A 67,758-nucleotide genomic window follows, 5' to 3' on the forward strand; every position below is an offset into this window, starting at 1 on the left:
CATGCTGTGCTGGGCTTAACCTAATTAGGTGCCATCCCAATGTCAACACTGCTGCGTTCAGCGCCTGATAGAAGACCAGCCTCTTCCTCCTCTCGCCACACCACTGGGAGAGGGCTACAAAGAGCTGCGATGGAGAGACCCTACCATCTGCAAGCTTTCTGTGTGTATTGGTATGTGTGTGTATGTGTGTGTGTGTGTGTGTGTGTGTGTGTGTGTGTGTGTGTGTGTGTGTGTGTGTGTGTGTGTGTGTGTGTGTGTGTGTGTGTGTGTGTGTGTGTGTGTGTGATGCACGCATGCTGTCATTTTATTTTCAACTTTCAAACATTTGCTGCGAAATGTAGACATCTGCCGGTTCCGTGACCGACTTCTTCACCGTAGCAGGAAACCGGCGCCGATGATTGAATCCGATGTATGGACGCTTCTGTGAAAAGACGCCGTCACGCCGCCTGACACAATCACCTGCATCTTACACTCAGTCGCTAATGTACTTCACACGGTACGTACATCCACGTACAGCTGCGTCCCTTTCAGTGTGGATTTCATGCCCGTGTGTTCTGTGAATCCACTCCCACTTCAAGTCTGTGCGCGCTCTAATTTCATACCAATGGGATTCATTATTTTTTATTTCACCTCGCATCCTCGGCGTCGTTAAAGCAAACAAATATTTTGCACAGAGATCCCAATTAGGACCGATCAAATATGGCTCCTCGAGCACGGGGGCCCCGCATGCACACACACTCACTGTTGCCTTTTTAATATGTCGTCAAAAACCATCCACTAATTCCATTTATACGGATAAAACACTCTCACAAATAGATTACCTGCTACATACGATCCCCTCTTTCACTGTGAAATTGTGGCACGGCGCCACATCCTCCCACTGCTTCATAGTCCATTAAAATACAGATGAGAGTGTTTTACAGCGCGGGCCAACAGCAACGCCTCCCAGCTAATCCACCAACAAACACAAACATCAGATGAATTATCTGTAATGGAGAGGACTCTGTTCTGGCACCGCTGACGGAGAAATGAAACAAAACAAGAGTTTATTTCGGTAAATATTTGGAATTCGTTTTGATTCTGCTATTCATGTACGTAATTAGCTGGCAAATATAGATCTGTATAGAAATGCTTGATTTCTCATCAAGAGGGTGTTGGTGTCTTTAGGTGCACTTCCAGCAGTTCTTTTCACAACTGCTTCATGGCTAAACTAGATATGAGAGGAAAGTTTCTTTGCTTTCAGCCTTTGAGGGGTTTGTCAACTTCAGCTTCTGAAAATGCACTTTAAGAAGAGAAATCCTCCATCCACCCATCCATCCATCCATCCCTCCATCCATCCATCCATCCCTCTATCCGTGCTACTTGACAGTCTCACTGGCTCCGGAGCCAAGCAGACAATGCTGCTCTGACAAGCGAATCTCTCCCGTGTCGGAATCTCATCTACTTAAAGCACTATTTATTCAGCACACATCCTTTTAATGCTGAATCTTGGCAACGGCGCATGAAATCCAGCACCTTAATTCCATTAGCGTGTTACTCCAATAAATCCAAATAATCTAAAGCTAACTGCAACACACACACAGACGCTGGAAATACACGAGCCACGGCTGCTCCCTCTGGGGCGTTTTTAATAACACTAATAGCCTTTAAAGGTTGATTCATTCAACTGGTATCAAAGTAAATGGCCACATTAACCTGTGTTGGCTGGGACTAACTGTAGTGGAGCTTGTCATAGCGGGGAAGTAGAATCCGGTGGCAATATGAAGCACAGCAGGTTTTGAGGATTTAATATAATTACATCACAAAGATTTAAAGAAGCCACAGCTGAAGAAAGTTGTTATTCAAATGTTTTTCTCCCCCGCTGCTGCTTAGTTTCCCACCATCCTGAATGAACCGCCTTTATGCTTGATCAGAGTCCACACAGAGGACTGAAGCTATTGTTGATAACAGACTGAAGCTTCTCTTAAAATGGGGCTTAGCAAGTGGCGTTCAAAGACTCTGCTCTTCATTTCAAAAGTGACCCAGCTTTTGTTCGTCAGAGTGTGGAGAGGGTCCTTTAAGACCCAGATGCCCTTGGTGGGAAAGAGCAGATAAAAAAAACTGGTGAAAGTGAGAGCGGCAGAAAAGAAATAGAGACAAAGAAAAGACAGAGAATCTGAGCGGAAAAAAGAAGGGGATATTAAAGGCATACCAAAAGAGAAAGGCGGGAGAAAGGCGGGAGAAAGTCTGCGCTGGTAGGTCTGATCCTACTGAGCCGATGAGATGCGTGGAGGGGGAGGAGGGGTGAGAGATAAGAGCCAAAGAGGATTAGGGCCGTGAGAACCTTTGTTGGCGTGATCAGTTAAAAGCACTGGCCCTCAATGATCCACCTGACCACTTCAACATGCTTACCGCCGCAAATCTGCACGTGATGGCCGACGAGACATCTTCAGCAGCTCTTTGGACCACGGCGGCCCCGTGCGCGGCCACGTCTGCAGCAACCAGGGGACATGAATTGAAAAGTCTCTCCAAAGTCTGGAAATGTAAGCGTGTGAATGGAGAAAAAAAATCCCGAAATAATGTGCTCATCGTGTTCTACAATGACCCGTATGTCTATGAAGAATTATTAAGTCCAACTTGATAAAAGGTACAACAGCTAACTGCCTCATGCGTTGCTCAGGCAGAGCAGCATATAGTTAGGACAATTGTCAATGATGAAAGTTTGCCACACGAGCAGACGTAGCGCTCTGTGGTTTTTTTCTGTGAATTTAAGGAGGGTCTTCCTGCTGTGAACAAAACGGACGTGACGAGAACGAACCAAAACAATAAAGTTGAGGGCCGTAAAACCAGAACAGTGAGTTAAAACTTAAGACGCTCTGTAAAGCCGAGTGACACCGTGGGGTTAGAAGACAGGGAACTGGGGCCGCGTCACAACGAGGGGCCCCTTTCGTTTACACAAAGTCATTTGTTCCATTGTTTACATGAAGAGATATCGCGGTTTTAAATGTTACATTCATTTACAATTATGAATAAAGGATTCAGTAATTCAATAATTCAGTAATTGTACTCCTGGCAACGTGGAGAAGGCATTGAAACTGGGTTATGACCTTTGTACTGGAAAATATAATAGTGATATATTTTTGTATTGTTCCATAGGGTTCATGGAAAGATTCATGTGATATGGCAATAATTAAAGGGGAAATAGAAAAAACATTATTTGACCGTTTGAATTCAAGTTTAGTTGTGTTGACTTTATGATTTTCAACTTAGAGGCCTCCTCACTTTATTTCCAACGTTTCAGGACTCTCGGCCTTCTTCCCGCTGGAGGCAAGCCGTTATTTGCTCGTTAATATCTTCTGTTGTTTTTTTCCATGAGCACTTTAACACAGAACACTATTACATGTCTCATCTGTGAATACTTTGCACTTTTGGGTTATTTATTCCACACACCACCAATGTGTCAAGGCCATAGACATTGAAAATAAATGCATTCTGGTGCATAAGAACTTTGAAGACTGTTTCATTTAAATACAATTTGCATGATATGAATAGATACTATTGTGAAAGAAAATACGTTAAACTATATTTTTCGGTGTTTGCCGGTGCCGTAGGATGTCTTTGACTTCACTCTTCCTAAAAGCCTGTTCTAAGAGTTGCTGTCATGGTGAATTATCGTGAACGAGAGATCGCCTGAATGATTTTGGACACAGCCACAGTTTAAAGTCTGGATTTGCTGAGCACTACATTTTTCACACTTGTTCTGTAAACAATAAATAATGCTTCAACGACAGTGGAAAGCCTCTTGGCAGTTATGGTGTTAAACGGTTGGCTTAGAATAGAATAGATTGAAGTGTGTTTCGAGCATGTTGGCGTGTTCATGTGGATGGAAGACTTCTGCCAAATGATCAGAACATGCGTGTGGGATCTTGACTGTATTAGTAAGTGGAGACATTTCTTTAGTATGAACATGTAATGATAACATCAAATTTATATCAATATTTGTCCACTGATCTTTATGTATTACTAATTTCGAACATTTTTACAGTCAAAATCGCTGAGTTTGCCTATTTCCTGTTCAAATACAGGGATGAAACGAGAGGTGCGGCAGCAACGAGTCAAGCCTCACCTGTTGAGACATGCAATTGGCGCGTGCCGGTTGCCGTATCTCTGCATGTCGCCAATATAATGTTTGCACTTACGTTTATTTGCCCTGATTTTACACAGTCTGGCTAATGTCTTTGACCATTACAGTTTAATATTTGTAAGTGACATATTTAGTTTTGCTGATGGGAAATAAAACCGCAGTGAAAAGGCGCAGGGTGAGGCAGATAGTACTCTGCCGCACTGAAGGGGGCGCACGTTTTAGCATATTGTATTGTATATGTATCTTGGATATTTAGTAAGGTCATTATATGTTATTACATGTAAATTATGTTCAGAGTACTTGTACAGAGTGTATGTCATGTTATGTTATATTATGTTTGCTATGTTATGCTATGGTAGTTGTTGTGTGGTGCCTTGTCCTAAGAATGTCAGTGCCCAGTCTGACCCTGTGTCATTCTGTGCATCTGACAATAAAAGACTTGTAACTTGAGCCAACGGGTACTTGAGATATGAAATAACCAGTTGCCAATTGAATAAGCTCCCCTTTTGGGTTTATATATTTGTAAATCTGACACTAAAGGAGTCAATGCCTCACCAACCATGAACCTCACTGCATCAGACACATGATTTACCTCGGGGGAAACAACACAAAGCACGGCTGGTCGCTGACACAAGACAGAGCAATGAATCAGACACGACGGAGCTGTCCTCTGTTTTCTCAGAAAGGACCGCGTTTCCTCCATTGACTCTCTTCCCTCTGCGCTGTATAAATAGATAAAGATTGAGTAAGAGCGAGATGACTGTGGTCAGAGGGCTTTGAGTTATAAGGAAGTGGCCTCTGCTGCAGTAAAGAGATACAGCAGAAGGAAGCAGAGTCGTGCGGAGGTGGAGGGCTCGGTCCTAAATGTCCCGCTTGTCTTTATTTTTCAAAGAAAAGCACTGTTTTTTCAATAAAGATAACATGAATCAAAAATACACTCTATACATTGTTAATGTAGTAAATGACTATTCTAGGTGGAAACGTCTGGTTTCTAATGAAATATCTCCATAGGTGTATAGAGGCCCATTTCCATCAACTATCACTCCAGTGTTCTAATGGTACATTGTGTTTGCTAATCGCCTTAGAAGACTAATGTCTGATTAGAAAACCCTTGCAATTATGTTAGCACAGCTGAAAACAGTTATGCTGGTGATATAAGCTACACAACTGGCCTTCCTTTGAGCTTGAAGTTTGAAGAACAAAATTAATACTTCAAATATTAATCATTATTTCAAACCTTGTCAATGTCTTGACTATATTTTCTATTCAATTTTCAATTCATTTGATAAATAAAAGTGAGTTTTCATGGAAGACACGAAATTGTCTGGATGACCCCAAACTTTTGAACGGTAGTGTACATGTCACCCGTTGCGAGAGGTCAGATGGGATATGGCTGACACATCTGACCTGATATTGATGGGAACTTTTCACATTTCACAAACATACTCGGAAAAACAAAATGGCTGTTCCCTTGAACGTTGGCCTAAGTAAGCTAGGCTAAAAACACATCTCAATGTATATAAGTGAAGTAAAGTTACTGCATACCTCCAGGATTATCTGCTATAACTATATAATTTGGATCCTAAAACTGTCCTTTTTGCACGTCGTGATGCAGCTTATGATGCTACAGAGGCCTGTTTGTCATATGCTCGACAAATCACCTGCCACTACAGTAAATATGCTCCAGTAGCACATGTCATATTTATGATGGCTGGCAAAGCAATCTCAGCTCAAGGTCCACATGATTTTATAAACGTTCTAGAACAGCTCCGAGCAAGATTGTTTCCGTCCACTTTCGGTTCAAAGGTCAAGGACGAACTTTTAATTGCAACATATTTACAACCATTTTAAGGACTTTTCTTTTGTCTTTATTGCAAAACTAATAAAAGCCGACATTTACGCGGTGGAAGTTGCCTGAAATGAAACCTCAGGGATTGTTTGACACTCAACGTTTTCAAGACGCAAAACCATGTCGCCACAGAATCCAAGAAGTCCCAGGCCGAGGTGGTATCAGAAGCAAGTTTCAGGTCTCAGAGACATTCTCAATTCCCCTTGGAATAGAGGAAGCTGAGCGTCTGCACCCTGGGATTGGAATGACACCAACATCATCAATGTGCCCACTGACACATCTGTAAGAGGCCCGGTGAAATAACGTCATGTCGCTACTGCACCGGTCACGTCCCGGTAACTCCGTGGCCATTAATACAAAATGACAATGTTGATCATTTTCCGCAGCATAACTCTGTGACGGAAAACACACCTTTGTTCGTTTTCCCTGCTGCATCAAAAAGATAAAAGAAAAATCAGATTCCAACAATCACCTTCTGACAGCGTGTTCGACGAGGAGCCGCGCTGTCGTCCTCCCCGTGTGACAGTGGAGATATGCAGATATCTGATTGCTGGGGTACAGGCCGCTCGCTGCAGTGACAGCTGTGCCGCCGTGATAGGTGGGCGACACGGCAACGTTAGCGTGTGATTGTATGCCAACGGGCAATATTGCCCAAAAGTTAAACTGCAGCCAACTTTTCCACACTGCCAACTGGTTGGTGGTTTTTTCGCGCTGGCCAAAAGATCTGAGTGGCTCTACTTCGGATGACAAGTGACTCGCTGGAGTTGACGCCACTTCCGTTGCGAGGAACGGCATTATATATATTCCCGTGGCTCAGCTGTGCACCTCCATACTCTACCTCCCGTCTCATCTCCGACGGCCAGCTGTGTGTTGTGGAGGAGTGGTGTGCGCGCGGGGCAGAGGAGGGCCGGCCTCCAGGGAGGCGTGGAGTGGCCACTCCACGACCAGCCTGGAAGGCACTCTGGCGGCCATGGTGCCTTTGTCTCCCAGTCCAATCTGGCCACCTCATCTCTCCCATCCATCCATCTCTGCCGGCGCTTCCAGCCCACCCGTGTGCCTGCTGCAGCTTCTCACGTTACAATAGAGCCGGGCCTCGATGGCTGTTGCTTAGAGAGCAGAGAGAGAGAGAGAGAGTCCCATCTGGACCACAGGAGAGACGGCAGAGAGGCGGGAGGTGGACAGGGACACACCAGATGTATTTTAGTGAAGGCCAGAGACTGGTTGAATCACAGCTTCTTTCTTCCTTGATGCAGTAGTTTTCATTTTCACAAAGAAAAAGGCACTTTCCAAACATGCTGAATCTGGGACTGCAGGTGTTTTAAGCGAGCATTTAATCATCATAAATGCGTCCGGTAACTTCACTTTTTAACGAAGATGTAGTTATGAATGTTGACTGACTGGTGAACTCTGTTTACGCAAAAAAATTTAAACTTATATTCTTTGTGACTGTGTTCGAGCTGAAATGTGTAGTCAAATAAGAAGTGGATCAACATAATAAGCATCTATTTGGATAACCGGTTTATTTGTGAGAAACATTCTCTCCTTACAGCTTCTCAAATATGAGGATTTGCTACAGTACTTGTTTGTAATGTGTGAAATGTGAGAACTAAATATCATGGATTTGGGAGTATTTGTTGGATAAAACCATGACTGTGAGGATGATGAGAAACAATGGCTTTTTATACTCTCCTATAACGTTTTAGACACATTATAGATATAAATGACCTGATTAATAAATAAAAAAGTGATTGGCAGGTAAGATCACAAATATAATCGTATGGCACTGCATTGCAAGACTTTTGCTGGCGCTATTTCAGCTGCATGTTCATCGGGTGCAGAGAGAAGTCCGCCGCAGTTTGGGGGTGTGGAGCAGCAGGCCACGCCCCCACGCTGCTCCACCAGTCCCCGCGCGGCTCTTTGACGTGTACACTCCTCCACGCGCCCGGCGCGTGGCAGCCCGGCGGAGGAGAGGAGGCAGCCAGAGGGCTCCTCGGTGGGACGGCGGGGAGGGAGCCGCTAAATGGCGGAACGCGGCTGTTGTAACTTGGAAGGACGCGGACTGTGAAACGAGCCGAGTTTTAAAATGTAGCTGGTAGAGTATAACAGGTTTACATTAAGGCAGGAAGTTTAACTTGGATGAGAAACAACTCGACTGTTCACACAAGGACTTACAGTGCAGGTTTTGCAACTCTTCAATTCGACTTCATCTCACGATTAAGGTGTTTTATTGTGTGTTTGTTTCCCGTTCTGCTAGTCGTCGTGTCTAAGCTTTATACTCGCATAATTATTCGTTTGGCGCCTTGATAATTTACAACAAAAATGACGTTTAACCAGCAGGTTCAGGCGCATGGGTAATACGTTTTATTTAAACATCCGCCACTGAGGCAGACACAAGAAAATAGTTCGTTTCTTTGTGTGTGTGCCAGAAGAATAATTATGGCATTAAAGAGAAACTGGCAAATCAGTTGGAGTCAGACAATATTTACAGGACGAAGTGAGAGCCCCTGCAGCGCGAGGGATCAACACGTGGACCGGGGCGCAGACGGTCCGCCGCCGGGCTGCGGCGCGCTGCGGCCCGGCTGCGCCTGCGCGCTGTGGTCCACCCCTCATCTCCTGAACCTAAACGAATAGGCCGGTGACCTCGGGGAAGAGCAGGGGGACGTGGAGGCTCGTGTTGGTTTGCTACGGCTGAGGACTCGGAGGGGCGAAAGAAACTTTCAGGAGACTTCACAAATGACGTGGGGCTCTTCACGTGGCTGCATGGGATACGTGTGGCTGTTTTTTGGTTATTTTTTCTTTACGGTGAATACGTGATTAATTCACTTGGCCATTCATGAAAGTTCGCAGCTGGGGTCACGTTTATCTGAGGTAGCTCATAATAATGAAACATCTGGAAACAGCTGCAGTTTAATCTTGAGTATAGAGACCGAGTCCTCCCTGAATCAATATATTGAGGGGAAAAATGACAGTCAACTTCACAGTGTTCACCGATCTTGGAGACACATTTGTGCTATATAAGCCAATTTAACTTTATGTTTTGTTAACTTATTTTCCCGAGTTCGACCGAGGCAATTAATGAAATATGTCTCAGTCCATTTCTTCCACATTCCACAACAAAAACTTTCTCAAACCCAAAGTGACCGACTGGGTCAAAGACAAGTGGATTTGAATGGTTTCCTTACAGAAAACAAACCGAAGATGTTACTAATTTGGCACATTAAAAGAAGGAAATAAAGAAGTGTCTAGAATCCTTATTAAAAGTAAGGAATTGATGGCTTTCAGATGTGGGAGAAGTATCCAGATCACTTCAATAAATAAAGACTCAATTACAAGTAAAAGTCTTACATTAAATGAATAGATTGTAATTACTGATGCATGAAGGCATAGCATAGTACAAAATGTGAGGTGAAGCTCATTTTAACAAGTGATAGCTATATTATTGGATATTTAAACAAACTAATATATTTTATGAGATCATCATCATACTTTATGAGGAACCAAGGACTTTACCCATCAGCCAGCAATGAGGTATAAAGGCCTATTGTTGTCCTATTAACAAGGCTTGAATAGTATACTCTGAATTACAAGCATCAAACATATAGGCTATAGTAAACCACCAAAAAAGCCCCCCCCCCCCCCTCGGGTCGATCAGCTGACAACCTGCACTTCTGATTGACAACCCCGAAACCCCGTCTCCATGGAAACCGCCTCGGTGGCGCCGGGAGGGCTGGCTCGAGGGCTGCTGTGAATGGGGTGACGTCACGGCGCCGGCGCCAGAGAGTCTGCTCCGAAGACAAGAGCGAGAGGGGAGGAGAGAAGGAGAGAAGGAGGAAAAGAGAGCCGGGAAAGAGGAGGAGAGGCGGCGGCTGGAGGTCCGCGAGCTCATCACCTACCCGTCGGGCGTCAGTCAGAGGCGGCGCGCGGTGCGCGACGCGTCCGCTGCTGCGGGGACGAAAAGGGGAGCCGGGGAGAGAATGGAAACATCCCATTGCGCCAGATGTGGACACAGACTGCGGGAGTTCCCGGTTCTATTAGAAATTCATAAGAAACGGGATCGCCAGACAGCTGAAGGAGAAGCTGTCCGCGTCGCGTAAAAAGCGACACAGATGGTGTTTTGCTGGATTTTGAAAAATATTGCACAACATGCGACGAGGACGCACAATTATCATATAGATTATTGTGGAGACTTCACCTCCTCTGTTCGCAAGAGTGGGAAGAACAGCTCGCGTGAGCTTTCTATACCGATGTATGTGTGCACAACTGCGGCTCCGGTTGACCATGAGCATTACTTTGGCTTCAATGAGTCCTTGTTTGTGTTTTTTTGAAGAATTGTTCTGCAAAAATAAATAAATAAAAATAAACCCAAGCCATTTAAATTCATCTTTTCCTCTGAATTCTCTCTCCATCCCTATATAGTTTTAACAGTGACCCCCACCCCCTATTTTCTTCAGAAATATATATTTATTTATTTATGTACTACAAGATTCAACCACATCACAACAGTCCACAACTGCCCACGGGGGCAATTAGTTAGTGCGGCATCAAACAGCTCCCCCCCCCCCCCCCCACACACACACACACACCAACCTCCATATGAAAAGTGAAGCGTGTAATTCCTACAAACAAATGGCTCATTCAGAAAACATTAAAGTGTCAATAGTAGTTAATCCCCTCCTCACGTGCTCGGATATGAAAGCCACATTGTAGGCCGTGACTAAATGAACTTTGACACACAACATACTCAGGTGACAATCAACACTGAAGTGCACGGGACCATAACTGATGCATTTAGATATGCTCAGCCACTTAAAAACCACGTGGGTATACATGGCAGGGCTGGGTAAAACTGACGGAGATTTGGAGTACAGACAAATCCTTAAATTATCCATGTATATATATATATATATATATATATATATATATATATAATGCATAGTTGTCTGATAATTGAATTATTTGTGATCAGTTGTGTGCGCACCATCCACATTTGGACTGATCACACCTTCATCGATCCCCCACTGTTGTACATCTGAGACATGCTGCTCCCGGAGAATGAAATATATATAGGCCTACATATTGTGGTTCGTCAAATTACAAAATGATGTATATTTGGTTGAAGTTTTACCAGAACGCTCGTGCATAAATACACACAAACAAATATCCCTCTTATCGCTGGTCCGACTGGTTCCCCGATGGAAAGTGTTTCATTTCACCCTCAGTTTGGGATCAGGCTCAGAGACCTACCTTCACACCGGCCCGGGCTGGAGGGAATTAAGAATCACCAGACGCGCCTGGTCCTGTCATCACTGGTCCACACCTCCAACCCTGCATGTCACCTACATGTCGGAATGAGTGGTCGTTCTGTCTGGGAAACCAGTTATTAGACATGCACTCATGCTTTGTCCTTCATGTATCAAAACAATTTGTATTCTGAATATTATTTTCCAAATTCCGCCTCATCTTCATCACAAAACAACCACACTTTCAAAGGTGTATAGGCGCAGGTTTTAGTGCGTGCTCACACCTTGTCCATAGCCAATTGACAGCCATGCGAATCATTAATTTTCTTGATCAGAAACAGGTAAGAGCTTAATTTTCCAAATTGCCCACCGGAGCTGCTGAAGCGCCCTCTGGGTTCCGCCTCCAACATTCGTTGCCACCGGTAACGCGACGGAGAAGGGGCGGGATCTCAGCACGAAGAGCCAATGGTAGAGCTAAACGGCGTTGAGTGGCACAGTCTCCTTGACCAATCAGAGCGTTTGACCCGCCCTCGTCGCATGCCCTGCCCGCTGCCTATATAAACCACACTGACAGCTTGGACTGCTAGTCTGATCGCCGATCGTCTGGCAAAAACAGGACCTTAAGGAAGCAAGAATATCGACACACACAACCCCTCTCGCCTAACTTAACACTGACAAAATGAAAGCAATAAGCCCCGTGCGGTCCTTCCGGAAAAACAACGCGAATATATCAGAGCACTCCTTGGGAATCTCTCGGAGCAAGACCCCGGTGGATGACCCGCTCAGCCTGCTGTACAACATGAACGACTGCTACTCCAAGCTGAAGGAGCTGGTGCCCAGCATCCCCCAGAACAAGAACGTCAGCAAGATGGAAATCCTGCAGCATGTAATCGACTACATCCTGGACCTGCAGATTGCGCTGGACTCCAGTGTCGCACTCACCAGCCTGCATCACCCTGCGCGGCCGGGGCAGACTCCATCCAGGACCCCTCTGACCACCCTCAACACAGATATCAGCATCTTGTCATTACAGGTAAATTACACTGTAGCTATAAGCGAGGAGTCGTAATGTGGGGGAAACGATAGCCGGGTGTGTTGTGGAAAAAATATATATAGCCTGGTGTATTTTTTTATTTTTTTTATGTGTGCGCATAACCAGTGCGCCTTTGTAGCCTATGCGTAACTCGTACAAAATGGCTTGTTGAAAAAGAAAATGGCATGTTTTTTTCCCCTTCTTCTTCTTTTGTACAACAATGAGAGGAGGAAGAGCGTCGACCTTTTACACAGTGCTGTGCGCAACGCCAGCGACTTCGATCGGATGCCTCAGAGAGAAATTAACATTGGGTCTGTTTGTTTGTTTGTTTTCAGTCCCCGGAGTTGCCATCAGAGCTGATGACAGATGACAGCCGGACTCTGCATCGCTAAAGCGGTAAGTAGGCTGTCCCCGCGCCTGCTGCTGCATTCTGTCCAGGGCTCTTAGGCTCCCGCTACAGCCGGTCTCCCAGTCTGCCGGAGCAGAATGGGAGAGAATTCCCATTCACCGATCCATTTGTTTCCCAATGTGGTCGACGGCTCGGGTCGCTCCAACGCGCCCACTGTGTTTTGCATGAGAATGCGCTGCATCTGTTATGACAGTCGGCTTGACTTGAATCCAAATGTGATCGTATATTAAGATATAGTAGCACAGCCGTATACATATCACACAAAGATCCCACCGCGGGGTTCCTTTTTTCTTTCTATATAGGACCGTAAACTCAAAGTGAGCTGAGCCCGATGAACCGAATCATTGTGTGACTCATCCACTGGGTCTGGAGACATTTGGCGTTGGGAGTTTGGAGGACTGAAGAAGAAAACAAGGGAGACATTGGCTCCAGGCTGCTCGTGTTACTGTATATAAGTATCAGTCGTCAGGGTTGTATTATACCCTCTTGTGTCTATAATGAAGAGCATCTGCAACAGGAAAATAATGGCTGTTTGGATTACTGCTACTACGATGTCTGCACATAATTGGTACAAGAAGTGGGTAGGCGCCAGCTGAGCGGCAATTACGCTGATTCTTCCCCAGATTGTAGGCTGAAGTTGTACGAAAAAGTGCGTGCGCGCGCCCCCCCCCCCCCCCCGCGTGTACATCTGGAGCGCAGGGTTTGCTTAGTATTGGGAGTGTTTGGTTAAATGTTCAAAACTGCGGCTTCCTCCCTGGCGCCAGTCTGTCCGGATCTCTGCCCTGTTTGCATTTTCTAAACACGCCTTTCTTTCTCAATCTTTTGCAGGTGTTTGGTCAAGACGCAAAAGAAACACACACACACACACACACACACACACACACAGGACCTGGGGAGCAGAACTTTCCCCCCTACCCACCACACCACCCCCACCCGTCCAACCTCTGTCCTCCAGGCCTGGGATTTTTTTTTCTTCCTTTAAAAAAAAAAATGCTGAAATCAAGAGACTTTTGCTTATTATGGGACAATCTAATGTGATGTGTTTTCTGTATGGACACTTCATTATTATTTAACTTAAGACTTTTTTAATTTGTATTCGTGGTTCCTTTCTGGAAATGGAAGGCGCGCTATATCCCCGACAGAGGGAGGAAAAACGAGATTATTGTCACAAGGATTATTTCCCCCTCGCAGCTCTGTCTCTCTCCTTGTTGAAGTCTTCGCTTTTTTTGCGGAGGTGCGAACGTGAAATAGAAAAGACAACTTGGTTAGTTACTGTACAAAGTTTTGTCTCGTCTTGTCAGAATTGTTGGCACATGAAGGACTGGACATTGTTCAAAAGTAAAAATGAAAGAATGAAAACCTTGTGAACTCCCATCGAGAGTTTATCTTGTATAGTTGCAGGAATTTGAAACTTCTGCAAAAGTGTAATGTTGTACTTAATTATGCTGAAACTTTTTATAAAAGTAATGTAAATTGTACCTTTTTTATACAAAATAAATCAAAAACGCAACTTGAACATCTTTCATTGGGGGAGGGGCGAATTCCATGTTGGTATCAGTGGTTCAGAAGACGTCAAACCGGTTTCCCAGCTGTCCGCGCAGCTGACTTGGAGTAGCATGCGGCCGGGCTGGATGCGCAGTTAACATCTGACGTACTTCAAAAACGCCGAGCCCACAACAAAGTGTCCTTATCCCGCAGAATGTGACCTGTAATAATGTGAAAAACAGCGTCAACACAGCCCGAGGCGGACTCGACCTGGAGGCACACTATTGCGTAACATCGGCTTTGAGGCGCACTCTCACCTTCTCGCATGCCATGTAGAGTAAATGCGATTAAATGATTGGGCGTGACGGGCTGAGCCACTACAGCAGCCGGCTGTAGGCTGTTTGTAAAACAAAACTGGAAAATTATGGAAATTTAACTCTGGGTGAAACTGGGCCGATGATGCGTTACGGATTCAAAAAGTAATATTTCAAGTTATTAGAGATACATCCTTGTTTTTAATCCGTGACCCGTGTTGCATTCCGTTATTTAAATTGACCTAAAACACCTCAGACTCGTGTCCAAAGTATGACTTCAGCCAGATCATGAAATAAAGTGGTCCTGATGCCAAATGACCAGCTCGGCTCTCGTGAACCAGGCGATGGAGGGATGCTGCTTATAACTCAGCTCTAACACTTCCAATGGGGGGACCGATGAGAAGCTCCTAAATGTCCCCAGGCACCGGCCTGTGAAGGTTTAGATGGCAAGAAAGAGTACAACCGTGCAGTGAAACCCCAACTGTCAATCACCACCTTCCTGAAATGCAGCATGGCTTCTCACATATTTTCACACCAGAGCCGCCAAGCTATTTGACGATGGCACCCCAGGGAGGGCTTGGTCACGTGTCAGCTTCAGGACAACTCTTTACTCCATCACACACACCGCTTTGAATCCAATTACCATTCAAAGTTAGACTGCTTCTTTTTTTTTTACACAGTTGAATGATAAAGTAACTCACGAAAAGCTCCCGAGGGGACTCGTGCAGGTCCACGCAGCCCACGTTGCGTCACGGGGCTGCGCGAGCTCCCCTCCAGCGTCCGTAGAGTCCGGCCCCGCAGCGTTTGTATGGCCAGTGCGCCATCTATCGGAGAGCAACAGCATGACACTGTTCTTCTCAACTGCATTAGGGCCAATGTGAAATGTGCTGGAGAGAAAACTTAGTTTAAATATTCTGGTGTACTCACGAGATTATGATCCGAGTCCACTGAGGAGTCTCTCTACATCTCCCAGCACAAAGAACAGAACATAGAAAACACGAGACTAATTCCAAGGGTCCACATAGCAACATGTTTATTGAAGTGAAAGCCTTTCAAATGGAACTATAGAAAAGACATCGTCACTATGGAGACGAGTGCATGCACTTCTATCACATTTACTACCAACACGGCTCTGCACCGCTGTCCCTCTACATTGAGATACAACCACCAAACACTTCAGAGACCAACGTCCCCAGGAACACGGATCTCTTTCTAGTCCGGAAAAAACAGCATTGTTTTGTAACATGTCGACAACATTTAACATTTTATCACTAGACTACTAGACTCGATTACAGCACCACATTCACACAAGAAATAAATCACAGTTAAATAATTCAAACGCATGGGACTATTAAAGCGATCCCAATTCCACCTGACAGAAGTATTTTTGGTATCATTAAGTTCCAATTGTGGTTATTAATGCGTCTTTGTCATAGTTTTTTTCTCCCTCTACAAAACCAACGCAGTAAAGCTTTACATTGCAGTACTTTTGATTCACAGCAACACATTTCCTTCGTAACAGAAGAACACAGACCTAGTCTAATTCTATGGAACACGTCACAACACTAACAGAATAATGACTTCAAGAACAGCGGTCCACGCGGCCCGTCTCAGAGGACGCTCTCCGTCTCGTCTCCCAGGCTGATGGTGCGCAGGTTCTGGTTGTGGATGGCTGCGGTGCTGCTGCTGCTGCCGGGGGTGATGATGACAGCTGGCGACACGCTGACGCTGCAGGGGGAGGTGGTGGTGGTGGTGGACTCCGTGCCGGTGCTGTTCACCGGCTGCCGGCGGCTGTTATTGGCGTTGGCGGTGTCGTCGGGGCTGTTTGCGTTGTCGTTGAGGGTGCTGATGCTGGTGGTGCAGTTGAGGTTGCTGACCTCGCTAGAAGGCCAGCCCTCGTCGGGACTGCTGGCCATGAGGCTGGCCTCGGACGGCGCCTCGGAGCAGATGGACATGCGGGTCGCCGCTGCGTCCTGCAGGCCGCTCAGGCTGCTGGGGAGGGGGCCTCTCTTCCTCACCAGAGCCTCCAGCTCCAGCTCGATGGGACCGGGCTTCAGGGCTTCCCTCTCTCGGTCGGCGTCTCTTCCAGCCTCCTCCAGAGGGCGGTCCGAGGAGCGGTCCGAGGAGCGCATTCCTGAGTCCGACGAGTCCTTCTTATCCAGGAGGATTTCGGTGAGGGAGCCGAGCTTGGTCAGGAGCCCGGTGGGCTGGGAGCCGCTGTGGGAGGACAGTTCACCAGCTCTCCTCTCTTGGTGGAGGAGCGGCGTGGTGTTGTCGGCCTCTTCAGGGCCGGAGTCTTCATCGTTTGGCAGCTTGTTGTACAATGACCCGCCGACCTTCTTCCTGGAGCCTGGAATCTTGGACAATGTGCTGTGGTCCAGCTTCTCATCCTCTTCACTGATGGAGTCGAGGGGCTGGGCATCGGCCCCTAAGGGGAAGTCCGTGGCGTCGCTCGCCTTGGAGCCTCTCTTGGTGAAGGACTTGCGGCTGTCTTGGTCAGCTGCTTCTTTGGCCTGAGGAGAGGGAAGAAGATTCAACGACGAGAACATGAATCTGTATCGTATCTTGTGCTGTTGGCCAAGAGGCCTCTGAAGAGGGGATTCCATGATGAGCCAAGAGAAACAAAGACGATAAGCAAATAATTAAGAAATGCCAGAAGCAGAGATCTCTCCTTTCCCAGCTCTGAATAAGACATTTGCTGTTGCACAGGCCAGAGGAATACAACATTTAAAAACAAAGGTTTAAGAACGACACAACATACAGGCTCAGAAGCTACGTCTCCACTAGTTAGTGACACTCGTCACTCACCACACTGTAATCAGCCCGTGGGAGCTTCGACTCAATTTATGCCGTCAGTGATGCAATGGCGAGAACTCAACAGTGTGCTCGTGACTGTCCACCCACCCCTTTGTCCTCTGCGCTGGCAGCCTGAAGGAATTGTCCAGGGTGGGGCTGCACGGGCTTCTCTCTCCCACCGCCGGACCTCTCCACCTGCACCATCTGAGAGATGTACTCCCTGTAGGCATCGTGATACTCCGCCTGCTGCTTGTCCGTCAGCTTGCAGATGTCGGTGGAGGATTCCTGAGAGTTGAGGCTGGACATGCTCGAGGTGTGGAGATTTACCACCTGACACGACGAGAACAAAATGGGAACGGGGGGAGGGCAAACGTCCACTTGAGTTTGGTGTGGAAATATATTCACATTAAAAGCGACTGAAGAGTGAGATTGACACCTGGCTATCATAAATAGAGAAACGCCGCACATAAAAAAAAACTCTAATTACATTAGGAACCAATTCAATATTCAGAACATGAGATACAGAGAAAAAGTTATTGGCAAAGGTTGCAGACGGAGTGGCAATGAGAGCGCTGGTGTGTTTTCAGCGTTGGATGATGTGAATAGGACAAAGATCACAAAGTGAGATCATACAATAATAACAGAGCCAGCCGTCTACGTGTGAGTGGTCGCTCATGTCTCAGAGATTTAGCAAATTGGGAATAGAGAAGGTGAACAAAACTAAACAGGTGGCCTCTTGACACCTTTTTGTGCGCGTGTGCATTTCTTAATCCTGCCATGTTCAAAAGCACCATACGCTTCTCTTCTCACTCACAACCACATTAATGGGAAACCAGTGAGGTCACCAAAACACTGGCTGGATGCAGCAGACTTGTGGCCATGTGACAGTTTGGGGTGTGTGGTCGTGTGATTTGTGTTACACACTCACGCGTATGTTCAGGCCCGTTATGTTCACATGGGTTTGTATGTTGTGCACACACACACAGTTTGCGTCCGTCGGGTTACGTTTACACTTAGCCCCGCGACGGGAAGACTGACCGGCCAGTGTGAGTTGTTGCCGTGTCTCGGGGGTTCCTCCAGCCCCGCTCCGCTGAGCTCCTCAAAGCTGAGATTGAGGCTGAAGGCTGCCGCTTCATGCTGGGCCCCCCCCGAGCGTCTGCTGGACTCCCCGTGGTGCAAGCTGCCGTCCTGCTCGCTCGCAGCTCGGGACTCGTCTTGAAGCAGAGCCTGGGCTTCAGCGTGACGGAGCTCCATCACCTAGGAGAGACGCTGCCATTGACTTTTTGTGTTTTCGACAAACGTCACGGGACTTTTCTCAACATGTGACAAATAAACGATTAAGAAGACAAAACACTTGTGAGAGTGAGCTGTTGCCCAAGTAGAGATATTCAGATGTCCCCTCCTCGCCCGTCATCCAGATATCAGTCAGTCATCTTGAACCAGATGTCTGTGCTGGCTGCGACCTGGCAACACCACACTGGCGCTGTCGGGCCGCTGCACTTTCCTGCTGCTCCTACATGAGCTCTGCATTGGATCTCCGGTGAATCACAACCAATCCAGAGCTCTGGTTTGGTGTTAGGAGCACAGACAGACATCGGATGAAGTGAACCCGGCGACATGTGTAAATGATTTCAGCCCCGGCTCAGCCGACTGGACTCCTGGCGGACTGAATAGCGCCCTTCTTGAAATGCGGATTATGAAATCTCCATCACAGTATCTTAGCGCGGCACAAGATGTCGTATTATGAGAGGCTGTCTTGCTTCTTTTTGGAAGAAACAAGAGCTGACATTTATCAACAGTGTCTGCAAAGTATCACACAGTGAGGAGCATGAAAATCTATTTTAGGCCTTTACTCTAGAATAATGAAACAGTAGTTACGTTAGTGTTGTTGGTGGGCTGATGCTTTCTAAATCACTTATGTCTGACTGAAACACCATATACATATATATATATATATAAATATATACATACTGTATATATATACACACTACCGTTCAAAAGTTTGGGGTCACCCAGACAATTTCATGTCTTCCATGAAAACTCACACTTTTATTTATCAAATGAATTGAACATTTCATAGAACACATAGTCAAGACATTGACAAGGTTATAAATAATGATTAATATTTGAAGTATTAATTTTGTTCTTCAAACTTCAAGCTCAAAGGAAGGCCAGTTGTATAGCTTATATCACCAGCATAACTGTTTTCAGCTGTGCTAACATAATTGCACAAGGGTTTTCTAATCAGACATTAGTCTTCTAAGGCGATTAGCAAACACAATGTACCATTAGAACACTGGAGTGATAGTTGATGGAAATGGGCCTCTATACACCTATGGAGATATTTCATTAGAAACCAGACGTTTCCACCTAGAATAGTCATTTACCACATTAACAATGTATAGTGTGTATTTTTGATTAATTTAATGTTATCTTTATTGAAAGAACAGTGCTTTTCTTTGAAAAATAAAGACATTTCTAAGTGACCCCAAACTTTTGAACGGTAGTGTATATATATATATACACACACACAGCCAAGTAAAGACACCACATCAGGGAAACTTCGTCTCACCGTTCCCCTGAAGAGCTGCCAGTCGCCGAAGTGCATCTCCATCTCTTTCTTCAGCTCATCCAGGTTGCACTGAGACAGCACTCGACCATTTATATTAGCCTGCAGAGGACAGGGAAGTTACTGCCTGGTGTGTCCACAGATTTACTTTATCAACATGTGCAAAACTACCTCAGGCTAAAAAAAACATCACAATCCCACAAGGAGGCATTGCAGACAGAATTGCATGAGGCAAAACAAACTAAAATACAACCAGGAAACATCCCGTAATTATCAGAGACGGCGTCAGAAAACGGATCCGATTTTGAATGTTATGGACGGGGGCACCTTCATGATGGTGGAGGTGTACGGAGGCAGCATACTGGGGTCGATTCCGTCCAGCTGTCTGAGACGCTCACACACGGCATCTGTGTTCATGGAGCTAAGCCGGAGCGCAGGAGAGACCTACACACACACACACACAAAGTCAGAATATGTACAACCTATTCAGAGGGTTTTTGTGAGTTGAGATTACCAGGGCAAACACTCTGTTAGACCAACCCATCACTCCTCACACTTCGATAAGGGCAAAACGAGCAACCGTCCCTGGCAGAGAGGCGTGCGGGCCCGTTACTGTGAGGCACACAGAGCTGCAGAACCACGAGCCCAGACAGTAATTCTCTCGATCAGTCACACAGTGTAAGTGTAAAAGTAAACAAAGCTGCCAACCTATCCAAATACACTGTTACCTGCTCTTATTCTTTTTCTCGGAGTATATACAAGCACATAAAGTGTGTGTACAACACTTAAGGGATAGAGTCTGTAAGTCTGTGGGTTGCTGCTGAGCCTTTATTGAGACTGATGCCGCCGGCCGGTTGGTGTCGTCGAAGGCCTCAGAGAGCCAACATGCCACCCGCTGCCACCGAAACCAAACAAACCTCACCTCCTCCCCTCCCCGTATCCCTCTCCCTCTGGTTCTGCTCATCTTGAACCCTCACTCTTGTTCCTTCCTTCCCTCCCTTCCTTCCCTCCCTTCCTTCCTTCCTCTCGCATTCCTTCCCTCATAGCCTCCTGCGTCGACCTCTCTTTCCCACCACTCAGTTTCTCTCTCCCCATCTCTTCCTCCCACTCGCTCCCTCGTCATCTCTGCTCTCTCTCTCTCTCTCGGCTATTAACACCATTAAGACGTGGCTTCAGACTAAGCCCCCTTGCTTTGTTTCTGGTTTCGAGGGAGAGCGGAGCGGAGCTTAGTCGGACTGCGAGTAGTTGCTGGACAAAAACAAACAAGCCGCTCACACAATGCACTACTCGATAGGAGGTGCCAACTTTCTTTAGTGGTGGGCAAGAGGATGAAGAGGGGCACTCGGGGAGTTTGGCTACTGTTCATGTCCACGCAGAATGAAACTGTGTTAGTGAATCTACTAATCTACCACTAGTGCATCTACTTCTAAGTGATGAGTCTCTCTTTCTACAGCATGCTTGGTAGTACTGAACCAGTGAGTGAGGAATAAGCTAGAGAGGCACAGACGACGGCGAAAAGGAGCCAAGAAACCGGAGGTGTACCTGCTTTAATTTGTAAGGCAGCGACTTTAAAGGCTTGATCAGGAGACAAAAAGAAGCAGACGGACAAACAGTCAGCCACAAATATTCACAGGCATTCATAACATTGAGAAGCCGGGACTGTACCTGTGGAAAGGGAGAGGGGGGTGGGGTGCAGCGGCAGAAATGAAGACAGAATAGACGGACAGACGAGCGCACGTGTTGAACTCATCGTCGGGGGGACGGAGAGACAGAAACGACAGAGGAGACAGACGGCGGGAGAGGAGACGGCTGCTTTGCAGTCGCTGCGTGACAGACTGGAAAAGACGAGGCTCTTGGAAGTAGAATTATTACACAAGGAGATTTGGGGTTTTTTCGCCGGAGTCAGCAGGCTTCGCAGTCAAAATCTTTTCAGAGAGAAAGGATTGCGGACGAGACGGAGAGAAGGACCCGGAAAGAAAAACGAGACATTTCTCTCACTGCGCAAAAAAAAAAAAAAAAGCAGAAGTTTCAAATTCAGGGAAGGCCTTAAATAAGACTCCTCGATTCAGACTGCAAGCGCGTGTTCTAAGAACGCGAGTGAAAGCGTATACGTCTGCGGGTGTGTCTGCGTGTCTTGGTTTGAACCCTCCCAGTGTGTGTGTGTGATAAGACTGTAATTACAGCTGGGCTGAGCTCAGGGCTGGGCAGAAGGATGGGGAAGAGGAAACAGAGCTCTGTGAGGGAGGAAGCATCTTGGTAAGGAGATAAGCTCGACCAGCACTGGGCTCATTGTCAGTGCGTGCGTGTGTGCGTGTGTGTGTGTGTGTGTGTGTGTGTGTGTGTGTGCGTGTCTTGCCAGCCCCAACAGTTGCTCTGATGATAATCCCGGCAGCCCGAGGAATCCATACTCACACTTATATCAGCAATTACACTGGGCTGAATCCAAAGACACACATACATGTGTGAGTGTGCACGCACATCGACATTCACAGATTTGCAGGAATAGAGGCACATGTGAACGCTACACAAAGAGATCAAGTGTGAACCAGAAAAGGGATAAGATGGGCTAATATACATGGGATGGAAATGAGGACATTTACACTAAGGAGGAAAGGGGGGGGGAAAGCAGGAGAGATATGAGGAACAAACATTTCTGTAAAATCAAAGGCGGGGATGAAGGTTTAAAAAGAAAGAGGAAGATTGAAGCAAAAAATATAAAGACACAAAAACACAGACGGAGAATGGAAGGAACTTTACATAGTAATCTATATTAAATCTTTCAAACAGCTCTTTTAAATGCTTCCTGGCAGCGCCCTGATAAGTGGCTTTGTGGAGCAGAAATCTCCAGAGTGGCGTTATCATCAAATTGTTCTAATAGTGGCTGCACACGCTTTAGAACGTCTGAATATCGGAGATCCACTTCATGCAGCTCGGGAACATTTCAAAAGTCCATTTGAGAGAGAATGTGAACGGCTACAGTGTCAACATCAGAGCGGACTTCATTGAGCATGTTATATTTACATATAACACATGAAGCTTGTGACAAACATCGCCCTCTCTTATCATCGTTACACCGGATGCAGTATTTAATGTCAGCACGCTGCAGCACGTGTATTTTAGTTCTCTCGGCTTTTGTAAACCACAGCAACAAAATTAGTAATGCTGAAAAAATATAGGCGTGCGTGTTATGCAGTCAACACAATAAATGATAAACGAGGCTTGACAACATGCAGATAATGGAGGACTGGTTGCATATATGCATATCCACAGGGCTTCACAACCGTAACGCCATGTTACCACGGTAGGTTCAGAGGGACAGGGGGGGAGGGGGGGCTTCTCTGGCATCCTCTGCAATAACATCCTGACATGGGCACAGAATGGAGACGGGGGATTGTGGAGAGAGAACGGCTCGTGAAGATTGAGTTCATTGACACTCAATTATTGGAATAAGCGTTTACTGCTTTACTCCACGTCCACAAACTGAACGAGACGTACGACGCGCACACAAGTTGTGATCTGTGAAGACAGACTTGACAGATTTATTTTTGCTGGGTGTACATTAGAATTTTTTTCTATGTACCCAAACAATTACTTTGGATCCTTTGAGCCGTTTTATGAACGAGACCCTTGGACAGTGGCAAATAAAACAGGGTCATGTTGAAATCAACAGAAGGCCAAACAAATGACATCACACGGAGGAAAGGGAGACAATGGGAAGGAGGAAAGAGGTACTTGAAAGGAGAGGTGGTGTAAAAAATAAAAAAAAAAGGTCAGAAAGTCATGCTGTAGTTAAGAAGAAAGGACCTGATCGCATATTAAACTAGAACGGGCACTCGGTAGAGCGCATACCTTCGCATATCACAAGATTGGGCATTGAATTATGAACATTTTGGCTTTAGTTGCATGCCAATTGGATAAAAATGGACCGCGCTATGGTAAAAAGAAGATTTTGACCTTTTCATGACCTTGACCTTTGACCCGATTGATCCCAAAATCTAATCAAATGGTCCCCGGATAATAACCAATCATCCCACCAAATTGCATGCGATTCGGTTTAATACTTTTTGTGTTATGCGAATAACACGCATACAAATAAATAAATAAATACACGGCGATCAAAACATAACCTTCCGCATTTTCAATGCGAAGGTAACAAAGCTTATGATAAAATAGCATAGCAATCATACCGGGTGGCAAAACCACTATAACCTTTATTTCTTTGTGAGTGAAATAAATACAAATGGAACAGATGTCCCTTCACCGGTACCGTTGGAAAACATTGCGTAATAAACAAGTAACAGAGAGCCACGGAGCAGGAAGAGACCTTTCACTGGCTTCAATCTCAGAAACGGTTATGTTGCATTATAATAATACTCCTGCTACGAGTGTATCTGCTGTATTCATCTAGTGTGAGACAGAGGCACGCGTCAGATAGCTCCAACACTTCTTTACTTACAAGTCCATTGGTGTTGTCCCTTGGTTGACCGGGTGGTTTAATGGAGGGGCACGAGGATGAGGGGACATGGTGGGAGAAATGCCGTGGCAGGTGATACACAGAATGAGGGAAATAAGGCTACGAGGGAAACGGAAGGAATGAGGTCAAAATAAAATGAAAATCATATGACAGAGGTCAGGCACACACAAACACAATTGGAGCAGGCAAAAGACACGACTGCTAACTTACTCACCTATTCTCAGTAAATGAGGGGCAGGTTATTTAAAAAGTCATATGGTACATTTAAAGACCTGTTCACTTTACAGTTTATTCAGGTGTAACTACCAAGTTGGTAAATGCAATGACTGAGCATTTTAAATTCAGTAAGGGCCTTTTTAATAACAGTGTGGTTGTGGGGATCCGTGGGTGTCACTCCCTTTCACCGTCGAATCGTGGGCCAGCGATTCAAATTTGATTCCCTTTGTTGTTGTTTTTAGATCATCAAGGAGATCATATGCTCACTTGGGCTTTTCTACAATGACACAGACACACAACATAATAGGCTCTAAGTAGAAGGTGGAGGACTGATGATCTACACAACAGTCCCTTTCCTGTCTCACCCGGTTGTAAAAGGGGTGCTGAGGACCGGTCATCCCACTGAAGTAGGCGCTGTGAGGCTGAGGAGGCAGGGATCCGGTGAAGGAGCCCGCCGGGGAGCAGGCGGCAGACGGCTGGCCGTAGCCCGAATGGAGACGGGGCGCTGCCTCTTGCAGTGTGGGATAGGTCACTCCTCCCAGGTGCATCTGCTCCCTGGCCGCTCGCACATCTAAGAGAGGACAGAGCCGGAGGAAAGAGGGAGAAAGGGAAGTGTTCGTCTGTGATGCTGACGATCGTGCCTTGGCTACGACTATAAAGACCCTTCAGATCCACCCACGCATCAATAATGTCGTGTCATCATCTCAAGAGAGTTTAGCCAGTTGTGAATCCATGGGAAGGAGAAAAAAAAAATCAAACAAAAAATTCCTTGATTCTTGAAGCACTGTAGGGAGTGCAACAAGACGGTTGTTCCTCAATATGTTCTTCTTAGAAGACAATCAAATAAACAAAAACGAGCGCAAATGATATGATTAGAACAATTCTCAATGTGAATTCGGTTCTCACTTTGTTCTGTATTCATCCGTTTAGAAACCAGCACACGCGCAGATATTCTGTCTTTTCCAAATGACATGCTGGCATCGTGATGACTTTGCCGTCCCTGACGAATAAACAATCAACAAAGCCGACCATTTGAACTCACGGCGCACTATCGCAGAAGCACTTTCCACAATTGTTTTCACATGCATCGAGTGAGTCGAGTCGGCGCTGTGCGGAGGGAGCTTTGGTAAAAAACCTCCCAAATTAAAGTGAAATAAGCCTGGAGACAGAACAGAGTGTCTCTGTGTGGCTGGCATGAAAGTAAGAACCAGAACCAGAAGCAGGCACCAGAATGTCTCCTGGTTATACAAGTGGCTGCTGAATGACACGCTGAGCGAGACCCAATCCAGCCTGCCAACACAATGGGGGCCTTATGATGCGAGTCAGGCGCATGGGGCGGGTCCCGCTGACGGCCCGCTGGCTGGCCACAGGACACCGAGCAGCGACTGGCCACGGAGCGGAGGGAGCGGGCCGACCGGGAAGGAGCACTGGTCACCTTCCGCTCCTTGGGGACACGAGGTGAAAACACACACACACACACACACTAAACACATGCACTAAACACATGTTCTGTGGATACTTTATAAACACCTACGCACTTTTAGGACCGGTCCTGGACTTACAGACCGGGCGTCTGGTCGGAGAGCTCGGTCAGCTCTCCGTGACTCAACCGCAGCTCGGTGGAACAGACTTTGTGTGTGTGAGTGTCGTCTCATCACGCGATGATGCAGCGGCTTCACGCTCGGCGTCATTGACACTCCTGTCCAGGCTGAATGGACGCTGACGCACAGAGACAAAAGTGCAGTGCCGCTCCGGCTGACAGTTAAATACTGGTGCACTGTTCCTGCAAAGTGGGACACTTGGTGCAGCAGTGGAGGCACATTGGTGACCGCGGTTGAACACGTTGTCCAGAGCCCACAGCGGCAGGTCAATTCATTTGATTGATTTTGCCCGGGGCCTTTACAATCCAATCCGCGCCGCATATGACACCCTCCGTCATTTTTGACCCTCCGCAAACAAAAAACACCTTAAACAAGGGGAACAAATGGAGGGAACTGCAGAAAGAGCAACTGGAGAAGGATCCCTCTCTCAGGGCCGACAGACTTGCGGTGCTGTAGTGGAAATCTGCTCGACATTTGATTGTTTGGAAATGAGAAGCGAGCGGAGGGTTTCTGAGAGCCCCTGTAGAGGGTGATTGTAGAGCAGACCCTGCTGCAATGTTATGAGTAATGTGACTGCCAAATGAGCTGGCACTGAATGCAACACATCACGGAGAAGACACTTCTGCTTCTCTAAGCTATTGTATGCTCAAGCCTTTTATGTACTTAAGACAAAACAGAACGATAAACCTCTCACACGCACACACACACACACTAAAAGTGTTTGCAGGCTAACTTCTTTCATTCAATGTATTTTCTAAATACATTTAAATTATGTTGAAATACCAGTTCATCTCTATTTAAGTTTTCACCTCATGTCTATATGTTTAATATGTGGGACCTTAAAAGGTTTCTGAGCACCCCCGACAGAATGTTTGCATCGTTGTTGATTTACATGCAAAAAGGGTTTCATAGCGATTTAAGGCTTAAAAATTCTCCACTTATTAGACTTATTGAAGCTTTCTTTTTACCACGTAGCTTTATATATCTAACTATTCTTCGTACGATTGTGAAATTTACCTTGTTTACTTTGCCTCATCTGATCGACCTTTACCGCTCAATATAGTGAGAATGGATATCGGCTGATAACGATCTGTGGCCCAACAATCGGAGCAACCGTAATGCTTCAAAGCTTCAGGAAAAAAAAGCTTCAAAATGGCTCATTTCAAGGTCAAGAATAAAACATGCTGATTATTGCTGTGTTCCTCGCAGTCACCATACGGTTTAATTTCAACTGTGGGACCTTTGATGCATGTCACAGCCCTTTCTCTCTCCATTTAAAACAAAAACAAATGCATTTTTGACGTGTTAGACGGCACTCTCAGCTCCATCATCAAAGCCCTAAAATGAAGGAATATCATTTGGTCTCCTGCAGCAGAGCCCGGGGACGTGTGGCATCTATGCCAAGGTGCACTGCAGATACTCCGGCTGCTCAACTTTAAGACATTCGATGCTGGTTTCCCCCTCGTATCTTTCACCCATCTGTGGGAATACCGAGTGCGTATAAACCTGCTATGATCTCCCTGAGTTTGGGGTCCAGGTTGACGGTGCAGGGCAGGAACATCTCAACATCTTTAGCGGCGAGAACGGGCGTCCTGGAGGACAGGAAGACCTCAAAGCTGCGGATGTCTCCATCGATCTCCAGCAGAGGCTCCACGTCCTTTGTGGTGGGGATGTTCTTGGAGATTCTTCAGAGAAAAAGAGAAGGATATGAAGTCAGCAGGACTCTGCGGTGATGTGTTGCTCTCTCCAGCAAACATAATAAAACGACTTAGAAATATGAATCTTAAGGATTTGAAGAATGACTCGTTGGTTGTTGGAACAAGTGACTGATGACATATGACTAGTATATTAATGTGGAAAACCAAACGCTTATAAAAGACACCACAATAACGTGTGAAGTATTATTGGCACGTGACAAAAATGTGTCAGTTTACACTAAATTGTGACTGGTAGCTCAAAGGCTCACATTCTGACGAAAAAAAAGAAAAGAGGAAATAGCAAGCTGTAGTGTTAAGATGGAAGAGATATGCAACGGTCATCATCATCATCATGAGAGCAGAGAGATAACTGGATTTAGAGAAGGCACGATAGTGAAAGGGGGGATGTTTGAGGACAGATAGAGTGAGGGATGTTATCTTTTCTCTGCAGAGGAGGAAACCTGAGAAGATGACAATCAGGGTAATTTAGCAAGCAGCAGACGGAAGCGGCTCGTGATGCCGCTACGGTTACCGCGATGTTTGTTATCACAGAAGCAGAGTAAACACCGTGTTTGGAGATTGTTCCATTACTTTGTGATAGTGTTTCCTGTCCATACTGCCGAAAACAACAACACTGTATTAAAATCAAGAACATCAGACGTCAAAACAATTTATCGACACTGCACACTCTGGCACCGTGGAATATAATCTAAAGTTTAAACCAGGAGTTCAGAAGGGACAACAGCGTCTCTGAAATGATGAAAATACTGAACATGAACACTGAAGTGCTGAAGTGGGAAATTCAATTTCCGCCGCACGAGGTCGAAAAAACGATCTCGGTGTAATCAAGGACGATGTAACCGATGTGGCCGACGCGACAACAAACCCAAACACCGACAACCCGGAGCGGTCGTGACATCTCGTTAATCACGTCATTCAGACGTGAGAATATGAAACTCGGAGTGACCTGTGACACGACCATTCATCACCAGAACGGAGCGCGCTTATCAGACGAACAGGGAGACTCCAGCAGGGAGCAGACATTTTTCTCATCTCTGCCTACATTTCTCATCTGAACCCTGCATCCTACTTACAGGGTTCTTACACATTTTGACCAATGGATTTCCAGGACTTTTCCAGGACTTTAAACCAAATTTCCATGACCAAACTGAAATCTCGGTATTAACATGAACATTTTTGAAAATTGTGCGTATTGATAGCGTACGCCGGCTTATATTTTGAGCGTCTTTCTTTAAAAAACGTATTAATTATTTCAAACTCGACGTAAATGAACATGTGATTATAACAAATTTCCATGACTTTTCCCAAACTTTTATGATTTAAGTTTTTTCCATGACTTTTCCAGGCCTGGAAATAACCATTTCAAAATTGCATGACTTTTCCAGGTTTTCCATGACCGTACGAACCCTGTACTTAACCTTCCCTCCATCCAGTTGAACCTCGACTCACGCTCCTCCCCGTACATCGCCCAGTGTGTGTACTTGTATGCTCCGCTGAGAACGCAGCCTGGCGACTTGGGTTTTTCCCTGGGCCTGATCTGTTTTTCGAGCGTGAGCACAGGCTGGCCTTTCTGTGACTCGATTGGATGATTAATACCGTCGCTGCTGCACGCTAGCTAAGTCAGCGGGAGGTCAGCATCTGGCGAGGGTTCAAAACAGCACACTGTTAGCTAATAATCCAAACAATCAGATAAACTAATCCAGTTAACAAACAGAAATGTTTACCGTCTCAGGATCGTAACCTCGGTGAGGGTGGACGACACAAGACTGCAGGACCGCACTGCGCTCAGTTACGATCTACATCATTTACATGTGAGGCTTTTAGCCGACGCTCGTATCCATCCAGTTTACAGTGAGTGAAGAGGCCGAGGTCCAGTCCTCTCACAAGGATGGAAGACCTAAAGTTTTCCAGTGCACAATGTAAATGCCCCTCAGAGTCAGATGTGTACTATAAGCCAGTGGTTCTCAACCTGTTTCCAGTGGTGTGCCTGCTGTGGACATTTTCTTTTCAGCCAAGTACCCCCTAACCAGCGCAATGCATTTGTGATTGAAATAAAGATGTCTTACACAGCGCTGTGCCATCACTCTCTGATTTAATACAGAATATATAAACTGAGCTCCAGTGGACTAAACCCTCTCAATCCATCTTCCATCAGAACCTTTAACAAGACCCTGAAGGTCAAGGAAGCTCCATGTTGGCACACAGATGAACCCCTGACTCCTGTGACCTCTGCTGAGGACGGATGGGATTCTGAAGGCAGATCACACACACACACACACACAGTGAAGATGAGGAAATGCAAAGACACAGATGAAAGGTAGCGTGTGTGCGTGTGTGTGTGTGCGTTCGTGTGTGTGTATGTTTGAGCTCATGTGCATACACATGTTCAGTATTTGTGGGTGTTTGGTTCCTTTTCCCATGAACTGTATTCACCCGTGTACAGAGCGAGGAGCTCTTGCTTTCCCCCGTTTCCAGCTGGCTTGCTGCTGTTTATTTGTGGGTCTGCAGACACAGACCAACAGGAGCCAGTGACTCACTCTCTCTCCCTTTCTCTCACACACTCTCTCTCTCTCTCACACTCACTCACACGGCACTTCCTTTTGCTATATAGAGAACACCCTCCAAATATATTCCAAGGAATCTTTTTATAGGACCATGTAACATTACTGAATGATGTGTGCACCGTTTAGTTGGAGCGGGCCTAAACGTAGAACGGACGATAATAAAGAAACTTAAACTCAGAGTTCTCTAGTTGTAGTGATATCAGACACTACTTCGGATTCTTTATTTCATACATTCATTATAGTCTAAAAACTCATCCATCTTGCTCTATCATCACACGCGGTTACCTTTGGAGAACAATGACGAGTCCGACATAGAAATCCTTCTTGTGCATTGCCCAACACCAATGGCAGGGTTCTTACACATTTTGACCAATGGATTTCCATGACTTTTCCATGACTTTTCCATGACTTTAAATCAAATTTCCATGACCAAACTGAAATCTCGGTATAAACATGAACAATTTAGAACATTTTGCGAATTGAGAGCGGACGCCAGCTTATATTTTGAGCATCTTTCTTTAACCCTTGTGTTGCCTTCGGGTCATTTTGACCCGAATCAATATTACACCCTCCCCCCGCCTTTGGGTCATTTTGACCCGATTCAATGTTTCACCCTCCTGTTACCTTTATATTTACTAACATATTTTACCCTTTGGGTTCAATTTGACGCCAGCAATTAAAACCGCCAGAAAATTATTAGAATTAATATTGTTTTCCAAGTTTAAGTGTGAGGCACTTTATGTTTGTTTGTTGACTACCGAAAGAACACCGACATTAAACATTGAATGGGGTCAAATTAATCCTAAAGCGGGGGGAGGGTGTAATATTGATTCGGGTCAAAATGACCCTAAGGCAACACAAGGGTTAAAAAACATATTAATTATTTTTAAACTCCGCATAAATGAACATGTGATAACAAATTTCCATGACTTTTCCAAAACTTTTATGATTTACGTTTTTTCCATGACTTTTCCAGGCCTGGAAATGACCATTTTAAAATTCCATGACTTTTCCAGGTTTTCCATGACCATACGAACCCTGAATGGCATCCAAGGAGCTAGCTACGATTGCACATATTTTGCCGACTTGCATTTCTCTGGCTTGCCGTTGCACAACATGCAGTAGCACACACAGCTGCATCTTCCAAAGACAACCGGGAGCTGGTGAGAAAAACAAATCAAGGACATCCATCACTGAGTTACATCCACACAGATGTAAAGCAACACGGGGACAGCCGGACTGCAACAGGTCCGGTCATGTAGTTTTTTACACTGGACGTCATGCTGGTTGTAGTCCCTGCTGCAACCACCGGGAAGGAATGTACCTCCCATGATTCATCACCATTCCTCTTATGACATCACAATGGTTTGATGAAGAGAAAGTATAGAAAAGAAAAACAAATCAGATTTACTGGAACAGAGGATGAACTACATGATCGTGAGCAATTTGAGCGATTCATGCAAACGTGCCGAAGTGCGTGGCGTCACAGCGCGGACACGCCCACTTCACGACAACAGCAGTTTATCAACGACGCTTCGCCACTTCAAATGACATCCTTTGCAGTTCACTAATGGGATGGTGGCCTCGGCGTGAGGCAATTGACATACATTACTCCACACTTAGTCGTCCCCTGAACAGACGAGAGAGGCAAAATGAACAAAGCCATTCTTATCGGCAATCGGTTGCCAAATGACAAGATGGATGCTCGGGTTGGAGCCGGAACCGGCGTGCTGCTTTCAAGCAGGCCGAGGGCGAGCGAGATAAAGGCCGCGGGGCAGCCCGGCAGCCATTCCTGCACAATGGGCCCATTGACGGGACTCGGCTTCTAGCTGCAGCGGTCCGGGCTGTTTGGCCCGACCGCTCTCCGTGTGGTGTGGCCACTGGGAGCTTTCGGAGCTTATCCAAATGCTAATAGGTCCCAAAGCTGACTGGGGCACAGCCGTTCTCCTCCTCTGAACCTCCCACACGCTGCAGCTGACGGGAATGAGCAGAATTCATCTCTCTATCCCTTCTATCCGCTATTTGGGCGCCGAAAGAATGAATGTGCCACTTGACTTTGCTTTACAGCCGCCCACTGTGCTGACGGACGACATGCGCACTCGCGCCACAAAGAGGTGGACGTCGCTGCCAAACATTTCCATAAAGGGGCCCAAAGACAGAGGGGGAGATGCCTGCGGAACAGACAGACGCCTGTGCACATTGTGTACGCGGAGCTCAAGAGTTTCAGTGTCAGACGCCGTGACCAGTGGGTGAAGAAGTTAACCAGATCCGGGTCCGGCACATTCCTCTCTCGGTCAGAGTCGCTGGCACGGCGTCGGCCGAGCGCGTGGATGAACTCGACGAGGCCCTCTCCGGGAAAACCGGCGGACAGGCGGAGCGACCGGCAAGCTGGCACGTGGACTCGCGGCGTCATTGCTGCGAGAGGTTATTGTTTCTCGGAAGCTGCCAAAGCCTCCGCCGCCCCAAAGGCAGAGGGGGAGAGCAAAATATGTTTTCACTCGAGATGACGGCATGTTCTTTGTCTCCTTAAGATCCAGGCGAATTTCCTTGATTTGAATCAAATGCTTCGAGTAATGCGGACACCCTCTGTCTCCGCTTACCCCCGTGTCTCTGACTTTCGAGCGTTCTCGTCTCGGCCGTGCCAACTGACGACTTGTGGCAGCGTCTGCTTTCTATATACATTCGTGGCAGAGTTTAGTCCAATAATTTAAACTCTCTTGTACAGAGCTGGACCTGTGCATCCCGGAGCAAACCACAGAGACAAGCAGGCTAATGGGAAACACACCAGGCTGATAAAAACTGAGCGGCTTTGGAGCGAGCGGCCTCTCCTTTGAGACGGGCTCAGGACTCAGTGGTTCCCTGAAATGTTGATTAAACTCATGTGTTGCGCCAAGACGGAGCCTCCTTGTTCCAGACCCCAAAAACCTTAACTGAACCCTCCACTCAGAGTAACGAAGGCCTCATTCCTGACAAATAGTAAAACACTGAACCTCAGCTTGGTGATTTATGTGCCAAAAAAAAGAGTTTGGAGCATCTTAGGGCCACGGCAAAGTTTGTTCATTGTGACACTAATTGCACCACTCAAGAGTTCATATCAGCGTATGTGGTTGTTTGATTGCTGTAATGGTCAGTTGATCGGCCGTTTGATGCAGCGTTAAGTGGGGTGGACTGCAAAAGTAAAGACAAATGTGCTCTCCTGATAGGATCAGAATACATCTGGAATAAGTCTGTTTTGGAGCTAGGATCTAGACAGGGAGTGATGAATGTGAAAAATAAAGCTTGGTTTTCTCAGGCTGAACCAGTAATCCTCTGATTAACGTCACAGAGGTGGATGTGTGCATCAGAAATAAGATGAGAGAGGGGGGGGGGGGGGGTAGGAGAAACAGCGAGACAGAGAAAGTACGTTGTATCGCAAAACAGACGACGACTGAAGCTTCTCCTCTCCAATTTGAGTTTATGGCGACGAGGAAAAGCTTCTGCTGATTGTTAAGAACCTTCTGAAGCACGTTGCTCGAGAGACCTCAGCAGACAAATCTGATAACTAAATCCTTGAGCTATACAGTGGTTGTTAGCATGATCACACGCCTCATTAAAAGCGGCTTTAAAAGCATTGATGGGGAAGAAAGGGACGCTTGATCCCTCGCAACATAGGCAGGAGAGCATTCATCTGTAATTCGCTGTATTTGGGCTTGGCCGCTTTGACATTTCAGTGTGGCTTCCACACACACACACACACACTAAAAGGGCCTGACCTGCATTGACTTTTGATGGTATCATCACTTAACCCTCCTGTTACCTTTGGGGTCAATTTGACCCCATTCAATGTCGGTGTTCTTTGGAGTCAATTTGACCACAGGCTCTTTTTCACTGTGTCAAACATATAAGAAATATCAACTTTTTTATATATTTAAAGGGCTATTTAGGTAGTCAACAAACAAACATAAAGTACCTCACACTTAAACTTGGGAAACAATATTAATTCTAATAATTTTCTGGAGGTTTTAATTGCTGGGGTCAAATTGACCCCGAGGGTAAAATATGTTAGTAAATGTGAAGGTAACAGGAGGGTTAAGGTCCGAATGTGTGCGTGTAAGTGTATGCATCGAGTATGCTTGTGGCTCCCGCTGAGTGGCAAACCTCGTTGTCCACTTAAAGGTCAGCGCTGACCCTCTTGCAACCCTGCGCTGCTATTTATACTCAGCCCCCCCCCACACACCTTCCAGCAGTTCCGGCACAAAGAGACAGCGGAGCAGGAGCGAGATCAGCGATAATGCTCAACACCACCGAGACACCAGAGTATCAGGCAGATGTCTGCTTCTCAGGCGCCTTTCTTCCCATCTCAGAGTCACATTTAAATGTTAATACAACCTCGTCGTCACTGATGGACGACTCTATGACTAAAGAGCAGAGGCCAGTCAGAGGTGTAGTAAAGGCTTTTTTTTTTTTTGCAGAAAAAAGGGAACAGGGCAGTTCTCTTGTTTCAGACCAATTAGACTAATCCCTCAACCTCGGCTTACAGGCTGAAATGAAAAGGGCTTTGGGGATTTTCAAATAAAGAATGCTGCATGACGTTCTTTCCATCCTCACGTGGTAGCCTCCGCACACAAATACACGCGCACACAATCAGAAACTCACCTTGACACACACACACACACACACCTCCTGTTGTGTCACCTGTACACTTTTTTTTAGAGAAGCTCAGCAGGGGTTGAGTGGTGGTGGAGCCGACTGGCTGATTCCTGTCCAAGTCACCACCGCCAAACACCTGAGGGATGGCTGAACGGCAATACTAGCCGGGCTGACACACGCACACATTCAATCAGCAGAGGACCAGCTCCCCTGTATAAACAGCCATGTTGGACCCAGGGGACATGATGTGTATGAATCTGTGTGTCCACCAGCTGGACTATCTCACTTGGAGCAGCAGCATCACCTGAGGCTTTGAATACACCTGAGACACCAATGCTAAACTCTTCTAGCCGTAATCCTGCTGGTATCCGGACTGATCCTCTACAGCATTCACACACTTTAATTCTTTTACCTCGTTTTACCTCCTGAGACTGGAATCTCTTGTCTTCTCACTCTCTCTTTATGCCCTTTCTTATCCAATACCAACCCTTCCCGTCTTTTTATCTTTATCTCACACCTACCATACTTTGGTTTTTTTTTGTCTCGGCCTTTATCTTTCAACTCGTCAGTCAGGGGGTCTGCCTGCACACCGGTGTGTAGAATCAATGCCAGTGTCCTATCAGTGATGGAGCCAGAACTCTATTGAGACATAGGTGGTTTCACACCAGCCATTTCAAATTCACACACGCGTTCAGGCCTCTTGGCAAATGGCAGTGCAATGAGCATGGCATTACCAGTTTTACTTTCACTAAAACACCTTCTGAAGGGACTAGTATGGAGATAATGAGCGTACTCAGAACAGGACACAGAGAGCGGGGAAATATTGGGGGTTTTTAAGCATCTGTTTTGCATCTAGATGACAAAGTGTCACAAATACGACAGGAATTCACCTGAAAAATAGACACCATTGCAAAGAATAAAGACTTTTCATTTGAGGGCAGGAGGCGTTCAAAGGTATTCATCAGAAGAAAAAAATAGGATCTCGCTTTTCTCTTTTTGGCGGCCAGATATTTAAGGGCTTATTAAAAGGTTCCACATAAAAGGAAGCACTCGCATGAGGTTTGGAACAGCACTTCCCCCGACACATAATTGCAACCAAATTAAAATAATTGTGCCAATTAAAGTAATCCTGAATCAAGAGAGTGTCATCTTAATGTTTCAGTACTTGGGATAAGAGTCTCTCTAATTAAGAGTGAATTGCCGGGCGACGTATTCATTCAGAGTGCGATTAGTGGGAAAAAAAGAGTTTTGAAGTGTCCGAGAAGTGCCTGGCTCTAGTCATGTCTCTGAGAGGGGGATTGTTTGGTTGATGAATGCAGGGTCCAAACAACAATAGAGAGGACTTCGTGATTCTTCATAAGCTGTGACATAAAAAGTTAAATAATAAAGTGCATCAAGATTTTGAGATTTGTTTTACAAATATTGGCAAACACGGGGAAACTGCAATGAACAGCACTTTATAAAGACTACAATGCTACATGACAATAACTTCTCTGGTGGGTTCTGCCTCCTGTGCTCTGTGAACCTGTGTGTGTGTGTGTGTGTGTGTTTAATGCAGCCTGCATCTCAGGGTCTGATTAATTACACTGATCCTCAGAGGAGTTGGGGGTGACATATGTTCTTGCACTGCTGTGAGAGTTCGGTGTAGGTGTGTGTTTGTGTGTGTGTGTTCGTATGCGTGTGTACCACACACACATATGAAGTATTATGTGTGAGCTAAGGTTTGGTTTGTGCATGCATACGTTTAATCAATAATGATTTTCGTTGCAAGCAGTGTGTGGATATGTGCTTGTTTCAGTTACAGCGTGCATGCATTCTGCCACAATTTGTGAATGTGTGTGTTAGGGTGTTCATATGCAATGGTTTGTGAGTATGTACGTGTGTGTGTGTGTGTGTGTGTAATGAACAGAGGATTCAGGTGCAGCGCCAGAAACACACTCCCGAGTGCGGCGGGGGCATCCTGGCACAGACGGGGCACCAGATGTCAGAGCAGTGCAGGAACCTGCTCAGTGGACCAGTGACACTCCCCCCCCCCCCCCCCCCCCCCGAGTGCTGAAAAAGAGATCTTGGCATCCAAGAATAAAATCTCTGAGGGGCCGACTAAGCCCGCCCCCATACGTCATGAGGTCCAAATATGTTAACCCCTGAACCAAAACACAGACCCATGTCAAATTAAACAAATCACCACTGTCAAAAAAATGTTGAACTTAGAATTCAAGACGTTGACCGACACCGTTTCCTCCAGACTGCATGAACAGTCCTTTAAAAGTCCTTGAGGGTGTTTCTAGACATACGGCAGGTGACTGATCGCATCCCAATGTTGTGTCTTCACGTATACGTCTATGCTCATCTCCTCATAGCCTTCTCTCCCACAGTATGCGTTGCATCACATGTAACTAACAATAAATTGTTATCACCAACAAACTTTTTTTCTCACACTCTCTCATATGGCTTATGAAGGAAAGAGGCCCCAGCTACGTGTCAAACATGTGTCCTTGAACAACATCCAGAACCTGTAGTCGCTCAGAAACTTGGAATCGCTCTACATTCAGCCATCCGGTCGAAGCTTTTCTGTAATGTAATGACTCTAAACAACATCAAGGAAATAAACATACAAATGCCTATTACCAGTCTTTGGAAATAGCTGCTTTAATGCAATAACCATGAAGCAGGAGAGAGCTAGGTTAGCTATAGTCATTAAGTCTCTAATGGCAGCTAAAACAAGGAGCAACCGACTCCTGAGAAGAGACGGCGACACTGAGGAGGAAGGAATGATACAGCTGAAAATGATAATCACAAGGCTGCAGGCTCCAAATTCAATTAGCTAGTGTTCGAAAAAAAAAACATCCTTCGAATCACAGATGTAAGGCTTTTAATTCGACGTCTACAAATATGAGGGTCGGTCCAAAATACTTCTCGTTTTGTTTTCGGTTCCGCTTCTGTGGGTGTGCAGCGCAGGCCGCAACGCTGGCTCCCTGCTCGGGGCGAAATTTGGAGTTTTCCCGGGAGAACGAGTGAGAGAAACATTTACGCTGTGTGTGTGTGTGTGTGTGTGTGTGTGTGTGTGTGTGTGTGAGTGCGATTGCTTTCAGCCAATATCTCCCACCGACAGACAGCGCCATCTTTGTTACACCGCTCTCTCCCCCTGCTACCTTGCATTAGTCTGGGCCGCCCCCATTTTACCGTTATGATAGAAATCTCTGAGGTTATTAACCGATTACACATTCTCCATCAGATTAGGAGGGCCGTGCTGGCCCCCACCTCCCGCTACGGGAATTAGCGCTACACATTTCTCTTCGCGCCGTGTGCTACAATGACACTTCACAGCCCTTCGTGGCACTTGTTATTGCCAGGCAAGTTGCTAAAAACAGCTTTTAGCGGTTTTGAGAGCGCGTGTGTTTGTGTGAGATATGAGGCGAAGGTGGGCGTGTGTTTTTTATTTTCTCTCTCTATTCTAGGAGTTCAGGTACATGCCAGACAGAAGCTGTCACCTTCGTCACTGAGAGGCACTTTATGAAACTCATGCAATATGTCCCGATGGTTTAGGAGTGTATGGGCCAATTGAGTTGTAATTTAGCAGTTTGGGTAGCGCACAAAGTCTTAACTGAGCCACATTTAAAAGATCAAAGTATCAAACCTGATTTTATTTTTACCTTTTCAAAAAGGGGGATGGAAACTAAAAAAGGTCTTTAGAGAACCACCTAAATTGTATATGACTTATCCAGACTATTTGTTCGAAAATGTAATATTTCTGCTGCTCTGTGTCCTACTGAGCTGTAGCGAGCTTAACAAAGAGGAGAGGAAGAGCATGCTGCTTTTTGACTGAGATGCAGGGCGACAGTTGACCTATAAGGGGCCGACTCACCCCCACGTTCACTTCACCACTAATATATTCACTTTGTAACGCCCAGAGGATGCGCAGTTCCGCTGTGTCAAAATGGTTGTGCACAACACCACATCCCTTGTCTGCATGTTAAAACACAAACAAAGCACACAGCAGACCGGAGCAGCGTGGGTCTTGCGGTAACAGAATTAAACTAAAACGTCGCTAACTATAAAAGATACAGGAAGTGGTAACCGGTTGAATTTGAGCTACGAAATAAGGTGTGAGTGTGCTGGACTGTTGGTGTTCATGTACACTACTGAAAAGGAGAGCAAAGAAAAGAAGCTCTCCATTTCTCTAGCAGACAGACAACAGGGAGAAGGGGGCTGAGGTTCTGAGGTCAGTCGAGTGTCCATCCATCGTGGAGGGAAACACACAGAATATCTAGTCCAGAACAAAAAAGGGACGCAAGAGACAGATCATAAGGAAGGGGAAGAAAAGAGCTGAGGGACAAAAAAAGATACACACACACACACACAGAGGCCTGAGTCTTATCAGCGGAAGATTACTGCGAGAGATAAGGCCTTGAGGCAAGGCGTCGTGTTGAGCGTGTTCGAGGCTTCCTGTCATCATCATTAAGGCCGCTTCTCCGACGGCCACTGCAGAATAGAGCAGCCATTTGGAAAGACACCCGGTGAAGACGAAGATGAAGAAAGACAGGACCGCTGGTCAAAAACAAGACGATGTTAAGTCTAATGAGCGGCGCGAGCACAACCCAAATGCTGCGGGTTGAAGACACTCGAGGTCAGGCCGTTGCCGAGATGCAGAAACACTGCAGAACTGCGTGGCTGCGCGAGTGTATCATTATATCTCCCGGTTTTATTTTCCACAATAATTATTGTAAACGTGTGGACATTTCCTTGAGGGTGTCCACTATACTTAAACACGATAAAGATATATAATAGAGAAGTGTAGTGACATATAAATTAACAATTCTGAAAAAAAGGCAGAGATCATCACATTCAGCAACATTATTCAGTTACAGCCTTCTGACGAAGATGTTTCTCATCAAAAACCTGGTACTCTCTCCTCCCACTGTACACCTCTCATGTAACACTTAACTGCCATATAGAAATTGGAAAGAAATTCCTATTGTCCTCTGAAAACCAAACTGCATAAACCTAGTCTAATGAGGCAGTGGTTTGCCTTGGAGTTGGGGGGGGGGGTTGTCTGCTGAACCTAGCTGGCTGACAGTAACTGTCTGTGACGCTTTCCTGCCGCAGGAGTCGTAGGCACTAGTGAATTGTGACAGAGTGCAACCTTTAAAGGCCATCGACTGATGTACAGCAGCACACAGACCCGGCGTCTCAGGCCCGTGTCCATCTCCTCCTCTTTTCTGCGGCGAACAGGCCTATAAGCATCCATGACCACATGCATACAGAAAACAGAGAGTCCTACTGTCAACACACAGAGACACACTCGCAGCTTAACCAAACATGTCAGAGTGTCAACTGTCCTGTGTCCAGTTTTGAGACGATGTGTCCCTGCATGGATCAGGTTATAATTCAGACATCATTTATCTTGTGCATTATCATCAATTACAAAATATGTCTGTCAGTTGCCAATTAGTGTTGCTCTCAAAGCCATTGGCAGGGAAGTTGAGTTACTGTGGTCCACACAAACTAAATCATCTACTGCCATCTGCTGGTCAAAGTTGTTTATATCAGAGAATATACCAAGAAATGAAATTATTTATTGACTTCTGTTCTGGCTTTCTGAAACTCGGCACGGAGTTGGAGGTTTACCGACAACGCCGGGTCCTTAAGATAAACTTATATGACCTCATTTCCATTTGATCTTATGGTAAAGGTCACCTCAGCCTGCTAATGTTATGCCCCAAGTGGGAAACAAGACAGCAGAAGGTAAAACAACAAATGGAACAAAGAATGAAACAAGCAGTTAAATTTAAAAAAGCTTGTACACCGTATAGATCATGAGATGAATAATTAAAGATGGGGTGATTGATTCAGTCTATGTGCTTTTGTGTTGTTACCTCTCGTAGATCGTTTTGAGAGAAATGTGGTCAGACACTCCGTCACTCTCTTCCAAAAAGAGGATGATCCACGATGTCCTGTAAGGCCACTCTTCTGTCAGGTTGATCCATGACGCCAGCCGATCCCAGTTGAAGACGATCTGATTGGCCCGCAGCAGACGACCTGTCAACAAAGGTGCAGAGCATTCGTTTCTTTTTATTGCCTTTTTTTGTTTTATCAGAGCGACGGTCCTCGGTTCGTAGCTTCGTGTCTACGGCTTCCTTGTAGCCTGTTAATGTGACGCTGACCGTCTGAACACAGCATTAGAAGTCAGTGCTCTATTCCCTCCAAGAAAACAAACATCTCAGGTTAATAACCTGTCCAAAGTGATGGCACTAGGAACAGAGCAATAGGCTGGTAACTGTTATCAGTTTGGGCATCCAAGAAATGTCAGAATGATTTCAACCATAATATGTTAGATATCATGAATCAAATACAATATATTTGTAATACATTATGGAGTTTATTTGGCTTGTACAACATAATGGTTGACCCCGGTATGAATAAAAAGAATTACATCCCATCAGAAGTTTCTTTGTGTCGTTTCTTCGTCCACTAAAATTTCCCATTCGATCCCTGTAAAAGGAGTTATCTTCTGGATAAATAACTTACATGTTTTCTGTTTAGACAAAATGTAAAGAGTTAATATAACGAGATGAGGGCACCGCTAAAGCAGAACATGCTTCATTCTTTACCCGTGATAGAAATGATGTTGAGCAGCCTCCTCATGGTCTGGGGACTGATGTCGCTGAACCAGTCCTCGGTCACCAGCAACTTGGTCAGGTCGAAGGACATCTGTCTGGTGACGGTCCTCTGCATCTGCCGACGCCGGTACGTGTCCTGAACAGAGCGAGTTCGCGAAGAAAGACACAAATGCAAAGATCACAAGATTGAGAATTTGACATAATAATAATAATCATAATAATGGATTCCATTTGTGAGGCAATCTCAGAGATGTTGTTATGTTTTCAGCCGGCTTGGCGAGATTTATGTGTCCACGACTTTTACGTTGAATTGAACTTTAACGTATGAGAATGGCAATTTTAGTATTTTTCATTTTTCTCTTATAATATGGAAACAAGTGATCCTGTTTATTAATGAGAGAGCAGTGTGTAAAACCAATACAGCCACAGCTAATGTGACACTAAAGCATTAACGTTACTCTTGACAAGCTGGGCGTCATGAGACCGGAGAGCAGGCGGTTCAGGATCACCGGTCATTGTAAAACCGTATGCTTGGATACATTAAGGAATACAGGTAGATGGGTGGATTAGGCCCCTTTTTCTCATATTCTTGACTTCCTATGCACCGTATCCATCTTTAACTGTACTTACATACAACCCAAATACATTTCTGGATTTACTTGCTCTCATTTAACCCTCCTGTTACCTTCACATTTACTAACATATTTTACCCTCGGGGTCAATTTGACCCCAGCAATTAAAACCTCCAGAAAATTATTAGAATTAATATTGTTTCCCAAGTTTAAGTGTGAGGTACTTTATGTTTGTTTGTTGACTACCTAAATAGCCCTTTAAATATATAAAAAAGTTGATATTTCTTATATGTTTGACACAGTGAAAAACAGCCTGGGGTCAAATTGACCCCAAAGAACACGTACATTAAATATTGAATGGGGTCAAATTGACCCTAAAGGTAACAGGAGGGTTAAAGTGAAATGATCTTATGGTAACATATCAATGATAGTTCAACTTGTTCTGAATAAAGATAATAATCCACCAAAGTCTGCATCTATCTACGAGGTGAGTGAAACCGATGTAGAGCGTCTCTTCTTTCATTGTGTCCCCCTAATGATCACCGTCGTCAGCTTTCCCATCTATATGTAATCTATCTTTTCATAAAAGGGCCGTAACATATGATTTCCTGCAAATACAAATCAAAGAGCCACTGTCCAAAGCTGAACAGTCATGACACGAAAGCGAGCTATTGACACAGATCTGAGAACATCTGTGGTGATATCAGACAGCTAACATGGTCATGAGCCAAGGCGAGGCTTTTGGTGGACTTTGAAGTCGTAACGCCGGTCTCATGACCTCTTTCCCAGGGAGATGAAACATATGGCCGGCACTTAGTCAGAACTGAAAAGATCCAGCACACAGACAGTCCATTGTGGCGGACTTACCAATATAGATGGATCTTTACTGTAAGTTTACAGCTTTATTGGTTCATTTAGATGAATAGTTTTGTATCTGCTTATTTCTAATGTTTCGTCTTCTCCTTGCTGATACACTGTAATAATATTATTAAATCATATTTGAGAAACCGGTTCCTCTATTTTTTTAAGATCTGAATTTTTAAGATCTGAATATATTTCTGATGAAAAGAAGATTCCTCGAATTACAATGAATGGAAATAATATGCTCGAGATAGTCGTACCGCCATCCACAACTTCAAAAGCCACATGAAAATGAAGAGCCACTAATTCATTTCCCCCTACTGCCCTCATTGTAATCTCCACTTGTAGAAAGAGGGCCCTCCTGCCAAGAGCTCGCTCGTGACAGAGGGCAAATAAAAAGAGCAAGCGGCCCCATAATAGAAGGGCCAACAACAATAATTGAGGGTACAAGATAAACCCGAGGTACAAACAAATGTCAAACAAACAAACAAGAGAGGGAGGCGGGAAGGAAGGAGGGGGCTGAGAAGGTCTCGCAGGGGGGAGGAAGGCATCCGCGGCAGCAGCAGTCACTTAGCCTCCTGCCAGCAGACCTGGTGCCAGTGTTTTGTCACAGGGACCCACTGCTGCTAGGCCTTGTCATTAGGCTGTGGCAACGCAGCAGGAAGGATAAACAGTCATTACATCAATTACACCAGGAACCTTGGCCGCATACCGAGCACCTCTCTTTTTGTATCTGTGCGTCTCCTTCTGTCCTCTGGCCTCTGCACTGCCTGCCACCACCACCACCACCACCACGTCCCCTCTTTCAGGGAGGAGGCCGAGAAGAGAGCAGTGAGGACTTCTAAAAGGCGACATCTCGAAGCCTAAGTCAACGTTTTCTAATCACATTGTGGTGAACTCACTACACTACATTTGTTTGATTAATGGCGAGACATTAAGCATTCATTTCCAACTCTGATATTTCCGGATAACATGCGTGTTGTCTGTTTTAATTTTGACTAAAAACATTTTCTGCAATTCGCCCTTTTTATTTATTTGTGTCAAGGGTTAAGGTGTAAACTGTGTATCTTTAGTATAATAACCAAGTATAATAAACAATGTGTGATGTATTGTTCTTGGTATATCTTACATGGATTCATTATAATCCTACTCTTGGACTTGTATTTTCATTATTGCTTGTCTATTATCATTCGTCTACCCATGTCTCATATTGAATCCACAATATTCAAAGGGGGGATACTCTTTGGAGGGCCTCTTTCTTAGTATTTTGTTTGTGTGATATTTTCTCCTTGTTTTCATTAATAGAGAGCATTGCTATGGTTGGGAAACATTAATGTGGGTCTGGAGACCCCAATAAAACATTGTGTGTCACATTGGTCTATATTAATTCACATGACTGGAATAACCGTTACCCTGCGGTTGAGGGTGTTCTTGCTGCCGAACTTGGCCTGGTCCTGGCCCACGTTGCTCTGAGACATCTTCCTGTCTGTGTCTTCATGCCATCCTGGACAAACAAAAGACAGAAGGAGATGCCCTTGAAAGAACATAGTGTACGTCTCTATTCAAATAGAACTGTATCTGCAGAAGTTCAAACCCCTAAACCGTGTGCAATCCTTACAATATGTTGTATATCTGCCATCATCCTTTACCTTCAGTGGGCGAGGTCTCTCCATTGACGGGTGCTGCCATGCAGAGCTTTTTGGCCGCGCTGAGACCTCTGCTGTTGAGGAATACTGGCAGGTGGACGATGTTCTTCATGTAGTCATGTCCGTTGATGTTAGAGTCTCTCAGCACACTGTTGAGGTTTTGGTTGATGGCTTTGATGATAATATGGGGGTCACTGGCAAACACAGAGATAAAAGGGCCTTTGGAGAAGAGTACCCTCACCTGGAATGAGAAAACGTGAATTGGTGTGTAAATCTCTCGCCACCGTTTTTTTGTCCCAAACTCAAAAAACTTCAAACAAGAACAAAAACAAACATTTCATGATGCCTTCAGGGTCTCGAACACAGCAGATCCGTCTGTGGAGTGTCCACTACTTAAATGTCAAAATGGGTGGTTTACATTAGACAATACCATGACAGCTAGAGGCAACAGTCAGCTGGAGTACTTAGACTCAATGACTCTAGTGAGAGCACATGGGGCGGGGGATTTCCACTTTGATAAAACTAAGGGACATTGTCCAAGTGTCACAGCACATTGATTGGTGCTGCATGCATCGATGGTTCGTCAACCCCACGTCCCCGAGGAGCATCAACTACGGCTACACAACATCATCTGCATCTTTAATGCACTTTATTTGGTAGGAAAAGAATACAACACTGTAACTTCAAAGTGTTTGAATCTCTGAACACAACATGGTTTCAGAGTGACTAGGAGGTGCTTTCAAAAATAAGAATATTACATGAGCACACAGGAGGTTGCCATATGTGTGCTAATCTGGGATTACTTCATTAAATAACAACATTTGGCGAAAAAAATATATATAATTACAGCAGCTGAGGGTACGAATCTAAACTTGGAGGCGAGTTAAGGCAGCTGGGAACACCAGGGTGTCCGCCGGAGCCGTGTGGGCTGTGTGCTCACAGGCGAAAGACACACAGGAAGATAAGGTCGTGTGGTCGCAGCCATGGTTAGACATTTGCTTGAGTGACATATGTTGAAAAATGTAATTGCTTCATATTATCTTGTTATCAGTCAACAGGAAGCTGCACTCATCATTTACAGTACGTTCCCTCGCACTGAAGCATGTGCACACGCACCGTGTCCAGCATCTGCAGAACTTTGTCCTGCTCACAGGCGTCTAGTCCGTCGATGATGACGGCCATGCGTGTCTGGTTCTGGGTGAAGCAATCAATGGTTTTGGCCATTTTTGACATTAGCTCCACTTCATGCTTCAGAACCTGGTGTGAGACAAGGGAAGAAAATCAATGTCTCGAAACAAGGAAAGGGATGGAAAGCAAATGGATTGCCCCTTTATCCGTGAAAACAGGAAGTTGAAGGGCTTGCATTTGACTGCATACAATGAGTAAAGTGTTTTAGTCTACCTTCATGAATCCTTCACTCTTGAGTCGATGCAAGTTGTCGGCAGCACTGTGCAGCCGCTTCCTCTGGGAGTTGAGGATGGAGTCGGCCACCTGCCACCAGGTCCTACAGTTGAGCAGCAAGGCCAGGGCCACCACACTGGCCATGGCAATCAGCACTGCATTTACTGTCAAATTCCCCGGGTCCAACTGGTAAATAAAAGCATTGAAGCTGATTACTAGGCCGTCCAGTGACCTTGTGGAAGGTTTAAACTCAGTGTCACCGATTAATTCCTCTAACCTACCTTAAAGATGGCCAACAGGGCCAAACCAGTGATCAGGCATCCCAGTGTCAAGGCAAACAGCACGAATGAGGGAACGCAACACGTTTTCTTCCACCTCGTTCCTGGGGTAAGAGAGGGAGGTGGAGGATAATGTGGGAGAAACGTACTTTGATTACAAATTAAATTTACAAAAAGCTATTATTTTCTATTAAAAAAGTTTTTATTAAAAACTGCACAGCGCAGATACATATTTCAATTTAGAAGCCATTAACAGATATCAATACAAGCTCTTAATTCAAAATGTTGTTGGAGAAAATCATCATATAACAGAGTTTGAACTCCCTACAGTTAGCAATCAGAAAACGGTTTATATGACTTGCTATGTTGGAAACATCTGGTTTGATGATGTTTCCTAGAGATTTGAACTTGGGCAATTAATAGAAAGAAGAATGACTGCGTCAGAATCTTCCCATACATGAGTGTGTGTTCGGCAAAAAGGGCCTCTTGGCCCAAACGGAGGAAATCGTGTGCCAGGTCCTTTTGGTAAGCTTGGTCCCGAGGGACACCCCGAAAGAACACAACATGTTTGGGAAGCGGGAGGGGCTCGGGTTGCTGATTCCAACGCCTGATTTGATTGGTGGAAAGTCTGATAGAGGGTGAATACACCAGAATTATAAGCTGAATATCCTAAAACATTGGACTTTTTGAATGTTGCCTTGTGCTCATTCAAACACTTCCCAGTGGGTTGCAACTCCAAATCAACGTCTCTCTTGTCGTCAACAATGTACGATGTTTAATATCATAGACAGATTTGATCGTGACGTTGTGTGCAGTCTGAAACAACATTATATGACCGATAACTAAAGTCAAAACGTCACCTTGGATCTCATCTCTCTTGAAAACCCGGAAGAGTCTGGTGGCCATGAAGCCAAACTCCCTCTCACAGGCATCAGAGAGCGTGGCAATCATCTCAGCCATGGAGGTCTCCCCTCCAACACTGGACAGGCGGTTATAGTCGGTGAACAGGAACCTGTGTGACATGTTAGAAACAGAAATGATGCTTTGATTTGTTGAGGTACACTGCAAACTTCAGATGGTACTGGGACTTAAGTACGGTATTCATTTAAACGAGATTGCTAACGTCGCAATAATATATGTAATAATCAATGGTGCTACTCCACCTTTAGAGTTTTTAAACTTAGAATATAAGCAGAGTGAGACTGCAACGGTGAAGTGTTGCCATCGTTTGTCTTTGACTTGGGGAAATGACAGAACTCAGCAGTTAGTATGCGCGTCAGTCACCTGACAGGCAGTGCGCGGGTGGTCTGCTCCGGAAGTTCAGGGGGGTTGGCAAACATCAGTTTGAGCAGCAGCTCCAGGTAACCGACCTGGCGAGCCAGATGGGTGCTGATGACCCACGCCCAGTTCCAGCTCTCCCCCTCACGTCGGCTTCCAAAGTACACCAACACTGGAGACATTGGAGGTTTAATTGTTACGTCCTGTTCATAATCACCATGAAACATATGTGTTGTCCTCTTTTAATAATCAATACAAATGTTGTATTTCTAGCTCATCTGTCTCTTCACCAAAAAAGATGTAGAGTAGAGCGAGGAGGCTGAGGGAGACCGCAATTGCCAGCTTGGGATCAACAGTGAAGCCCAGTACCACAGCCACTGAGCCGCAGAAGAGCAGGGTCAGGAAGACCACCAGCCAAGAGAACTGGAACAATGGCTCTATCTGCTGGCCTGCAAAGGTCTTCATATCATCTAATGGAGAAGAGGAAGGAAAACAAATATCTCATGTCAGATGTTTCAATCAAGTATAAGAGAAATATGCAAACAAACATATTTAGGGTTTCCACTCTTTTCTAGACATCTTTTTCCAGTAATGATGTATGGCTGGCAGAACAAGGATCACACCATACACTAATGTTTCTCTCTTTGGAAGTCTAAATTAAAAGATGTGCAGCTTACAGCTTTCACTTATCTATGAAATCATATTTTTTTCAATCTGCAGTGCTACTCTCATTAATATGACCCTGAACATAATTGTGCCCTATCAGATGGCAAATCAGAATCAGCAGAAAATAGGAGAATGTTGAAATAATTTTCAAGACATTTAACTTGTTCCTTCATGTTTCATGTGATTTTATTGACTGGAAAATTGTTCAGGTTTTCTAGGATGCGTGGGAACCATTTTACATCATTTCACAATAAGTACTTTTCATGTTTCTACGAGACGTTTCAATGCTGTGGGCTTACTTACCCTCCAGTTTCTTGAGAAGGAAAGACTTGCCACTGCCCCACTGAGCGTAAAGTCCAACACAGATAGGCGGCTGCATGGTGGGCTCACTCAGGATGTCTGCTAGAGCACTGCTATACAGGTCATAACCCAACATGTCTCCATCTGACTCAGAGGGGGCGAGATGCTCTGGGAGAGAATAGGAGAGAGAGAAAAAGTTAAATCGTGCAGAGGAAGACGAGAGAAGACAAAGAAAGCCGTTAATTCTGTTCCGATTTCAGGACAATGCAATGAGAGCATTTTGTCACACAATTCTTCCAGAATGAAATAGAAAGACTGGTCGTACTGGCTCCAAATATCTGTGTGAGGATGCTTTTCTGGTGGGTACAGTCGATGTTGTATGGCGTCTCTCCAGCTTTGTTTGGCCGGTAAAGCAGGCGGCCATCTTTAGGGTTCCTCAGCAGCAGCTCAGCCAACCTGCGGCTGCGCCCTCGAATGGCAATGTGGAGGGGGGTGTCTCCTTTCTGAAGGGAGAAAAACATCCAACAGCTAACTCGAACACTGTCAGATCCCTGAACATACAAACTAATTTAAAAGTACAGTTAGGACAAGATCCTTCTGCACAGGTGTATGTTACGTGGAAGTATGTTTTAAAAAGTACCTTTTCCACTGCAGACACCTTGGCTCCTTTATCCAAAAGGAGCTCCACGATTTCCAAGTTCCTTATCTTGGTGGCTTTGATGAGTGGAGTCTCTCCCTCCTAAAATTTAACAACACACATCATCAATATCTTTTTACATATACAATTTATCAACACAACATAAGTGAAAAACATACCACTGCCTACACAGAATAGTTTTGGAAAGAAAGAAAAAAAGAAATACTTTTTTTTTTTAAAGGAAATATTCACATTTGTCTGTCTGCATTTTTGGTCAACAGTATTTTTTACAGCAGATTTCTTTTGTTATTACTGTGATATATATGAAAAATGGGATGAAATAAAGAGAGAAACATGATACTTTGGAAATAACAATCAAGAAATACAAAAGGATAACAGAAAGTGAGTCTAACTTCTCTACTACTGAGTAACCTTGTACCTTAGTGCAGCTCTCGGTGTCGGGGTTACACTGCAGGATGTCCCTCACCATGGTCGCGTTGCCTTTCTCCACTGCCCAGTAGAGGGCAGTCTTTCCATTCTGACATGGAAAGGACAAGGCAAATCCTATCATGCTTATTTTAGAAAAAAGAAACCAAGGAGTGTCTGTTTATAATAACAACAATAATACTTATAATATGTGTGTAGTCCCATAGTTTAAAGTTTACTTTCCCAAGAAACCGTAGAACTAAACAGTATTGAGTAGCCTAGTGTGACCTATCACATAGAGAACACAAGAAGGCCTCATGCCTGTTTTAAAACATTAACAAGGTAGCAAAGACAGCGGGAGAGGAACTCTTACCTGGCCCCTGACGTCAATATCAGCGTATTTGTTCAGCAGCGCTCGGACTATCTCCACATGACCTCCTCTCACTGCTCCAATCAGCATGGTCTCCCCGCTCTGAGACAGATGTTGAAAGAGACAGAAATTTAAAAAACAGACAGCGAGAGACATGAACAAAATGTCATTCATATTGTTTTATATATTAACGAGTCTTCTACATCATCAACAGCAAGCTTGTACGACTGGAGTCAGGTGGCCCCTCACCCTGTCTAGGATATTGACATAGGTGCCGGCATCCAGCAGGTCCTGCACGATCTCGATGTGACCCTCCTTGGCAGCAATGGCCAGGGCTGTGTTTCCATCCTTGTCCGTCATGTTGACATTTGGGTTTCTCTTCAGAAGCTCCTTCACGACCTCTGTGAAGCCACCTTTCACTCCCACGATCAGAGCCGTCATTGAGTTCTGAAAAACATACAAAAAGAAAGCTATTTAAATTAGCTAATTTCAGGGTCAATCAGATCCAAACATTTCAAAATTACAGATTATGGACTTGACTGTGTCTATGATTTTGGTTGATGTTCAATTTAGCACACGCCCAATACTTTATGGCTGGGAGACACTACAGGCTTATTATTGATATATTGTCTAGCAAGCCCAATAACTCATATTTCTCCTGGCACTAGAGTCTCTAAATCACATGTAAATTAATTGCTCTGCAACATTAGCTACTCTAGTTTCATCTGATTATTGATGCCATCTATTGAACTCTTACATTTGTCAGTTTGTGACAGCACAGATGCAACATGACTCAAAGGAGCACAGATGTGCTGTGTCAAAGATGCAATCAATTATTTAATATTGCAGTCTACTAATGAGTTTGTGGCGCTTGGGAGCATTAAATCTTGATTATGTGCAAACTACACTGGCAAGAACAAGCCGCTTAGTTTGTCATGCCCCCCACGATGAACCCAAAACAAAATTAGACTTGCTCAGCTGTTAAGCTACCTGTCCAGTTTACCAAATCAAATATCAACATTGTTGAGGAAACACTAGTAAATATGATGCCGATTCAAATAAGTGTCAGTGCAAGTCATGTAGGCATTGTAATTCAGGTATCAACACTCAAATAACAATTTCCCATATTTTCCAGACTCTAAAGACGTTTGTAAGAACCCTGACAATAATGCGTGTGTCTAAGCAACCTAGGGGGACAACAATTTCTGAAATGTGTCCAGTATTGAGCAGGAGCGCTGTAAATGGCAGCTGCTGATGGGCTGCAGTGTAATCCCATCGAGACAACTCCTCAATCATTTACTTCACTGAAAGTGCTTGTGATCTATTCTTATTCTAAGTATCTGACAACACGATGGAAAGAATCTTGCTTAAAGAGAAGCTTTTGTTCTTGACAGACATAATCAAGCGAAAAGTAAAGAGAAACATTTGATTTCTCTGTAGGGCCCTTTCTATAAAGTTACCTGACAGTTATACGAACAAACTGAACCTGTTAGTGGCAAAAACAAGCACTTTTATGGAATGGAATGCAAATATCTATGCTGCACAAATGCCCTCGCAGCTCGTTTGGTGGATGCCAGTTACAGGGTTATACAAACTTAATAACAATTACAAAAATTGTCGGCCCCATTTTAGACTTTAGACACCAAAACATGAGAAAAAAGTGGGAACTGAATGAATGAAAAATACCATAGTTACCCTTCAAATCAACTTTAATTAATAAAAATATCAGATTGTACTATTGTACAGATGTTATACCTCAGATAAAAAATGTCAAAAGGTGTTATTTAGAATTCTATATATCATTGTTATAAAATGTAATTGTTAATTGCAATTCAACGTATTCTACTAGCGTTGGATCTCTATTGAATGCTACTGACAAATAGTAACCAGTCACAGACAACCAACTTACGGCTCCCTCTTGGTCCACATCAGCCCCGTGGGCCAAAAGGTGCATTACACTGTCAAAGTGGCCCTTCCTGGAGGCCCAGATCAGAGGAGTGGTACCATACTGCAAAGAAAACAAGAAAATATGTAACTATAGACAAAAAAAACAGGGATGTGTGATTAACTGAGCAGGAAGGTTAATAAATAAAGAGAAGACAGACTTGGGGAACAGGAAGGGAGGATGTGGAACAAAGCAATTGGATCTTGTAAGCTCATCCCACTAACTACATCTTCTGTGTGATTAAAACAAGCGGATGGACATCTGTCAGCCTGCAGTTACCTTGTCGGAGCAGTTGACCTTGGCTCCGTGCTGCAGCAAGAGATGGACAATCTCTGCGTGGCCTCGACCTGACGCCCAGATAATGGGGTAGACGCTGTACTGTTGGGCCAGGAGAGAAGGGTGAGGTCATGCTGACAGTCACTAATGACCGGTGTCGGGCCTGTGGTCGTACTAACGCTTTAAGCCACCCGACATGACTGAAACAGCAGATGGGGGAGGCGTCGCACGGTGCAGGTGAAGAGCAAAGTTGTGGTTGCGTTTACATTATTGTTACTGTAAAGTTATGTGTCGGGTCTATCATCACATTCACACGGAGCAGAGTAAAACACATCACGTGAACAGTTTCTTTAAAGTAAACCGAGACATCAAACATATAAACATACCTATTGTCTTTGTTGGTCCTTTTATATCAGGGTTGAAAATGACAGAAACCAATAATGCTGTTATGATTGTGTAACCCCCCCAAAAAAGTGTCCAGTCTTGATACCTGACCAGTGATGTTGGGGTTGGCTCCTTTTTCCAAGAGCAGCTGAATCACTTCTGTACGACCTTTATAGGCTCCCCACATGAGAGCAGTCCAACCTCCCTGAGTAGGACACACACAGAATACAGTCGAGTTGGAGAGGAGAGAATTTGTTCATTACAGTGCAAAACTCCCCCCTACATATAGAAGATATAATGATCCCGTTACATTGTGGACATACTTCTAGGTGTTGTCGTATATTATATGGTGTAAGGACAACCGCAGTATTCAATTCAAGCATTCTAGGTTCAATCCAAGCAGTTTGTGGAAGGAAAATGTGCTATTTACAGCTGGAGTGACACACTTTCCACTGTGTGAACAGTATCACACTGTGTGGTTTAAAATAATCCCACCGTGATGATCTGCCCTGGGCAGTTTAGACATGCCTCAGGAGATCTCCTGAGTCACTTCCATAAAGTACAAAAAAAAACTCTAAATGTCACATCATACATGAAGAAATAGTGTAGGGAAATAAAAAAGTGTAATCTTTAAGTGTCAATAAAGAAATGCATTTATTGTACGTGATGTATCGCAAACCATTGATCATTTAAACTAACTACTGAGGGTTATTTCTCATGAGGATTACATTTTTGCTTTCTTGCTGCTGGAAATGCTCGTTGCCTTTTGAGCCGATCGACATCACAACTAACAAAGCCTTCAGCCCTGGGGGATAAATATGTGTATATCATCTGCATGCTGTCAAATAGCCTGCTCATGAATATAGAAAATAGCTAATACAGCAAGCCTGCAGACAGTCTCAAGACTAAATCACATCACTGAGACAACCAGAGATCAGGAAATGGTATTACATTCATCGAACATGAAGTAATTTAATTGTATGTCCATTTCAAAGCAAAATATCATCCTGTTCAGCCGGCACTGTGGTCATTACAGTGGACAGAAACCACTAATGCACGTACAATCAACTTTGATATGGTCTGATCTTATAAAGGCTACATAAGGATCGACATACAATACAAGTTTGAGCAGCTTGTTAATCAACCTCAGTAGTTTTAGTGTAATGTTTGACACAATTGTATTATTGTTTTATGTTCACAAAACATTTAAATAAAAACATAACCTGAATTATTTTGGATACATTACTATCTGTTGCTTCACCCTTCACCGCAGGAGGGATGCACTCACAAGAAGTGGATTGTGGTGAACGACACGATTAAATGTGTTCCTATTTTATTTATTTTTTACTTCAAATGAATAAAAGTGCATGGCATTACCAGAGAGCCGGATGGCGTGTTTATCGTACAGGACATAGGTTTGGATAATGGCATCTTAGGAGTGTTCAAAAGTCAAAACAGATTCCGGTAACTTCCTACGTTCTCACCATGTCTCGATGTTCCAGGTTCGCATTGTTCTCCAGCAGCTCCCTCACCACCTCGATTTGGCCCTCCTTAGCTGCCGAGATCAGCGCTGTCCAGCAGTCCTGCACACACAGACAACCGGTTACCGTGGGAACGCCCATCACACTCCAAATCCAGTTCGACAAACGTCTATTCGAGTGCTCTGTGGGACGGGAATGGTCAAAGCCCTGTACCCACCAGCTGGTCATACCAGGTGCTCATGGAAATGGGGTGTCGCATGGACAGACGGGAGCGTCAGAGTCAAGTGTGAAAGACAACTGCCACCAACTATTGGATGTAATGGTTCCCCTTTCTTCTTCTGCGTTGGTGCGAGAGTGAGCACAAGTTTCAGTGATCCGTGTGTAATGGCAGGTTACATGTACGCGAGATGTTAATGAAAGGTGTTGTGTGTGAGCATGCATGCGTGTGCCTAAGTGGGAGGGTCTATGCATGCTTAAGTATGTGCGTGTGTGGGGGGCTGGCTTCTGAAAGAACAGGGTGTTGGCCAGCAAGTGGATCCTGTCATTTAGTCAAAAGAGCGAAGGTAGAAACGTGTAATAACTTGTCATTCTGGCCCATCATGGCTCATAATAGCCGTGCACTAAGCAGTGTGGCGAGTTCAGCAATATGGGACATCCAGGCCACTAGTTCAGCTACGTTTTCTTTGTCATGTGGATAATGTGGTTTAAATGACCGCATTGTTTTTGACCTGTGCCTGGATTCTCAATATTTCATCAAACTCCACGTGTGCGTGTTTGTGACGGTGTGTTCATAGGTTTGGGATGCGATGTGCGTGCGTGCTCACAACATCATCCAAGTTCACGTTGCTTCCTCTCCTGATGAGCTCTTGCACTATCTCCAGATTCCCCTGCTCTGCTGCCACCATCAGGGGAGTCTGTCCATTCTGAAAAAAAAGGAGGGAAGAGGGAAGGAACTTAAACTGTGGCAAAGATGTTAACAGGTCAACAACAAGCCAATAATTACACTATTTTTTTTCCTGTTACCCTCTGAGAACTCCCTGGGGAAAGAAATAGCAGGCAGTGATAGTATTTGACGATTTAATTTAAATCCTATTCTTAGAAAAAATAAATGTATCCCGTAATGCAATATGGACAGAAAAGCTTTTCTATTAGTCAAGTTACAGTTTTAAAGTTAAAGATGCTGTTATTCTACATTTCTCTTCCTGTGAACAAATGTCATGAAAAGGCACAAACTTTATGAGAATCGTCATTTACAAACAGGTACATACATGGAATTTGACATCGTGGATATAATTAATGGGTCAATACTTCACTAAAACACCCCAAAAACACGTTTAACATGGATTTGATTCACTCGTGAGTATTTGTAGCAGCAGGAAGGTTTGGAATGTGAGATTGACATGAAAATAACACGAGTGTGTTCGTGGTTGGGGAAATGATGGCCCGGGTCACGCAGTGCAACAACGTGGTTCATTGATGTTTATTAATAGTTTATGGACCCAGAATAATGAGCTACATCCGACTCTGGCTTTCCACATACCCCTCTAAACTCTCTACATTACACAAATATTAAGTTATTCGGTGGGTAATTAGTTACCACAAAATGTATTTACCACACACCAACAGTTTGCATGTTTTTATTCTTTTACAACATTAACTCAAACAGGGTTCAACGTTTGATGTTTTTTTTTAATGATCAACAAAAAAACAAGCCTTATAACTCAGTGAAATCACTCAGATCTACAAAAAGTGACAATAATATATGAAAAAACTTCCTGGGAGGAGAAAATATTTTTACAGGCACTATATCTCAAACATTAGCATTTTGAAGGAACATATTAACCCGTAACAAACCAAAAACACTATAAACTACTGTCTCTTCTCTTCTCTTCTCAAGATGGTTTCATTCAAGCTTCACAACAGATTCTCGTTTCTTTGTTCCCACAAAACACTTGTTACCCGATCTCAAAGCGCCTCCGACTACTTCATCCTGAACAAGTTGAGCCGATCAGAGCGTTGCTGTGATATTACTTACATCACTCCTGCTGTCCACATCTCTGAACTTGTCCAAATGTGCTTTGATGGCAGCCAGGTTCTCCTCCTCCACGTAGCTGAACAGGCTCTGGATGGCCAGAGAGGTCATCTTCAGGGAGGTGGTGGTATCCATGGCTGACCGCTAACCACCTGCACACCACTGCAGAGCGAGAGGGAAGCAGATGAGTATTCACAGAAGGCTCGAGATACGAACGGTATTGGGCCAGCGGGGCGACATGTACAGCACGACTATGAGAAGCAGGGATGTTGAAGCCAGGAGGAGGGTGTGGTGAGTCTTTGAAGCGATGCGAGGCAATAAACCAGCACAGTCCAAATCCAGCACACACGCACCTATGCAAATAAAAAAACCAGAGGATGCATTTTTTTCTTGTAAACATCACAACATACAATCAGAAAAGAGGATCGCATTTTTGAAATATATTTTAAAGTCTAATTTTAATTCTGCTGCATAAACGTAGATTTATGATAGCCAGTGTGGTTTCAATTTGTAAGCACTCACTTTGCATTGGTTTCATGCAATTTTGTATTTATCAGGGTTCTTACACATTTTGACCAATGGATTTCCAGGACTTTTCCATCACTTTAAACCAAATTTCCATGACCAAACTGAAATCTCAGTATAAACATGAAAAATGTAGAAAATTGTACGTATTGAGAGCGTACGCCGGCTTATATTTTGAGCGTCTTTCTTTATAAAAACATATTAATTATTTCAAACTCGGCGTAAATGAACATGTGATTATAACACATTTCCATGACTTTTCCAAAACTTTTATGATTTAAGTTTTTTCCATGACTTTTCCAGGTCTGGAAATGACCATTATAAACTTCCATGACTTTTCCAGGTTTTCCATGATCGTACGAACCCTGATTTATATTTATATTAAAAGCAGATCGTGAGAAAGTGTGAGAAACCATCAGGTAAAAAGTGTGGTTACAACAGGATGATGCACTGAACATGCGTCATACTAAAAACTGTAACGGGGGCCCTGGGTTCAGGTCAGATTGAGTTCAGTCTGCCCGCTCACGCTGAAAACATGAACCCTCTTCTTCATATAATGAAGGCTGGGCAATAACAATGCTCCAATCCAGAAAGTCCACCACGTCATCAAATACCACCGAAGACAAAGAATAGTCGCTGAACTTCGATCCTCTGATTGCAAGGGTCATGAGGACAATCGGTGCACTCGACTGTGTGCTCCACTTATTTCAAGACAAACCTCAGCTCCACCCTCCTCCGCTGCCTTGAATAGGACTTTGGGGAACTTGTAAACACTAAACAAACTAGAACGGGCACTCGGTAGAGCGCATACCTTCACATATCACAAGATTGGGCATTGAATTATGAACATGTTGGCATTAGTTGCATGCCAATTGGATAAAAATTGACCGCGCTATGGTAAAAAGAAGATTTTGACCAATCCATGACCTTGACCTTTGACCCGATCAATCCCAAAATCTAATCAAATGGTCGGCGGATAATAACCAATCATCCCAACAAATTTCATGCGATTCGGTTTAAAACTTTTTGAGTTATGCGAGTAACACGCATACAAATAAATAAATAAATACACGGCGATCAAAACATAACCTTCTGCATTTTCAATGCAAAGGTAAAAATAAACAAAAACAGGGCCTGACACTAGAACAGGTGCACACTCTTTCACGGAAACTGCTTTGCACTGAAGGAAAAAATAGGAGTAAAACATACGGTAAATGTCTGCATCAGACAAAAATCAATGCAGACGGCCCAGTTTGCAGAGATTATCAATAATTAGGCTCCAGCGTTCGAAAGGAATATTTTAAACCTATGAAATAAACTAGCATGCAGACGAGCAACGGACATGTATGTAACCATTGGGCCCCGAGAAGAAAATAATAACACACCGTAAAATATCTCAGCTTCCCAGACATTATATGAAGCATTTCATCTGACAAAAGAAACTCAACCAATCGATGAACAACTGATCAATGATTCATAAAGTGGGGCTCTCCCATCACGGTCAGACCCGCTTCCTGCTGCAGCCAGGAACACATCATTCATCCGCTGTATTCACTTTGCTTGCAAGTTGCCTTGGCGATGGGTTTTAAATTAAGACTCGCAAACATGCTGCTCAATACTTCAACATCATCTGTGAAACAAGCAGCTCAGGCTCAGGTCAATAAATGCTTAAATGTCACATGCCTGTTGGGCTGCCAGGACAAAGGCCATGAACTCAAATTCAGAGCACTTATTACAGAGATATCAGCAAATTCTTTCTTTATTTTAAATTCTGGCAGCGTTTCTTCAGTCTGGGTTCACCTGCCGACCGTCTGACGGCGTCACACGAAAATGAGAAGAAAATCCTTTGTTTTCATTGAGGGAGATATAAGCCTGTTGACACACCCTCCTCGGCTCCTGGTCTCTCGGCACAATGGCTGGACGATAAAGGCGCACAAGAACCAATCAGTAAACATTCAGCTTGCTATTTGCTGGGCAACGATCAGGTGGGAGACAACACACACACATGCATTTAACTCAACACACCCAGAAAAACAGCAATAAAACAGTAAAAGCTTTTAAAACAAATGAGTAAAGCTGCTTTAAGAGACACAATCAACAATGAACAAACCCCTTACCTTAGTGTAGGGTGAAGCTGATAGTTATGTGGCTATTCAACAACACCAATATTTATCCCTTGTTCACTCGCAAACAGAATCAACAAGCACTGCCGGGCCGACGCTCAGCATCCCCCTTCACTCACGGCTGAATATTAGATGAGGGGGCAGGCCGACGCCCCTCTCTCTCCAGCACAATAGGCACACGACCAGATTTCCATTCATTACATGCGCTGGCTCAGCTCCAACTGATACGGATAAGAGGGGGGAGACAATAGGATGTCGGCTTGAATCAGGGAAAGCATTCAAGTAAAACGTGAGCTGCTACTGGCTTGTCACTCGAGTGTGTTTGATTGCTAATTAATTGAACTAAAAATGTGAAACTCATGTTGAAACACTGTAGTTTTATTCAAATAGCTACTAAAATCAGGTTGCGATGGAAAATATTCATAAAATCTAAATAAATATTACAACATTTTAAATCGAAAGTCTAAATGTTCAATTCAATTCAGTTTATTTGTATCGCCCAATTTCACAAATTAGTCTCGGAGTGCTTTTTCTCAAAACCTCACATCGGATCAGGAAAAACTCCCAAATAACTGTTGATGTATTAATGTATGATACATATTTTAAAGTAGGGTTCAAACTCCTATGATCACAACGTAATGTGACGATTTCTAAATTATTTGATTCCTCATTGCGTCTGTAAAATGTCATAACATGCCAAATTCTATCAGCTGTATAAGGACGCTATTACTGCTTTTAGCGTGCATTTGCAAACAATAAGAAGAAGGCACACAAGAAAACATTTTGAATAAGGAAATCAGTTGTAAAGCAGGCACACGACCAAACACGCAAAGGCCTTTTTCAAGCAGTCCCACTAAAACGTCAAACAAAAAACATTGAAATATCCGCCATTCATCCGCAAAGCAGAAAAACACGTGTTTAGGGCGATTTATTGGTCTTGATATCGATAAGTGTACCACACATCAGTGTTATCTTTCTTTCTCAAAATATAAAAACACCCAGATCTACTTTGAGGTCACGTATAGTTCAGTATTTATGTAAAAACTCCTACATCCATGTCAGCGGTGAACACACATTAACAGGAGGCTGGGCGACAACACTGGATATGATATCTAAATGTAACCAGTCCGCTCTTCGTGGCTCATCATGTGGGTATGAACATGCTGAGGATTCAGTTCCCTGTCACACACCAGGGTCAGCCCTCGAGCCAGCCCCTGGTTTCTAGTTTCAACATAGTGGTGTTACATGACTGTGGGTAAATATGCAGCAACCGAAAAGTAACGACTCGAACAAGAGCAGACATGGAGCACCAGGCCCTCTCACTGCCTGTCAAAAAACAAGTAAACATCTGGAGAGAGAGAGAGAGAGAGAGAGAGAGAGAGAGAGAGAGAGAGAGAGAGAGAGAGAGAGAGACTACTTTGGTTCACCTGGCCTGTATTGGGCGGGTTTTAACAATAATAGACGTCCCGTGTTGATTACGTCACGGCAAAAAAACGCTCGCGAGCCAAACTCCTGAAGGCTAACGTAACAGGCTAACGTTAGCTCAGTGTGGCTCGTTCTCCAACAGGTCCTCACACTTGTATCACCACTACGTGAGAAAAAAAAAGTACAGTGCACAACACGAAGTGCTCTTACCGAGTCCGGGCTGCTCTCTACGGGTCTGTGTTGTGAGTCTCGCACGGAGAAGGTAGTCAGAAGAACCGCGTTCAACATGTCACACTGGGGCTGCTGTGTTAACCTGCTACGGGCAGGAAAGTCCCAGGCTCCGCCCCCTGCTGCCCCTGGTTACAGAGGCGTCACACGTGGCGGCGCAGAAGGGGTCAGGGACCCCCGCGCGCGCTTCAACTGCATTGCTTACATTAGCACGAGGACACCATTTGTCTGCATTGCTGTTGGCAGGTGGGATTTCCCACCAACACTTTAAAATGTTTAACTGTCGGGACCAATTGGAATAGATAATATTGTTGTTTGCAGATTCACATTTGAAAACCCTATAATGAGCACACGACACCATGAACTGTGTTCTAGTCCGTTAAACTACCGATACAAGACCGTTCAAATGTGCTCCAGCTCAACCACGACATGCTGCATGTGAATCCATTTGTGAAAATAATCGAAATATATGATATAAAGCATAAACACTCACATGAGGTCATTTTCCCACATAATCAATCATTTTGATCAAGCACATATTTTTAATAATAGTTGAATAACATTTTAAATGTAGAACTTTTACTCATGATGGAGTGCTTTGAGTAAGAAATCTGAATACTTCCTCCACCACTGATTCTCACATTCTATTTCTTGATATGTTTATGCATGTATTAAACAATAAATTAGGGACCAAAAGATTATAATAAATTAATTTGAATATAAAGGTGGGAACCAAGTGAGAGCATATACTAAAATAAGTTTCTGGGTCCCCATTCTTTGGATGAGCCAGGCGACCGCTTACGCACACAAAAACACCCTTGGTGTGTAAAACCACCAACATCTTGGTGATTTTAAATAGGTTTGACACTAAAGTAATGCAGAAGTGTTACTGATAACACAAACTATAGTTCCATCATTGTGTCCACTCTGAAGCTGAAGTGGCTAATGGAATACAGACATTATTAATTTGATAGTGTACACACGTTTTCCTTTTGGGAAATGCCAAATTTCCAGTGGTTAGGTACAGGACAGTATATTGTGACATGAGCGCCTGAATCCCATTGCACTTTTTAGCATCATATGTAGTGAGCCTTGTAGGGACTTTGCAAAATAACATATCATATTGTAAAACATCTGAAAGCAATGTGGTTATTGCAGTAAAAGCAAAAGGTGTGATAAACAAATTAATAATGTCTGCATGACATGTATGCAAGCTCGTTCCAGGGCTTTGGATTTGTCCATATTTGATATTTTGTTCTGGGAAAGAATCACATGAGTTTTTTCTTGTGCTCTTATCTCCTAAAACAATTCAATGTTCCTGCCATGAGAAAGTTGAGCGTGTCCTTGAAACAAGACAAGGACGGTGTGCTGGTGGGATCTTCCCTTTGCTGCGTGAGCATGACCTGGATCAAATGCTAACGTTTCAACATCAGTTTTTCTGCTCATATAAATTTCATTTATTGCCCAAAAAAGACATTTTGAAAACATACATTTTAGTGTTTAAAAATAATTTCTCTTTATTTTGCCACATAAATCAGAATTTTAATGGACTGTTATACAAATTTTTCAATAAATTTCCTTCTGACACAAAAATAACCGTTATGTTACACAGGCGCGCACATACTACATGGACACATTTGCACACACAAACACACACGCAGGCACGCATGCTCACATACATACAAAAATGCGCCATTCATGATTTGGCACTTTGGACATATGGAGCCATTTGCATTGATCTGCTGGTTTGGTTGGCCATGCAGTGCAATAATCGCTTTGTTTGTAGAATGACATCCCTTTCTCTGAAGTGGGCCACGGTCGCCTACACAAGGCTACAAATATAGTTTACATGAGACCACATGACATGTACGGATCACATGATTACTGGTATACACCGAGTTATGGCAGGAATATGCTAATGTTAGAACATCTTGAAAATGAATGGAAAAGCTCTCCTTCTGCTGCTTTGTTATTATTTTACATAACACAAATGCACCAAACCAACTCAAATGACTGACAATTGGAAGAAAACTAAATGTACGACAAAGTGTGCATGATATTTGTGGCGTGACAACAGAGAGGTGCCTTTCGGGTCGTCTCCTCCGCACCACATTTCTTTCACTAAAATAAAAAAAGTGTTTAATGATACAGAAATCGTTTTGAACTGCTGCATGTCATAAAGAGTAAACTGGATGATTTGAAAGGCTTAAGGAGAGCTGTGAACCGAAACCTTGTGAGGAACCACCCTACAGTAAATGCAACCTGAAATATCACCTATTCTAACATAAGTGCACACAATATGAAAGAAGACCATATACCACAACAGCTATGCACTGTGCGTCAATTTGGAAACTTTCTGTTACATTCCATTGACTTAATAATAATAATTATGGCTACAACACCTTTTGACAATTAAATACATCTTCAGTAAATGTGGTAATTTGAATAGATTTGTTATATTTGAAGGATTTTAAGACAATGAATAACACTGTGCAACAGTGTGTTCAACCGTGATGTTAACAATCCACTGTTGCCCCATTTGTACAATTGTATTAATTTGGACTTGCATTAAATAGTTTTGGATACTTGTATTACAGAGGCACGATATTTGAACACAGGTCAAACAAAATAAAAAACAAATCACACCCTGGAAACCAGGTCAGAAATCATTAAAGGAAAAAATGGAAATCACAACGGTGTAAATGAAGTCCCTTTGAACAACACACAGTTGTCTGTCACAAATGCAGCAGATATGAAAAAAGAAACAGAAATCCATTCAGTAACTCTTGAGTGCCTCTTTTAGACTTCCCACAGGTGGAGATGGATGAGATCTGAATTCATCTTTAGGACTCGTCATCATTCAATTCATCCCAGAAAGAAGGGGGAAAAGCATCGACAATGGATCTGAAATATTGTTGTCACGAACATCTAAATACAAAACACGAACAATGTGAAGTCTTCTCCAATAAAGATTTTTAAAAATACATAGAAATCAAACAAAGTTTTGAGGATCCTAAGGCCTGTTTGAAATTGGCAGCTGATGATAAAGGAATGTTTCTTTTACATTAAACCGTTTTCATTTCCACCTTGTATCCAGACCATGACTAAAACCCTCCACATAACTGCACACGTCTTAGCGGTTTGTACAAACTGACAACACAACGGTGAAACTGCAAATTGGTTCTCGCAACGTGCCGTCCAACTGTTATTTCACCAGCCCGAGTACATAGAGGGTTTAAGGCAGCTTGGAAGTCTCCAATTCCACTAATGTAATGTAAAGTAACCACCATCACACATTAGTTTACACTATGGCCATTGTTACATCCTGGTCTCTTATCCATGTCAGAAACTGTGATTGCTGTCATCCTTGCTACTGGAAGTTTTGACAGAACATTGACTTGTGTTTCCTGTCGGTTAGGATTCTCAGAGCATCCGATATTTGGTTCTTTGTCAGGTAAATAGACTCGCCGCAGTCCAGCTCTCAGTGGTTTTAGTTTGTCTCAGTGTTCCTGCGTGTCGCTGTCCAGAGCCTCATGTGGCCTTTTCTTTCTGGTTGCAGTTGTTGTCTGTGCTGTTGTGGTCCGCCTGGTTGTCCTTTAGGCCGTCCTGCTGCTCTTTGGCCTGCAGGAGTCTCGACTTGACAGGGAGGGCCAATACCACCAGCAGGCAGAGGAGATGTAAGCAGAAGTACCAAGACCTGCAGCGACATCCCAAAAATGAGAGAATTAGCTCAACACTGTTTATTGGAAGTAATAGATGGAGCACAACACCAGATAATATGTGCAGGCCATAAAAACTGGACGTTTTTTATACCCATAGTCTAGATAGAAAACTAGGGAAGGCAATACTCAGTCGCCAACATATCTGAACTAAAGGATGGGTTGCCCTATAATTGTATGCAGTCATTCATGGGTGATCCCCAGACTTTTCCTCAACATGTTTGTTAGCACACGACTGTGGTGATCATGTTAGGTTATACTTAGGAAGCATCCGCATGTGGGCTTGGTCAATGTTAGCACGGGGCTTATTTACAGCTTCACTGGAGGAGCTCGAGACTCTTAGTCGTGTTATTCAGTGCGCTTTGAGGAAGTGGTGTGATTGAGAACGCTGTGTCATGAATCACAATAAGTCATATTTAGGGATGAGTGACTAGTTAGGTTTCATATACGAGGAGAAAAAGAAAAATAATTGGTTTTGTAATGACATTTGATTTCATGTATGCAAACACAGGAATGAAACCAGACAACCAACCGCCTGCTGATCTAACTGTCGATATGTTCTGCATTGAACTCAACGACCCAGCTCAGAGCAATGTGTCATCAATATGAGCACAGTATTCAATCAAACATACAAACCTGTAGAATTTGAGTGAGGGTCCCACAGCGAGTAGGACAAACGGCGCCACTGTGTAGCTGATGGCAACCTGAGTCGCTGCCCACGTGAAGACGTCATAGATGCGCTTGTGCGAGTCGGAGCCCAGGAAGTGTGGTCTGATGTTGTGTCTCACCTGGAAGAGAAGGAAAACGTCCCGTGAGTTGAACTTCCCAACATCATTTTCAAGCGAATGACCCGAAAACTTTAAATTGCATCGCACTCATTTTGCTGAACAACAGATGAGACGTAAATTGAACCAATTAGTCTAGTTCCTGAAGTTATTCATGGCAGCTGGCATTACTGCCGACTTCTGCTTCTAATCTGCTCACGCTTCTTCTCTCTCTCTCCTTTGGGGCGGCTGTAGCTCAGTGGGGTAAGAGGGCCGTCCTGCAACCCCAAGGTTGTGGGTTCGATCCCCGCTCTCCCCATTAGTTGCAAGTCGAAGTGTCCTTGAGCAAGGCACTGAACCCCCAGTTGCTTCCCGGGCGCTTCACCGCAGCCCACTGCTCCTTAATAACTAAGGATGGGTTAAATGCAGAGAACTAATTTCCCCTTGGGGATTAATAAAAGTGTATATTATTATTATTCTCCCTTTCTCTGTCTCTTTGTCTGTTTTCCATCTCGTAACTCTTCAAATAAATCCATCTCTGAATGTGTCTGTGTGGGCAGTGGCCAGTAGTTTTGTAGTTTATTGGGTCAATGTCCTCCTTCAGATAGAGAGGAAGAAAGTGCCTGCAGGAACTCACCTGCACAGATAGTTTACCGTGCGGTCATTTCAGATAATCAACCCTTCGCCAGTAGATTATCTAGAATTAAAGTGTGAGTTTCCCTCATGTAGCACCACTCCACTGTCTCCACATAAATATCCTCCTAGTTTTACAAGATTAGAGTGAAGAGGGTTGCCTTAGCGCAGATTAGTGGTCATGGCCTCACGCTTCAACATGATACTTTATCATTATCCCCTTACTCTCCATCAATGAACTGTGCTGTGTGTTTGTGGTTCTGCTAAGTAACAGTGGTAAGTCTAAAGAGCTCTTTGACGAAATGTCAACAACGACTGTTGGATTCATCGTCAATATCGGGATTCATGAGCTGCCGGTAATCTACCACTCCAGAATTATGGGTTTTATCCATTTGGCTTAATCTGGCGAAGGAAAATCTCCCAACAATGGTTGTCGTATAGACAAAACAATGCGTGTACTCACGGCACGTGCAGCCATCGTCATGGCAATGCCAGTGAGGAAGGTCAGATAGTAGCCGGGGTACACCCCGTGCCACATGGCTGACAGCACGAAGGTGGCCGCCATGGGGTTGATGCGACAGCGCTCATAGCACACCCTGGGGAACACACATCAAACTTGATCACATTGTGAACTGCAATATGAGCCATCGATGTTTGTTTTTGTATTTAAAATAGCGTACTCTGTGATTTGTATGTACTTTATGCTGAAGCTTATACAGTTATTGCGTGGCATTTTGCGACACTTGAGAAAGGCAGCGTACATTCCAACAGCCCTCTCCAGCAAGGTACATCACAACCCAATGACTTTTACCTTTTGAGCCAAAGAGCCGTCTGGATATTCCAGTTGTCTAGGAACATCTTGAAACTGGTGGCAAACTGAAATTGGACCCAGAATAATATACTTTAGGCGTCAGTTGAAAAAGGACTTTGTGTGGATATAATAGGTCTCGGGAAAAGAGACGAACCTCAATGTCCAGAATTCTGAGATTTGATATCAGGTCCCACCGTGGGGAGCCATCTTTGTTGTATCCATTGAAGCCAAACCCAGCAGCGTTGTTGATAGCATCAGCTGCAGGAGAACGGCAGTGCTCAGAGACATGTGTACAACAGCAACAGTGAAGGATGAGAACCGCTCCGTCTCCTTTAAATACATTCGTTTGTGTAGAAATGCCAGAAACAGATGGAGCTCTGGCGTCACACGTATTGCTGCAGGTTTACATTTCGCACTAGATGGCACTGTTGCGTCAAGAAATACTGTTAAATGGGCGGGGGCTTTTTTAGGCTGCAGCTCAACACACCGCTTTGAAAATAACTAAATTCCCTGAACCAAGGACAGCTCAGTGAGTTCAAACTACATAAATCAGCACCGTTATTGGAAGAAAACCAAAGCAGTACCACCTCTGTATTACATTTGGGCCAGTGATAGTCCGGTTTTGAGAGTCAAGCAATTAGAGGAGATGGAGCAGAGTCTTCAGTCCACGTTCATTATTGACAGAAAAAGAGGCTAGTCGGATTCACCAGCAATCAAATGAAGAGAAAAACGTACATTTTAAAATAGAATGGGTGAGAATAAATGCTTGCTCAAGTAGTCGCATCAAACTCACCAAGGGTCCAGACGAAGTAATACTTTGGCCTCAGAGCCAGCATGGCCAGGTAAAGGTAGACGACCTGCAGATGGAACGGTGTGGAGCTGACAAACTCGTCGTTTATGGAGAGCTCCACCGGGACCAGCGTGCACAGCAACAGATAGATGCCCAGTGAGATGGCACAGGTACACAGCTTGGAGATGACGTCATTCTGGGGGGGAGGTGAGAAAAGAGAGTGGGGTACAGAGAAGCAGCCTCGTTAAAACCCATTACATCCTTTTCCGAAGCAACAATAACCACGCGAGGAGACATGATGCTTGGACTTCAAAAAGACAACATGGGTTGATCCGGGGTTAACTCAAGTCCTCGAGCATTTTATATCCAGCCACGTCTGTTCCTTTATCTTCCGAGATGAATGCACACTCTTGGCGTGTAATTAAATGATGAATGCATTATGCAGTAAGAAAACAGAATTAACCTTGAGGTTTAGACATTTGCGTCACTACATTCATAACAATGTCTCCGTTTCTGTTTCTAATTACCCCGCACCCCTTCAAACGGC

At 44.4% G+C, this 67,758-nt stretch overlaps 3 protein-coding genes across 9 annotated transcripts in view; 1 reads left to right on the top strand and 2 right to left on the bottom strand.

The window, feature by feature from the left end:
* Positions 1–11,793: 11,793 nt before the first annotated feature.
* Positions 11,794–14,164, top strand: id2a (inhibitor of DNA binding 2a). Its single transcript, XM_056426417.1, has 3 exons — positions 11,794–12,245; positions 12,581–12,641; positions 13,483–14,164. The coding sequence occupies exons 1-2, from the start codon at positions 11,892–11,894 to the stop codon at positions 12,635–12,637; spliced, it is 411 nt and encodes a 136-aa protein (XP_056282392.1). The 5' UTR covers positions 11,794–11,891; the 3' UTR covers positions 12,638–12,641; positions 13,483–14,164.
* Positions 14,165–15,464: 1,300 nt separating this feature from the next.
* Positions 15,465–60,576, bottom strand: kidins220a (kinase D-interacting substrate 220a). 7 transcript variants are annotated; one of them, XM_056425981.1, is made up of 33 exons: positions 60,477–60,576; positions 56,438–56,546; positions 56,197–56,355; positions 54,986–55,084; positions 54,165–54,263; positions 52,787–52,885; positions 52,300–52,398; positions 51,985–52,083; positions 50,325–50,522; positions 50,079–50,177; positions 49,719–49,817; positions 49,283–49,381; positions 48,968–49,145; positions 48,646–48,810; positions 47,967–48,146; positions 47,683–47,848; positions 47,259–47,410; positions 46,402–46,502; positions 46,121–46,306; positions 45,836–45,976; positions 44,723–44,960; positions 44,486–44,577; positions 41,632–41,776; positions 40,897–41,059; positions 27,616–27,794; positions 24,874–25,079; positions 24,275–24,391; positions 21,361–21,393; positions 20,146–20,262; positions 19,822–19,920; positions 18,288–18,506; positions 17,358–17,579; positions 15,465–16,966 (listed from the first exon to the last, which is right to left on the bottom strand). In XM_056425981.1, the coding sequence occupies exons 3-33, from the start codon at positions 56,326–56,328 to the stop codon at positions 16,064–16,066; spliced, it is 5,124 nt and encodes a 1,707-aa protein (XP_056281956.1). In that variant the 5' UTR covers positions 56,329–56,355; positions 56,438–56,546; positions 60,477–60,576; the 3' UTR covers positions 15,465–16,063. The 7 variants fall into 7 exon arrangements, with proteins under 7 accessions (XP_056281956.1, XP_056281959.1, XP_056281955.1 ...); XM_056425984.1 differs by lacking the exon at positions 56,438–56,546 and adding an exon at positions 58,836–59,062 and having other exon boundaries at positions 60,477–60,569; XM_056425980.1 differs by adding an exon at positions 58,836–59,062 and having other exon boundaries at positions 56,197–56,546; positions 60,477–60,569.
* Positions 60,577–61,985: 1,409 nt separating this feature from the next.
* The window catches only part of mboat2a (membrane bound O-acyltransferase domain containing 2a), a 45,383-nt gene continuing 39,610 nt past the window's right edge, over positions 61,986–67,758 (bottom strand). The window contains exons 8-13 of the mRNA XM_056427148.1: positions 67,215–67,407; positions 66,576–66,679; positions 66,422–66,486; positions 66,074–66,206; positions 64,850–65,001; positions 61,986–64,191 (exon numbers count right to left, since the gene is read on the bottom strand). Of these exons, the coding sequence (XP_056283123.1) occupies positions 64,026–64,191; positions 64,850–65,001; positions 66,074–66,206; positions 66,422–66,486; positions 66,576–66,679; positions 67,215–67,407 (813 nt within the window). The 3' untranslated portion in view covers positions 61,986–64,025. The remainder of the gene's footprint in view (positions 64,192–64,849; positions 65,002–66,073; positions 66,207–66,421; positions 66,487–66,575; positions 66,680–67,214; positions 67,408–67,758) is intronic.

The sequence above is a fragment of the Pseudoliparis swirei genome, chromosome 11 (assembly GCF_029220125.1).
Source record: "Pseudoliparis swirei isolate HS2019 ecotype Mariana Trench chromosome 11, NWPU_hadal_v1, whole genome shotgun sequence".
Classification (NCBI taxonomy): domain Eukaryota; kingdom Metazoa; phylum Chordata; class Actinopteri; order Perciformes; family Liparidae; genus Pseudoliparis; species Pseudoliparis swirei.

Bases quoted from the DNA above. Each gene is read 5' to 3' on its own strand.
- id2a (XM_056426417.1), top strand. From the start codon at position 11,892: ATGAAAGCAATAAGCCCCGTGCGGTCCTTCCGGAAAAACAACGCGAAT. The intron at 12,246-12,580 runs GTAAATTACACT...GTTTGTTTTCAG, and splicing joins TCAGCATCTTGTCATTACAG to TCCCCGGAGTTGCCATCAGA.
- kidins220a (XM_056425981.1), bottom strand. From the start codon at position 56,328: ATGGATACCACCACCTCCCTGAAGATGACCTCTCTGGCCATCCAGAGC. The intron at 25,080-27,615 runs GTTTATACGCAC...GTCCTCTCTTAG, and splicing joins ACTCAGGGAGATCATAGCAG to ATGTGCGAGCGGCCAGGGAG. The intron at 20,263-21,360 runs GTACACCTCCGG...GTGTGTGTGTAG, and splicing joins TGCCTTACAAATTAAAGCAG to GTCTCTCCTGCGCTCCGGCT.